General features: G+C 44.5%; 2 protein-coding genes across 6 annotated transcripts; one reads left to right on the top strand and one right to left on the bottom strand.

Annotated features, from left to right (window-relative positions):
* Positions 1-12,962: 12,962 nt before the first annotated feature.
* On the bottom strand, positions 12,963-60,824 carry LOC115786246 (prostate stem cell antigen-like). 2 transcript variants are annotated; one of them, XM_030738314.1, is made up of 3 exons: positions 60,708-60,824; positions 60,285-60,398; positions 12,963-13,301 (listed from the first exon to the last, which is right to left on the bottom strand). In XM_030738314.1, the coding sequence occupies exons 1-3, from the start codon at positions 60,754-60,756 to the stop codon at positions 13,147-13,149; spliced, it is 318 nt and encodes a 105-aa protein (XP_030594174.1). In that variant the 5' UTR covers positions 60,757-60,824; the 3' UTR covers positions 12,963-13,146. The 2 variants fall into 2 exon arrangements, with proteins under 2 accessions (XP_030594174.1, XP_030594173.1); XM_030738313.1 differs by lacking the exons at positions 60,285-60,398; positions 60,708-60,824 and adding exons at positions 13,414-13,527; positions 13,849-13,978.
* On the top strand, positions 32,836-41,713 carry LOC115786245 (uncharacterized). Of its 4 annotated transcripts, XM_030738312.1 has the most exons (8): positions 32,840-32,995; positions 33,812-33,845; positions 35,202-35,278; positions 36,432-36,537; positions 36,646-37,629; positions 38,311-38,463; positions 39,253-39,345; positions 40,627-41,712. In XM_030738312.1, the coding sequence occupies exons 5-8, from the start codon at positions 36,646-36,648 to the stop codon at positions 40,945-40,947; spliced, it is 1,551 nt and encodes a 516-aa protein (XP_030594172.1). In that variant the 5' UTR covers positions 32,840-32,995; positions 33,812-33,845; positions 35,202-35,278; positions 36,432-36,537; the 3' UTR covers positions 40,948-41,712. The 4 variants fall into 4 exon arrangements, with proteins under 4 accessions (XP_030594169.1, XP_030594172.1, XP_030594171.1 ...); XM_030738309.1 differs by lacking the exon at positions 36,432-36,537 and having other exon boundaries at positions 32,836-32,995; positions 40,627-41,713; XM_030738311.1 differs by lacking the exons at positions 32,840-32,995; positions 36,432-36,537 and adding an exon at positions 33,016-33,316 and having other exon boundaries at positions 40,627-41,713.
* Positions 60,825-71,635: the final 10,811 nt, after the last annotated feature.

The following is a 71,635-nucleotide window of genomic DNA, read 5'->3' as shown; positions in this document are numbered from 1 at the left end:
AAATGAACCCTCCTCCTTCAGGATGATCTCAACACACTTCACATGCACACTATCATAACAGAAACTCTTACAATCTACCGCTGGGTTACATCCACCCCTGCTTAAAACGTGACGTCCCCGTCACTAACATGTGACAGAGACTGCACCAATTCAGTGATTTGGTGCTGTAAGGCCCTCAAAAACTCATCCAATAGAGTAGATACTGGCGCCACGCCGTGATGTTTACAACCAACTTGATAACCCACCTGGTAATCACTGAGATAAGCTGGTGGCAACCGCCTTCTTTGCGGCCTACCAGTAGTCCTAACTGGACTCAACGCACTGTCGACATCTGCCGACTCGGATTCAAACTGATCCGAAATGAACTCAGCAGCTTCAGGATTCCAAGAATGCCGCATCTGAGAGACGCCCTCTTCTCCCAAAACAGCACTCTCCTCTCGTTGACCTCCCAACAGGCCAACCTCAAAAGAGCAATTAGTCAAGTCTGACACACCATCTCCCACCACCTCTTCAACAGGCTGGTGGCCCTCAACATTGTCCCATTCAGCTCCACCCACACAAGGTTCACTAGAGGTGGTTTGCACATCCAAACTTTCAGCTTCCGAGTTCACAGGCAGAAACCCACAAGGAAGAAGCATGTCACGGTGCAAGACTCGCTCTCTACCTTCTGCATCCTCAGGCTTAATCACATAGACAGGGATAGACTCATCCGGTTGCTTAACCACAACATGCACAGTAGGCTCCCACCTATCTGAGATTTTGTGCTTCTTTCTGAGACTCAAATTTCTCACTAGGACTCTATCGCCCACTTCTAGAGGCAGGGCTGTAACTTTAGCATCCCAGCGCCTCTTGTTCAGCAATTGTCTTTTCTCAGCATTCCTGGAGGCCAAGTCATATGCTTGCCTCAACCTACGCTTTAGCTCCCGTACATACTGTGAGTGTGTTCCAACGTTGTGACCTCGGGGACTGACCCCAAAACAGAGGTCTATTGGAAGACGTGGCTCTCTTCCAAACATGAGAAGAAATGGAGCCTCCCCAGTTGCATCATGCTTCGTGCAATTATAAGCATGTACAAGGGGTCGAAGATACTTTCTCCACTCCTCCTTCTTCTTGTCTTCCAGTGTACCCAGAAGGTCCAGCAAAGTCCGGTTAAACCTTTCCACTGGATTGCCCTGTGGGTGATAGGGTGTAGTGCGGGACTTCACAATGCCCGCCAGTTTACAGAGCTCCGCAATCACTTCCGATTCAAAGCAAGCGCCTTGATCACTATGAATTCTGCGAGGAAACCCATAGTGGCTGATGAAGTTCTCCCACAGCACTGCAGACACCGTCTTCGCTGTCTGGTCCTTTGTTGGATACGCCTGAGCGTATTTCGTAAAATGGTCTGTCAACACTAGAATATTCCTAGTGTCCCTCGAATCAGGCTCCAGTGTCAAAAAATCTATGAAACTAGTTCGAGTGGGCTACTAACCTTAATGTTAACAAGTTTAGATGCTTTCTGCACCCGTGCTTTCCGTTTTACACACCTTTCGCATGTTTTACATTTGTTCTCAATGTAACTGGCCATTCGTGGCCAATAGAACCTCGCTCTGGCAAGTTCCAAAGTCCTCTCAATTCCCATGTGCCCTACCTCGTCATGAATACCTTGGAATGCTCTTTCTCTATGGCTACTGGGGATAACAAGCTGATGGAAAACCTTTCCCCTTTGATCCAGAACTTTGCGAAATAGCACTCCTTCGAGTAAGAACAACTTGGATCTCTCTCATAAGAGTCGAGACACCTCGGGGTCATCAAACTTCCCGTCCAAAGTCTCAGCTTTAGTTTCCAAAATCTGAATGACACTGGCCAAAGCACTATCATTCCTCTGCAACTGATACCAGTCCTCACTAGTCATGCCTGGTAGCGCTGGCTGTCCGGGCAATGGGACTGGTTCATCAAGATCATCAGGGACCACACTATCATCGCACAAAAGCGTTTCAATTGCAGGGACTGCACTCTGCACCCCACCACCTGAAATCATGTTAACACTAACACCATGGCACATACAGAGTGTACTCATGGTCTCCCTATCAAAGACTGTAAACTCCTCAGGAGACAGGCTAGCACGCTCCAACATGCTGGAGATCCTTCTGTCCATCTCCTGGGACTCCTCATCTTCCTCTGAGGGCCCATGAGGCCTTCGGGACAGACCATCTGCATCAGTGTTATGCTGACCAGATTTGTACTGTATGTCAAAGTCATACAGTGACAATGCAGCAAGCCACCTCTGACTTGTGGCATCCAGTTTCGCACTTGTCAGCACATAGGTCAGAGGGTTGTTATCAGTCAGCACCTTGAAGTTAGCCCCATACAAATAATCATGAAATTTCTCACTTATTGCCCACTTGAGGGCGAGAAACTCCAACTTGTGCACAGGGTAATTCTTCTCACTTTTGGAGAGGCCACGACTAGCATAGGCTACCACTCGAGTTTGACCATCTTGGACTTGATACAACGCTGCGCCCAGACCAGTCATACTAGCATCAGTGTGTAGCACATATGGTAGCCGCCAATTGGCAAAGGCAAGAACAGGCGCTGAAGTGAGCTTCTCAATGATAAGGTCAAAAGCTGCTTGACAAGCAGGAGACCATTTTACCCCAATTGGGGGCGATTTTGCTCTTGGCCATTGTCGTGGACCACGATGCTTAGGGGCTAGTTCCCCTTTCAACAAATCATTAAGGGGCCGAACAATGCGAGAGTAATCTCTCACAAACCGCCTGTAATACCCGGTGAAGCCCAAGAATGACCTGAGCTCTTTGGCTGTTTGAGGGCATGGCCATTCTTTGACAGCAGCCACTTTGTCTGGGTCCGGCTCAATTCCCTGGGCAGATATTACATGCCCCAAGTATTTTACAGAGGATTGGAAGAACTTGCACTTAGAAGGGGACAACTTCAGTCCAAACTCAGCAATACGCCCGAGTACCTTCACTACTCGCTCTTCATGTTCCTCTAGGGAGTCAGAAAAAATTATGAGGTCATCAAGAAATGCAACAACCTCCTGAAGGTTAATGCCTTCCATCACCTTCTCCATGGTTCGCTGAAATGTGGCAGGGGAGTTGGTTAAGCCTTGAGGCATTCTCCGAAACTGCCATGTTCCAAACGGTGTCGTAAAGGCTGTCTTGGGTCGATCTGATGGCTCAACCTCAAGATGATAATATCCACTCTTGAGGTCTAGGACAGTGAACCATTTTGAGCCTGAAAGTAGGGTGAATGTCTCCTCTATGCGAGGCAATGGGTAGGCATCTTTTCTGGTGAGATTATTTAATCTCCGATAATCCACAACCATACGCAGTTCCCCATTCTTCTTCCGAACGAGCACCACTGGAGAGGCATAAGGACTGTGTGATTCCTCTATAACGCCTGCAGCCAAGAGGTCGTGAAGGTGCCTTTTTAAGTCATCGAAATCTGCAGGTGAAACGCGCCTAGTACGCTCTTTGAATGGAACGTGAGGTTCTAACTCAATACGATGCGTAACCCCCGCTACACTGCCAACATCCAGATCATGTTTTGAAAAAGCATTAGATGCCTCCTTAGCGATCCTTGCCTGTATGTGCTCTCTAAGTTGTGGAGATATTGGGCTATCTCCAAAATCCAAACCAAGAGACACCATAGATTGACTGTTGGTTTCCTGGTGAGAAACTGACAGAGAATGTGCCTGCGGTAAAACCCCTTCAGGCTGAGTGCCCAAATCCGAAAGCGCGATCGGAATGGCCCAATCAATGGGAGAGCACTCAGCAATAACTGCTCTTGGGTACAACGTAAGGTCACGCTGAGAAATATTTTTAACTGCAACCTTAAACTTACAGTGGGACTCAGGTCTTACATCTACTATCTGATCATAGATGATGAGCCCCCCTGGTGTGATGGTTTCCTCTGAACTACTAACCAGGGCCTGAAATTTGTCAACACTGGGCTTAAGGTGGCAGATTGCTTTTAAAGCACGCACCTCGCCCTGTTTCAAGCGTACTGGCACTTTGCTACAGAGCGTTACACGAAGGGCTTTGACATCTTTCACATGAGCGTCTTTCTGTGTGCAGCATTTTGTATATGCCATGGCCCAGTTGGTGTCAATGGGCAGAGTCTGCAGAAATTCTGCTCCACCCTTCTTCCTACAGTCCTGGATCATAGCACGCAAAACATTTGTGCCCACCAGAAGAGAAAATTGGTTATTGTATGACTGGTCGGGACTGACTAATGCCAGTATATCGAAGCATTTTTCTGTGCCACAGATGTCTTTTGGAAACTGTACCTTAACCTCAATGTAACCAACATATGGTACCTTCTGTCCAGCTGCACCTTCAACATCTAGCACTTCTTTTATAGGGCACAGTTCCCTATGAGAAAGATAACAGTGGTAGAATGATTCTGAAATGATTGTCACTTGCGATCCTGTGTCAATTAAACACTGGCACTGCACTTGATCTAACCACGCTAAACTATCACAAGGCTCTCCAATGAGACCTTGTGGAAACTGAGAAGCCACCAAGGTATTTTGGGACTCATGCATACACTGACTTGAGGGTGTGGAACTATTTTGACTACTGGCTCCTGCTTGTTCCGCAGCAGGAGCTCCTACCGGTTTAAAGGCAAATCTGACTGTGGACTGTTGTGACGCTGATTTATGGAACATTGGCTTTGCCTAGCATTGTGCCTCTCGCACAACTTCTTTTGCACCAATATAGCGTTAGTTGGGTTTGAACATTGCGGCAGCATATGTGAATCCTCTCCACAATTATAGCAAAACTTCCTAACTCTCCTATGGTCTCCCAAAGAGCTGACAGGAGTTGGAGGAGCTGCACCAATGGGTTTGGCTTTTTGTGTAGGCCTCTGCCTAGTTTTATCATTTCTGGGAAACTGAAACTTTCCAGAGGCAGAATTATTCATTAACTCGGCTTCTAGCTGCTGAATTCTCTCCTCCAGCTGCTCTCTGGTATGAGCATCTAGAACTGTGGGGGTATCACTAGGGAGTTTGCAGTCTCCCATGCTTACAACAGTTCTGGCATGCACATTACTTGAGTTCCCGCACATATGGCGTTTTCTGCGAACTTCTTTCAGATGACTTTCCTTCTCATAAGCTCTGATTTTGAAGAGCAGCTCTGAGAAAGTAAGGATGGCTTTATGTGGATACTCCAACAGGTCTTTTAGATGCAAAGCTGTAATTAGAGTGTCATCCCAGCAGCCTCTAAGGAACTGCTTTAACAACTGACTATCGAAATCAGCTTTGGCTATCCCACTACTATCAACAACTTCCCCCAGCAGAGTCTGCAGTCTGCGCAAGTAATCAGACGCTTTTTCTCCAGTATTCTGATGAGTCTCTAAAAACTGAATGTACAATTCCTCACCTCCGGTGACATTACCATAAGCTTTGTCCAGCTCCTTGAGATAGTCTTCTGGTGGAGCTTGAGACCCAATAGAAAGAGCCACATTTAAAGCAGGGCTAGCCAGGCTATCAAGAATCATGCGTCGCTGATGCCCTTCGGAGAGGGTAGGGTCATTTACTACTTGTTTAACTCTAAGTCTCCAAATATTGTATTCAACCTCGGCTGAGGGTTTTGGAGATTTTCCTGAAAATGCATTAAGCGCAAGAGTAGATGGGGGGTGTAGTAATGGATCATGCTTCACAATGTGCTCCACAATGACTCTTTGAACATCCCCTGGCACAGGATTAACAAGCACAGAGTCAGAATCAGAATCAGAATCAGAATCAGAAGGTTTTTATTGCCATATGGGTGAACAGGTTCACAGCATTAGGAAATTGCTGCGGTACTTCGTGCTTACAGAAGAAGAAAAAAAAAAAAAAAAAAAACAAATAAGTATAAAAACTATAAGACAATATACAAGTATACAAATTGCAAATATACAGAGATATTAGAGCTTACAAAATATACAGTGCAGAGACTAATTAAAAGATAAAAGAATGTAGACTATATTCCACTAATATGTACATCAGTGCAATCAGACAGGTGCATAAACATAGGGTCATCAGCGTTTGTGGAGGGTGGTGGTAACAGTCTTAGGGTAATTGTTCATGAGTCCAACAGCAGAGGGGAAGAAACTGTTCTTATGGCGGGAGGTTCTGGTCCGTATGGACCGTAGCCTCCTGCCTGAGGGGAGAGGGTCAAAAAGTCTGTGCCCAGGGTGAGAGTGGTCGGCTGTGATCCGACCTGCACGCCCCAGTGTCCTGGAGGTGTACAGGTCCTGGAGAGATGGGAGGTTACAGCCAATCACCTTCTCAGCAGAGTGCACAACGCGCTGTAATCTCTGTTTGTCCCTAGTGGTGGCTCCAGCGTACCACACAGTGATGGAGGAGGTAAGGATGGACTCAATGATGGCAGTATAGAACTGCACCATGGTCCTTGCTGGCAAGTTGAATTTCTTCAACTGCCGCAGGAAGTACATCCTCTGCTGGGCCTTTTTGACGACAGAGGTGATGGTGGGCTCCCACTTGAGGTCCTGGGTGATGGTAGTTCCCAGGAAGCGAAAAGAGTCCACTGTGGTGATGGGGGTGCCAGTCAGGATGATGGAGGGTAGAGGGGCTGTGTGCTTCCTAAAGTCCACTATAATCTCCACTGTCTTCTGGGCGTTCAGTACCAGGTTATTGTGGCTGCACCAGGACACCAGACGTTTGACCTCCATCCTGTAGGCCGACTCGTCCCCGTCTGAGATGAGTCCGATGAGAGTCATGTCGTCTGCAAACTTAATAAGCTTGACAGACTGGTGGTCAGAGGTGCAGCAGTTGGTATACAGGGAGAAGAGCAGAGGAGAGAGGACACAGCCCTGAGGAGTGCCAGTGCTGATGGTCCGGGAGTCCGAGACATTCTTCCCCAGCCTCACGTGCTGCTTCCTGTTCATCAGGAAGTCAATGATCCACCTACAGATGGGATCTGGCACGTTCATCTGGGACAGCTTGTCTTGGAGGAGATCAGGGATGATGGTGTTGAAGGCAGAGCTGAAGTCCACAAACAGGATCCTGGCGTAGGTTCCCTGGGAGTCCAGATGCTGTAGGATGAAGTGCAGAGTCAGGTTGATGGCGTCGTCCACAGACCTGTTGGCTCTGTAGGCAAACTGCAGGGGGTCCAGAAGGGGGGCTGTGAGGGACTTGAGGTGGGACAGCACCAGACGCTCAAATGACTTCATGACCACAGAAGTCAGTGCCACAGGTCTGTAGTCATTTAGTCCAGTGATCCTTGGCTTCTTGGGGACAGGAACAATGGTAGCGGTTTTAAAGCAGACAGGCACGTGGCAAGCCTCCAGTGAGGAGTTGAAGATGTTCGTGAACAATGGGGCAAGCTCGTTAGCACAGTGTCTCAGTGTGGCAGGTGAGACACCATCTGGACCTGGAGCTTTGCGAGCTTTGACACTCCTGAACTGCTTTAGCACCTGGTCCTCCTGAATACAAAAGACTGTGGGGGTGGGGGATGAGGGGGACTCTGGGGTGGGAGTCCTTGATGATGTGGGCTTCTCTGAGGTGTGGGGAGTGGGGGAGGTTGGGGGGTGAATATTTGTGTTGGCTGTATTGTAGTTGGGACTGGTGGAGGTGTGAAGGCTGCTGAACTGACCATCAAAACGACAATAGAACTCGTTCAGTCTATTTGCAGTTTGCAGGTCGTCTGTGGAGTGGGGGGTTTTAGGCTTGTAGTTGGTAATCTGCCTAAAGCTTTTCCATACAGAGGCCGTGTCGTTCTCTGAGATCTGCTGCTGTATATTCTCAGAGTGATGTGATCTAGCAGTGGCCACTTCCTTGCTAAACCTGTACTTGGCCTCTTTGTAGCAGTCTTTGTCCCCACTTTTAAAAGCCTCCCTCTTCTCTATCCACAGCTGCTTCAGTTTGGGAGTAAACCAGGGTTTGTCACTGTTATAACTCACCCTGGTGCGTGATGGCACAATGCTGTCCTCGCAGAAGTGGATATACGAGGTTACAGTGTCCGTGTAGTCATCCAGACTGTCACAGGCAGCCCTCATTGAGTCCCAGTCTGTAGTTTCGAAGCATGTGCGGAGCTCCTCCACAGCCTCACGGGTCCACTGCTTTGTTGTCCTCACCACAGGTTTTGAGAGCTTCAGCCTCTGTCTGTACGCGGGGATCAGGTGGATCATGTCGTGGTCAGAGAGGCCGAGTGCAGCACGGGGCACTGCGTGATAAGCCCCGCTTATCGTGCTGTAGCAGTGGTCTAGTGTCTTCTCCTCTCTGGTCGGACATGTGATATATTTTTTATATTTGGGAAGTTCCTGTCTCAGGCTGGCTTTATTAAAGTCCCCAAGTACGATGATAAGAGAGTCCGGGTATGTCCGCTCCATGCACAGAATCTGCTCTGTGAGCGCGCACTGGGCCTCGTGCACGTCCGCGTCCGGCGGGATGTAAACAGCAGCCAGTATGAATGAAGCGAACTCCCGCGGAGAGTAGAACGGTTTACAGTGAATGAAAAGATATTCCAGTGAGGGAGAGCAGTGCTTAGCAATCACTGTCACATCCGTACACCAGCCACTGTTTATGTAGAAGCAGACTCCTCCACCTGTAGCCTTGCCGGAAAGCGCAGCAGCAGCATTAAGTGCCTCAGTAGAAGTAGACGGATGCTTATCACTACTAACAGCAGTCAGTCGGGGAGCTGCGAGGGGCTGAGCTTTAACTTCCAAACCGGGAGTTGATGTGGCTGGCTCCTTATGTGTTGTACAAATACGAGTCGCTGCCGCTCGATTTAAGACCATGGGGCTCACATTATATGCTGATGCAAGCTCATTTACCTGTTCTTGGAAACTGACAGTCATATCATCAATAATTTGAGCAAGGGGTACTACTTTATGTGCCTGGTGCAAATCATCAGATTTCTGAGGATGATATTCATCTATCTGAATGACCTCCCAGCACTCCCCATCAACCAAGTGTTCATCATCTAAGAGCATTGGGGTAATCGACTCAGTGAACTGACACAAAATGGTATCAGGAAGACTGTTGATGTGCTGAATTTTGACAACCTGGTCAAGCGAAACAAAAACTCTTTGCACTTCTTGCAGCTGAATTCTGGGTTTAACTCCCTTAAGCATAACAGTGTAATCGGGATCAAAACCATACCTCTCACAAAACTCCATTTTTGTCTCTGCAAGTAAAACAAAATTCACAGGTGATCCTGCATGTGCTTTAAGATAAGGTTTATGATGCGCTCCAGTCCCTGTTCGGGCGCCACTTTTCCTTCTTGTTGTAACCGGTATATCAGCTTGTTAAGGAATGAGAGCTGAAATCATATCTGTAACAACAGGATGGAATTTATTTAGGGTCGATGGCAATGTACCATCCTTGTCCAATACCTAAAGCTTTGTTTTGGACTGAAGCATGCATCACAAACAGTTGCAGAATGTCATCCCTTTACACACATCTGCCATGCATTTACGATTCGAAAGGAATCTTAACTCTAACCATAACATAAATTCACCGCTACGCGGGTCTGCCTGAAATAAAATTGTATACCACTTACAAATAACAAAAGAAAGAAAGAAAAGAAAATACAGATTGTATCTTTAATTACAACACTCTCATTAACACAGCATGTGTCAAAATATGAGGCACATCGTATACCCCACGAACATAGAGTCTCTTTCTCAGTTTTTGCAGTTCAAAGCACCAATGTTCATATAATCCACGATAAAAGCGTGGGTCTCCAAACACACTCCAGTAAATGCTCGGAGTAGTCTATGAATGAAATAAAATGGCTGGCCAGCAATAAAAGAAAATAGAGCTCTATATGTGTTTAGTGTGTCTGAGAGTACTTGATTCCAAGTATGTGGTGATCCCGAGGCTCACGTGAACGTAGCCGCTCCCTCTCCTTTGTAGCCCCGGCTGGGCAAGACAACCGTTCCTCTGGGAAACCCAAAACAAATGTCTCCACAGTGAACGTAGCCTCTCCCTCTCCTCTGTAGCCCCGGCTGGGCAAGATGACCGTTCCGCTAGCAGGATGATGAACATAAACTTTAGGGCTGTTGCATAGAAAAGCTACAGTGGCTCGCTCAAGTTCGCTCTGCGAAAGCTACAGACCGAGTGAGCTCTCATAACTAAAACAGCAATATACTGTACAAATTCACATGCCCATACTATACGTCACATGAAAGAATAACATTTTAATACAGCATAAATAACCTCCGAATGACATGCTAACTCCGTTCGGACAGTGCACGCAACATGGCGGCTAATCAGTTCAATTGCTACCTTCCCATGGCTAGCGATTGACAATCTTATAACCCTTCAAACAATACAATACGCTATAACATTACAGTCTAACATCATACCGACAAGAGGGTATACATATAAACAGTATTCTTACCTAGCAGGATGATGAACATAAACTTTAGGGCTGTTGCATAGAAAAGCTACAGTGGCTCGCTCAAGTTCGCTCTGCGAAAGCTACAGACCGAGTGAACCCGCAGCCCCTCCCACCAAGGTTAACGTTCGAGTTGACTGCCGCAAAACAGTCGCAAAATGAACCCTCCTCCTTCAGGATGATCTCAACACACTTCACATGCACACTATCATAACAGAAACTCTTACAATCTACCGCTGGGTTACATCCCCTCAGCTGAATCACTGATGAGCTTTTACACTATAAAATATAACATTATAGTTTCATAATGAAAGGCTTAAACATCCATACTGACAACAAGTTACTGCAGTTACAACCAGGTTCAAGTTAATGATTTTGTTAAAAGTAATCCACAGCGATAAAGCTAAAGTATGACTCAGTACACTGACCAGCACTGCAGCTTAGCAGCTAATGGAAACCTGCTTTATTTATTCTGGTGCAGGTCTGACTTTAGGAAATATTCCTCATGCCTCTTTGGAGCTACAAAGCAGTTCTTCAATTAAAACTTACAAAACAAATATAAGTGTGTTGATTTGGATTAGCCAGATTGGTGACGCCAGCTGTCCCAGTCAGGGTTATAATAGTTTTGGATTTTACATTATATTTTAGTTCTATTTTGTTGAACAGGGGTGGTTTGAATCACATTTATCTAATAAACTCCAGATTGTTCACGTAAATAGGGAGTCTTCTTCACTAATTCTATTTACACTATTCATGCTTCCCTTAGGCAGTATTAGTAAAAAGCATTGCATACATTTTCGTTGTTATGCAGATGATGCCCAGCTTTATCTATCCATGAAGCCAGATGAGACACATCAATTAGTTAAACTGTCTTAAAAACATAAATGCCTGGATGACCTCCAATTTCCTGCTTCTAAATTCAGATAAAACTGAAGTTCTTGTACTCAGCCCCACAGATCAAACCAGATACTTACTCTGGATGGCATTAACTTGGCCTCCAGTAACACTGTGAGAAATCGTGGAGTCATTTTTGACCAGGATATGTCCTTCAATGCACATATTATACAAATATGTGAGACAGCTTTTTTGCATTTGCGCAATATTTTAAAAATTAGAAACATCCTGTCTCAGAGTGATGCTGAAAAGCTAATTCATGCATTTATTCCTTCTCGGCTGGACTATTGTAATTAATTATCAGGCTGTCCTAAAAGCGCCCTGAAAAGCCATCAGCTGATCCAAAATGCTGCAGCTAGAGTACTGACAGGGACTAGAAAGAGAGAGCAGATTTCTCCCGTATTGGCTTCTCTTCATTGGCTCCCTGTTGAAGCTAGAAAATGGGGGCATACAGACAGGCAGTGAAAGCTATGAAACCAATCAGGAAATGAGTCCTTTAAAGTCTGCTATGTGCTAAACACCTATAAAACCACATGCAGTTGTTTTTAGACAATTGTGTAACGCCAAAAGGATAGCACACATAGATTATAGTATTTCAATTTAATATTGTAGAGAGACTGAACAATAATCTGACCAAGTCAGTACATAGATTAATAAATGGCAAGTCTATGGTGAGTGTATGTACAGTAAAAGATAAATAATTACTGCAGGGCTGATGGGTTGTCCCAAAAAAAGATTTGGCAAAAAATTATTGTATTTACACTTTTGTAAATGACTTGTTGACCTTTACGCTGTCAAATATATGTAATTTTTGTGCCAGAGAAGACATTCCTGTCACAAGACAGAGGCTCCAATCAGGTTTTATTTATCGAGGTAAAAACTCTTATGGATATTAAAATTGAATATAACACAGATAATGCAGAGCCATAAAGATACTTGCAGAACAGGTCATTTCTTTATTTTATATGTATTGTCTTCCTGACTCCTGCTGACTACAGCCTATTTGCAGGCAAAGATATTAGATACTAAATCACTTTTTAACAGGTGATCACATTTTGGCTCACTGGTCTTAGCTAAACTTTTTTTTTTTTGAAGGGGATCTAACATTGTCAGACTCAAAAACTTGGTGAATGAAGTGTACCACGGAGAAACCCACACAGACACGGGGAGAAGATGCAAACTCCAGACAGGTGGAGTCGAACCCAGACAATCAAACTGGGAGGCAACAGTGCTAACCACCACGCCACCATTTATTATATTATGTTAACTGTAATTGTCAAATAGAGTAACATTTCAGTTTGTGGGCTTCAAATTAATTAATAAAATTCTAAACAAGGAAACTAAGAATCTTGTTTGTGAATATCAGATGAACACAACATGCCAAAATGTGTTATCTGACAACAAATCAAAGTTTAAACTGACACAACACACATACAGCTACAACTGTTATTTAAATCTCAGGTGTTTAAGGCATGTTTAAGCGGTGACTTCCCCATATTGAGTTCCTTTTTAAAGCATACAAATAAATGTTTTATAAACTGGCATTTAGTGTTTTCCTTTTTTTGGTTTAAAAACAAAGGTTATAAACTTTTCCTCTGATCACTCTTTGGCTGTAGTAACATGAAATTTAAAAAAATCAGGCATCTTCCCAACTGAAGTTAAAACTGTTAAAAAAATATGCAAATTTATATTTTTGTTTGCATTTTATTTGCTTTAGGAAAAGTTTACATTGAATCAGTACAGTATTTGAATAGGACAGGCCCTGAACTACCTTGAGTGAAAGATCAAAATGTCAAGGAGACTTTTATTTCATATCATGGCACTCCAAAGTTAATTATTTCTTCCTTAGTTTTACAAAATAGAATCAGAAAAAAATGCAGCATGGAAATAACATCATTCCACAGCCTCAGAAAAGAAGTTTGAGGATGGCTGAGGACACCAGCAGCAGGATGGCACTGGGACCAGTTGGAATAGCGCTGTTACACAGGTCCCCTTCACAGCAAGTTATAGGACTGATACAGGCTAAACTGTTTAGGCAGCCCTTGGTAACCATTGTCACACCTGCAAGACATGATGAGAAAATTCTCAGAAATGACTTTACAAAACATGTTGAGACTTGCAGCAGGCAGATATTCAGAGTTATCTGAGCTTCTAACATGAGAAAAAAACTCACCGTTTAATTCGGCACTGACAGAGGAACAACGGTTGAATAAGCTGGAACAAGATTCGATGTTTGTGCAGGATTTCGGATCAGTGGCTGTGCATGTGTAGCACTTTAGTCCACATGCTATAAAAGGAAACAAAACAATTTCAAACACACATGCAATTACTGGGAGTTTTATTTTTTCTTTTATTTGTTTTGAAGTCTGTCGTATACTTAACACCACAAAACTATAAACAGTTGTTTTTACATTTAAAATTTGAATGATTAAACAAAAAAGATATAAAGTGTTTATTGCTGTTTCCTCACAAGCTTGTTATATAACTCATTAATAAATTGTTACTGTGTCTTTAACTTTCATTTTCTTTCCAACCTTTAAGATCACCTTTAAACTTCAACTTCTTTATCTATCAAAGCACACAGGACCAACATGAAATATTTTCTTACCTGCAGACAGAGTCACACACAGGATCAGAGCTCCATAAAGCTGCATCATGAACTCAGATTGCTGATCAGTCTTGTGAGAGAGAGAAAAAACTGGTGCTAAGCCTTTCTTTTCCAGTTCAACTTCCCAGTCTGCTTCCAGGACCTGAGAATTTGTATCTCTACAAAAAGCTTCATACCATGTGACCTGAAAACCATGCCCCTTTAAGTGACCTCACTGCACAGACTCACCATTTTTGGAAATTAAGGTAAGTGCTTACAGCCCATATGACTGTTACTTAATCAACAATCAAATCAAATAAAAGAACTCTGAAAAGAAATAGAGGTTAAGGGTTCTTAATAAGTATAAATTTCCCAAAGTCTGTCTAATTTCATCACATTTATTCAAATACAATTTGATTGTATCAGATTTTTTTTTTTTTTTTTTTTTTTTTGGTACTTTATGGTGCTTTGTAAAGAAACATGTTTCAGAAGGTCATCTTACATGAAACTCTGTTGGGGAGGCTGATAAAGCTCTGTTCCTAAATAAACCACTGTAAAACACACATCTGGAAATGCTGGAAGATCTTTATGGTTCTTTTTTGCCCACAGCAACTTTTTGTGACAGTGTAGAGAGACAGGAAATGGGGGAAAGATGCGCAGGCAGATTGGCGACAGGCCAGGACGGGAACCTGCGCCGCCCACACCGCAACGCTGCATGTGTACTTGGTCGCCGGCTTCACCACTAAGCCACCCAGGCACCCTGTTTATAGTTCTTAACAGCTTTGCAGAGTGTAAATGCTGCTTTTACTCATGTTCCTAAGTCCTGATGAATATACTGATGTCCTGCTATGAACACAATTTAATTCTGGACACTAACAAAGCAAATAATTTTCAATGTGACGGATGTGAAGTAATGTTAACATTTATTCAAGTCAATTCAATTCGATCAAATCCAATTAAATTAAACTGAATTCAGTCCAATTCAATTTCATTTGTATAGCACCAAATCAACAATCAATCACCTCAAGGATAGAGGGAAGAAAAGGGACTGAAAGGAGTCAGAAAGATAATCAGTCAGTTGCTGTGGGACTAATGCAGAAACAGCACAGACTTTCTGGAAGAAGCCAATTCCTTCTTTTTCTTCTTAGTTGTAAAGTTTTCAGAGTTCTCCATAACACGGATGACTGGCACAACTGCATCAGACACTGCCAGAATTTCAGAAGAGGGATTCTCACTGGGACGAACCTCAGGACATCGCCAGACTTTGAGAAAAGGGTGCCTCTCTCTGCTGAACCTCAGACATCAGCAGACTTTGAGAAATTGGTTCCCCTCTGGGCTGAAGCTCAGTCAAAGGCAGACATTCAGAACTGGTTTCTTCCTGGCCCCGAACCTCATTCAAGGATGGAGGTTTAGCAGCGGGTTCCTCACTGGTCTGAACCTCAGTCAAGGATGGAGGTTTAGCAGGGGGTTCCTCACTGTGCTGAACTTCAGATATCAGCAGACTTTGAAAAGGGGTTTCCTCACAAGACTGAACCTCAGACAAGGATTTAGATTTATGGAGTAAGATAACTGTCAAAAAGATGTGTGCATAATTCTAACATTTGTATTCGTAATTGAGAAACTGTGCGGATTAGGATTGTTTTATGTGAGTACAAAGTCTTGTGAATACAACTCTAATTTCTTCGACTACAAACTCCTCCCTTTTGTGTGGACACAAATTCAAGTTTTTATGTCAGTTTTGTTTACCTGAGTCTTGTAGCCCTGAAGATGCCAACAGGTGCCAAACAACACCTGCCATGGAAATAAGAAGTTATTCATCATTAGTTAATTTGATTCTCAGTTTGTTAGCTCTAAAAAAAAAAAAAAAAAAAAAAAAAAAACCTCTTTAAATGGTTTAAATGCAGTACAAACAAAAACTCTCTCATCCCCTGATGGGTTTGTAGATTCCTCTACTTCTTTCCACTGAAATGTTGCTGTTGTGTATCGCAACAGGGAACAAAACAGCCAAATATTCTCCGAAAAGTTTGTCAACTCAAGGATTTTAGATTTTAAGCACTTAAAGACTCTGGGGAGCCCAAGTTTGACATACAATAGAATACAATGCCTTTATTGTCATTATACAGGATGTACAATGAGATTGGAGCAGGGTTATAATAGTTTTGGATTTTACATTATCGTTTAGTTTTAGTTATTTTTTATTTTATTTTTTTCTCTAATTCAGTTAGTTTTAATTAGTTTTCGGAATGGTTTCACTCATTTTTAATTAGTTCTTATTTTAGGTTTAATGCTTACTTTTAATTTAGTTTCATTAGTTTCAGTATTAGTTTTTCATACTTTATCAGGTGCAAGATTCAAGGCACGAGAGTGACCATTGTAAAAACTCAACAAAAGATACCCTTTAAAGTAATATATTCAACAACCAACTGTTCACAGGACAGCAGTACTACGTGCTAAATGTGTGTAATATTAAGGATACAGGGAGAAACAAAGAGAAACATGAACACCCAAACTCAATAAATTGTACAATAAACTCCACAATAAAGCTCAGTGTCAGTGCAGCAGATTAACAACAGGTACATGTGGTGTTTGACAAAAACAAACTCTTTGAAGGAGTCAAAGCTCAAATCCAGCTGCATCCTGATGTTCTCCACCACCTGATGCTGCTTCTGTTTTGGAGCTAGCTTGGTCAGATGCTCGCTAATTAGACTTGCGGGGTCATTGTGGCCTCTACACACAACCTACGAAGTGGTTGTCCTCATGTCTGCATTTATGCTTGTGTAGCTGGATTGTGTCTGTTAATTACCCTGTGGTCGTGTGCTGGTGTTTTATATGCGGTGCCAGCTGGGACTTTTTTTTGTGCTCAGTTTTTTGGCTGCAAAAATGTGTCCGCATACACCTCAGAAAGTATGTATCTGCACCCCTTACAGAGGTAGTCCAGCTCCTCCATGATGGCACATCAATTATGGAGATATTTGAATAACATAGACCCTAAACTATTGTTAATGACACATCCAAATATGAGTGACAATTTTATGTCACATCAATGTACTTGAAAAAATCTTGATTTCTTCCTTAGATGTAAAAAAAAAAAAAAAAAAAAGAAAGAAAGAAAAAAATCAACATGGAAAACAACATCATTTCACAGTATTAAAGAGGGAGGACGCAGCAGCAGGATGACACTGGGACCAGTTAGAATAGCACTGTGAGTCTGTCAGCTAAGAACAGGAAATTAAGGATTAAGTTTGAACAGGTTCACAAAAACTGGACAGTAGAAGACTGGAAAAAAGTTGCCTTGTCAGAGAAGTCTTGATTTCTGATTAAGTAACATTCAAATGGTGTAAAGATGAAAACATGTTTATCAGCGGTTTAGGCTGCTGCCACTGCTGCAAGTGGTGGTGTAATGGTGGGGGACATGTTTGTTTGGCACACTTTGAGCCCCTTTGTACTAATTTAGCATGGTTAAAATGCCACAACCTAACTGAGTATTAGTGACCATGTCCATCCCTTTATGACCACAGTGTACCCATCTTCTGTTAGCTGCTTCCAGCAGGATACCGCATCATGTCACAAAGCTCAGATGATCTCAGATATTAATAGTGTGCAAGTGCAACTGTGCACATAAGAGTAATTTTGCATCCACCCAATTGTGACCTCACCTTCTGAAGAGGATGGGAGCTCTGATCTCATTTTTGAGCCTCTCTACAGGCAAGAACAACTTATATGAATTGTTATGATTCATATGCCTTGTCTGACAGAGCTCATTTTTCTTTATAAAATGCATAGATTAACCCACAAAATGTCAAGCCTAGTGATAACTGATTTTATCACTACAAGATGATCACTGTTTCTTTGAATTCATATTGTTATTATTACAGAACTGCAACTGGCAAAATGGTAACTGTAGGATAACTGGGGGGAGACCATCTTGAAAAGCACATCTGAATCACGATTGTTAAGTGATGGAAAAAAAAGAGCAACTTACCAGATTTTCTCTCCTTTATTTTTCTTGGTAAATTAAAAGTAACGTTGCTTTGTCCAAAAGACCAAAATGTCAAGGGAACAGTAAAAGGTAAAATACCCAAGTTGGGAAAGGTTATCATACATACAAACAAACAAACAAAAAAATGCTTTCTTCCAGATATCTCAACTTGGTTTTTCTTAAAATAAAACAGAAAAATGGAGAAACAAGAGACCTGTTGGCCTAAAGAGTACCACTGTGAAATGTTTTACTCGTACAATATGTGATATGCTGGAACGGAAACTGATCTGGCTGCAGGTCAACCATCACTGAGCTGATACTTGCTTTTTAAAATTTATTTTATTATTTGCAAAATGTTGAAAATTTGTAAAAAATGAAAAATAAAAATACTAAGTTTAAAATCTATCTGTAGACCTTTGCCCATTGAATGCTCGTACAAGTTTATGAGGAATTTGCCAATAAAAAAGGAAGGGGTAGTGACTGATGTAAAGCATTAATGTACAGTATTTCTTGAAAATGTCAAAAATTTGTAAAATAAATAAATAATAAAAAGTCAAAAATTAATAATTTGTCTGGAACATTCTGTTGACTTAATACTGATACCAAGTTTCAGAAGAGCCAGCCTGCAAATAAGGGAGGAAAGTAGGATTTGAAGGTAAACATCAATATACAGTAGTTCAGGAAATTGCTGTTTGTGCAGGAACATTTTACCTGATTCTGCAGTTTCTTCCTCTAGTCTTTCTGTCCATCCCATCATATTGACATGAATATGACATGAGTGAAAGTTTAGCAAACATTCACAAATGTTCATGACCACAGGATGGTATGGCATGCAGGCAACCAACATATTTAAAAAAGTACCTTTCAATAGAGCTTTTCAAGTATTTCCATATTCTCAATTATTGCCTTGGTCTGGTCAGGGAGATTGTTGTCATGTCCTGGGCCGTTGGCCCAGCGTTTTGTGTTAATAGTTTATTTCCTGAGTTTGTCTTCCCTGTATGTTTGTCATGTTCCCAGTGTTGTGACTTGTCTGCGTGTTCCTTGGTTTATCACTTCCTGTTTTATTTTGCCAATGTGATTTCCTTGTGCTTTGTGTTTAGCTTTGCTTCCCCTGTGTAATTAGTTTCATTTGCCTCACCTGTTGTTCCCTGCTGTTTCCTCTTGCCCTGATTACCCAGTGTGTATTTAAGCCCTCAGTTTTCATTTGTTCTCTGTCGCGTCGTTGATGTTGTGTGCCCGTGTGTTCCCTGTGTTTGCCCGTCGTCTCCCTTCCAAGATTTTTGTATTTGTTTTTCCCCCTGCTTAAATAAATCCCTTGTAAGTTACGCTGACTTCTGGAGTCCTTCGTGTCAGCCATTCCTCGCCTGTTTCCTCCCCGGCCATGACAGAACGACGCGACCAGACTATGGACCCCGCGGATACCAGGAGCCCCTCCGAGCAAGAGGAAGTGATTTTGGAGCTCATAGATCTCTCCAGGAACATCATTCATGCCACTGATGAACCCCGTCAGATTATTCAGGCAATTTTCTGCTGCAGACTTTTTTCTTCCTCCACTTGGCTCCTCACCCATCCTGACACTGCCTCCCTTGCCCATTCCATAATCATGCTCCGGAAAAACTTACAAGCTAAACTGTATAATATTGGTCGCCCTGTCCAGGGCAAAGACACAACCTTTTTCCTCCAAGCCATCACTAATTCACCTCTCCTGCAGCCGGTCATCTCACCTCCGTCGTCTCCTCCGCACCACTGCAGCTCAGCACCACAGGCGCTGCCTCGCTTTCCGGATCTGCCGTCATCCCTTCAACTCACCTCTCCCACCTCGTCATTTTCATCCTTTCACCCACAGCCCACCGCCTCCCCAGACCTCTCTTGGCTGCCAGATGATGTGGAGATTATTGATTCACCTCTGCTGGTGGACATCCTGGATGCTGAGAATCGTGCTTCCCACTCCAACAGAACGCGAAGGAAGCAGCGCTCCCGGCGTCGCCGTGCTCCTCCCCAGCCACTCTCGCCTCAGTCAGCTGTAGCGCCTGCTCAGTCGCAGTCTTCCCAGTCAGCTGTAGCTCCAGCTCCTGCTCAGTCGCAGTCTTCCCAGTCAGCTGTAGCTCCAGCTCCTGCTCAGTCGCAGTCTTCCCAGTCAGCTGTAGCTCCAGCTCCCCCTCAGTCGCAGTCTTCCCAGTCAGCTGTAGCTCCAGCTCCCCCTCCGTCGCAGTGTTCCAAGTCAGCTGTAGCTCCAGCTCCCCCTCAGTCGCAGTGTTCCAAGTCAGCTGTAGCTCCAGCTCCCCCTCAGTCGCAGTGTTCCAAGTCAGCTGTAGCTCCAGCTCCCCCTCAGTCGCAGTGTTCCAAGTCAGCTGTAGCTCCAGCTCCCCCTCAGTCGCAGTCTTCCAAGTCAGCTGTAGCTCCAGCTCCCCCTCAGTCGCAGTGTTCCAAGTCAGCTGTAGCTCCAGCTTCCCCTCAGTCGCAGTGTTCCAAGTCAGCTGTAGCTCCAGCTTCCCCTCAGTCGCAGTGTTCCAAGTCAGCTGTAGCTCCAGCTCCCCCTCAGTCGCAGTGTTCCATGTCAGCTGTAGCTCCAGCTCCCCCTCAGTCACAGTGTTCCATGTCAGCTGTAGCTCCAGCTCCCCCTCAGTCGCAGTGTTCCATGTCAGCTGTAGCTCCAGCTCCTCCTCAGTCGCAGTCCCAGACCCCTCAGTTAGCTCCAGCTCCCTCTGTTCACCCTGCTCCAGCTCCCTTAGCTCCAGCTTCCCCTGCACCTGTACCTGTTCGGCGGGTGGGGGCAGCCACGGACGGGCTGACCTCGGCACTCGCACCTGTTCCGCGGGTGGGGGCGGCCACGGACGGGCTGACCTCGGCACTCGCACCTGTTCCGCGGGTGGGGGCGGCCACGGACGGGCTGACCTCGGCACTCGCACCTGTTCCGCGGGTGGGGGCGGCCACGGACGGGCTGACCTCGGCACCCGCACCTGTTCCGCGGGTGGGGGCGGCCACGGACGGGCTGACCTCGGCACTCGCACCTGTTCCGCGGGTGGGGGCAGCCAGGTCCAAGCCTTCGCATCGGTTTTCTGTGTTAGCTGCAGCAGCAGGGTCTCAGTCAGCTCTAGCTCCAGTCGCTCTCCCTCGCCTTCAGTCAGCTCCAGTAACTCTTCCTCGGTCCCCAGTGTCAGCTGTTTCAGTGCCCTCTCAGTCAGTTCCCTCAGCCCCTGTCTTAGTTCCTTCGGTTTTGGTCCCAGTTCCCTCAGCTCCTGCTCCTTCTGTAGCTCCAGCAGTGTCAGCTCCCTCTCAGGCCCCAGTGTCAGCTAGCTCTCGGTCTGTTTCCACGCAGCCAGATCTCCCTAGCTCTCGGTCTGTTTCCACGCAGCCAGATCTCCCTAGCTCTCGGTCTGTTTCCACGCAGCCAGATCTCCCTAGCTCTCGGTCTGTTTCCACGCAGCCAGATCTCCCTAGCTCTCGGTCTGTTTCCACGCAGCCAGATCTCCCTAGCTCTCGGTCTGTTTCCACGCAGCCAGATCTCCCTAGCTCTCGGTCTGTTTCCACGCAGCCAGATCTCCCTAGCTCTCGGTCTGTTTCCACGCAGCCAGATCTCCCTAGCTCTCGGTCTGTTTCCACGCAGCAGATCTCCCTAGCTCTCGGTCTGTTTCCACGCAGCCAGATCTCCCTAGCTCTCGGTCTGTTTCCACGCAGCCAGATCTCCCCTCCCTAGCTCTCGGTCTGTTTCCACGCAGCCAGATCTCCCTAGCTCTCGGTCTGTTTCCACGCAGCCAGATCTCCCTAGCTCTCGGTCTGTTTCCACGCAGCCAGATCTCCCTAGCTCGCGGTCTGCTTCCACGCAGCCAGATCTCCCTAGCTCGCGGTCTGCTTCCACGCAGCCAGATCTCCCTAGCTCGCGGCCTGCTTCCACGCAGCCAGATCTCCCTAGCTCGCGGCCTGCTTCCACGCAGCCAGATCTCCCTAGCTCGCGGCCTGCTTCCACGCAGCCAGTCGTCTACCCGCCTGCTTCCACGCAGCCAGTCGTCTCCCGGCCTGCTTCCACGCAGCCAGTCGTCTCCCGGCCTGCTTCCACGCAGCCAGTCGTCTCCCGGCCTGCTTCCACGCAGCCAGTCGTCTCCCGGCCTGCTTCCACGCAGCCAGTCGTCTCCCGGCCTGCTTCCACGCAGCCAGTCGTCTCCCGGCCTGCTTCCACGCAGTCCCCTGCACCTCGGCTATTCCCCGAGCAGCCCCTGCTGCTCAATAAAGCAGCAGTGTGCCCTGTTCCGCGGTCCCAGCCTACGCATCCGGTGCCTCACTATGTAGGCCCCGTTCAGCCCATGGGGGTCTCCGCTCAGTCCGAGCGCTCCGCGCCAGAGGGTCCCGCTCAGTCCGAGCGCTCCGCGCCAGAGGGTCCCGCTCAGTCCGAGCCGATGGGGGGCTCCGCTCAGTCCGAGCGCTCCGCGCCAGAGGGTCCCGCTCAGTCCGAGCCGATGGGGGTCTCCGCTCAGTCCGAGCCGATGGGGGTCTCCGCTCAGTCCGAGCGCTCCGCGCCAGAGGGTCCCGCTCAGTCCGAGCGCTCCGCGCCAGAGGGTCCCGCTCAGTCCGAGCCGATGGGGGTCTCCGCTCAGTCCGAGCGCTCCGCGCCAGAGGGTCCCGCTCAGTCCGAGCCAATGGGGGTCTCCGCTCACTCCGAGCCAGGGGGTCCCGCTCAGTCCGAGCGCTCCACGTCACCCGAGGGTTCCCCACCAGAGCCCGGGGTCGCCCTTCTCCGCCGCCGCATGCCCCGCGGTCGGCCTCCAGTGTCTGCTCCCCGTCGCCGCCGCCGCACGCCCCGCGGTCGGCCTCCAGTGACCCCTCCTCGTCGCCGCCACCGCTGGGAGCGCGGTCGGCCTCCAGTGACCCCTCCTCGTCGCCGCCGCATGCCGCGCGGTCGGCCTCCAGTGTCTTCTCCGCGTCTCCGCCGCCGCCGCCGCTGGAAGCACGGTCAGCCTCCGGTGCCTGCTCCCCGTCGCCGCCGCCGCTGGGAGCGTGGTCGGCCTCCAGTGACTCCTCCTCGTCGTCGCCGCCGCCGCTGGGAGCGCGGTCGGCCTCCAGTGACTCCCCCTCGTCGTCGCCGCCGCCGCTGGGAGCGCGGTCGGCCTCCAGTGACTCCCCCTCGTCGTCGCCGCCGCCGCGGGGAGCGCGGTCGGCCTCCAGTGACTCCCCCTCGTCGTCGCCGCCGCCGCTGGGAGCGCGGTCGGCCTCCAGTGATTCCTTCTCGTCCTCGTCGCCGCCGCCGCTGGGAGCGCGGTCGGCCTCCCTCGTTGGGATTTTGCTTTGTGGCCCCTTGGCCTCTGCGGCCTCCTGAACTGTGTGTTTTTTGTTTTTGGATTTCCCACTGACTCCCCTGAACTGTGGACTGTTTTTTCCCCTGCTGTTTTTTGTTTTGTCATAGCTCCTGGACTGTTCCTTGTTTCGACCCCCTGTTTTGGACATTGGAGCTCTCCGGCCTTGTGCCGTCGCTTTATTTTCATCCGGTTGTTTTTTGTTTTCTCATCCCCATGTTTTGCTCTGGTTTTTGGACTATTATTCAGCTTGTGCCATTGCTTTTCTTTGTTCTGTTCCTTTTGCTTATTGTTTTTTGCCCCTGTGCTCTACCCTTGCTCCAGTGCTTGTGTTTTTGGGTTTGTTCCTGACTTTGTTTGCTCCCTGTCTGTTTTTTGTTTCGGGCCCTCCTTCCTGGTCCCCCGCCTCCCGCCCTTGTCTGGTTTTGTTTCTGGTTTTTGGCCGTCGGGAGCCGGCCTTTGAGGGGGGGGTACTGTCATGTCCTGGGCCGTTGGCCCAGCGTTTTGTGTTAATAGTTTATTTCCTGAGTTTGTCTTCCCTGTATGTTTGTCATGTTCCCAGTGTTGTGACTTGTCTGCGTGTTCCTTGGTTTATCACTTCCTGTTTTATTTTGCCAATGTGATTTCCTTGTGCTTTGTGTTTAGCTTTGCTTCCCCTGTGTAATTAGTTTCATTTGCCTCACCTGTTGTTCCCTGCTGTTTCCTCTTGCCCTGATTACCCAGTGTGTATTTAAGCCCTCAGTTTTCATTTGTTCTCTGTCGCGTCGTTGATGTTGTGTGCCCGTGTGTTCCCTGTGTTTGCCCGTCGTCTCCCTTCCAAGATTTTTGTATTTGTTTTTTCCCCCTGCTTAAATAAATCCCTTGTAAGTTACGCTGACTTCTGGAGTCCTTCGTGTCAGCCATTCCTCGCCTGTTTCCTCCCCGGCCATGACAATTGTAGGGGCAGAGACCCCTAATACAACCTAAAGAAAGCATGTATAGTGTAAATAAACTTGTGGAACTCCATAAGAAGAAGACTCCCTATTTACATGAACAAATTGGAGTATATTAGATAAAAATGATTCAAACCACTGCAGCGCAGTACCTTTAATACCTATGGTATGCTCTAATCTCTATAATAAAATATTGTGGTCAACGCCCATTCACACCTTTGTTCCAGTGACCTCAATTGGAGCAAAGTCCTATTTTGGTTTCATCTGAAACCACTGATTGAAATGACCCATGCCCCCTTTCACACCTTGGCACATGTGATTATGCACATGAACAATAGAGGGTCATAACCACCTCCAGGGGACTATACTCACAGGGATTTAAATACCTGGGTCTCTCCGCCATCTGGTTGATAAGTGAAGAAACCTTTTGGATGAGAGGTGAAACGTCTTCAAGAAACAAAAAGAAGTCCAGTCGCCTTTTTTCAAGCTCCAGAGATTATGATCAACAGTAGCTAAAGCTGCACTGAGGTCCAACAGGACAAGGACAGAGATCAGTCCACTGTCAGAGGCCATGAGAAGATCATTTGTAACCCACACTAATACTGTTTCTGTACACTGATGAATTTTGAAACTCAATAATTAAGGGTGTACCCTGCCTCTTGCCCTATGACAGCTGGGATAGGCTCCAGCCCTCTCACAACCCTGAAAAGGTTAAAGGGAAGTGAATGGATAGCTTTTTGTTAGTGCAACAATACAATGTTTTAATAGATAGGAAAGAGTATATTTGATACCAAGATTTCTAGCATTTATCAACAACAGGATGTGTTTTTAATACTTCCTATTACATTAAAATACCAAAGGAACCAGGTGAAATGAAATGTCATGAAAAAAGAGCAACATTTTCTTTGTACACTTCCGGAAAGTGGGGAGAGGGGTCTGAAAAAGAGTATGCTTTGTAGACTTTGAAAAAAGTTGAATGACCTCTTATTAGGTACTCTTCAGTGGAGCAGATGCAAGTTCAATATCAAAGAAGGTGTCACGATGAGGGGCTGTGTGTGGAGGGAAGGACCCAAGTGCAGGACATACGCAGACGTAAAGTAAAACTTGTTTATTTGCCGGGACTCGAAAAATACAAAATACAAAAACCAGAAATCTCAACCAGGGCAAAAAACAAACGGAAGCCTGGGAGAAAACCAAAAACCAAAAACACACAGCTAGGAGGGGAACACTGGGGAGAACAACGACGCAACAACTAACAAAGGCAGACTAAGGGTTTAAATACACACAGGGGAATTAGGGCAAGTGGAAACAACAGGGGACGACAGGTGAACCAAATGAACCTAATAACAAAGGGGAAGCAAAACTAGATACAAAACACAGGGAACACGAGATTGTCAAAATAAAACAGGAAGTGACCTAACCAAAAACATGCTGACTTAACAGACTGACAAAGGGAGTGAGAACATGACCAACTAAACCAGACCTGGGACAAAGGAGAGACACTAAGAAACACAGAGAACTAAACCAAAGGGAACCTAAATACAAGAGGGTCATGACTTACACACACGGGAGTACAGGGAAAACCAGAACATGAAAAACCAAAACAGAAAACAAAGAAACTAAGATTCAAGTACTAAACTATAACCAAAACTAGAAATAGAACAGAACTTTACAAATAGAAACCAAAACACTGGGCCACCAGCCCAGGATCATGACAGAAGGGGCACTCGGTCTTTTGGTAATGTAAGAAATTTATTCCGAGAGCAACTCGAAAGAAAGAAAGAAAGAAAGAAAGATTGATTCTAGGTCTTCATCAGGCTCAAGCAAGTATAGGAAATGACTGAGCAAGGCCTTAGTATCTTAGGTGTGGCCTGATTGAGATGAGGCACTTTTGAACTTCCCTTGTTTGATTCTTGTAATTTTTTTATAAAGAGAAGATTAAAAAGAGGTCCAGCTTGGAAAAAAACACACCTTAAGTCCAAAGATAATTCTGTTGGGAAAATGTGCTAAACAGGGTTATTATAGTTAACAAAAACAAACGAAATAACGAAAACTGAAATTGAAAAAACATTGTCGTTAACTGAAATAAATAAAAACTATAATTAAAAGGAAAAAACGATAACTAACTAAAACTGAAATGTGATTTTACAAAACAAGAACTAACTGAAATTATAGATAAACTCACTTTCATTTTCTTGTTTGTCATTTTTTTAAAGCCCTGTGGCTTTACATGAAATCTTTTTTTCCACTCTCTAAGTTCAAGCTGGGAGCGCCATCGGGCAACTGCGTGTGTGTGTGCACACACTGGTCCTCAAAGTAATGACAGCGGTCTGCCAAGAAAGCAGCAGAGTCCCATATAGAATTTCTTTGACTAAGAGAGCACAGATAGAAGCGAGTGTCTTGTTGTGGATGATGAAAAATGTGGGGAAAACCTCTCAGTCAGGAAAAACCACCAACATCAAATTCCACCTGAGAAGCGCACACAAGGCAGCTACGAGCCACTCTCACTCTGAGGTAAACTGTCGTGCACCTCTGGAGAAACGTGACTGCTGGTCAGGTCCACGCAGCCCAAAACGCTGTGATTAACAACATTGTGTTTAGTCCTTGTAAGTTTCTGGCTATTTTATCAATTAGTGAATAACAATCAGGAATAATAATCAAAGCATCAATATAAGGACTCACAAATGTCAGCAAATTCCTGGAGCGAGACTGCTGAAACTATCGAAATGGAATGAGGGAATGAAGGAAGTGAAAAAAACAGGGACAAATATGTTTGCAGCCAGAAAACTGAGCACAGTAGAGCAAGGACCAAAAAAAGTCCCAGCTGGCACTGCATATAAAACACCAGCACACAACCACAAGATAATTAACACACACAATCCAGCTACGCAAGCATAAATAAGGTCGGCCACTTCGTAGTTTGTGTATTGAGACCGCAATGACCCTGCAAGTCTAATTAGGAGCATCTAACCAAGCTAGCTCCAAAACAGAAGCAGCATCAGGTGGTGGAGACCCTTATGAAAATTCACTATAGTTTCCTATGGTTTTGATGCAGTAACCTTGGTTTTACCATGGTACCTCATGGTGATTACACGTACTATGGTCCTACCCATAGCACTACTATGGTTTATTCGTAGCACTTCATGGTAGCTGTGGTATTACTATGGTTTACATATAGCACTTCATAGTAACTATGGGAAATAAAAACTAATAAAAACGAGCAAAACCACCCTGAAAACTAACTAAAACTAACTTAATTGGAGAAAAACATACAAACGAACTAAAACTAAATGATAATGTAAAATCCAAAACTATTATAACCCTGGCACTAAGTGGGAATCATTATTGTCACCCAAAGTAATGTTTATTGTTTTCACTTAGACATGCAGAAAAAAATATCTCAAATAGTCATCTTTATGCACATGCTGCATGATTTTCTCACTCAGCACTGGTCCAGTGAAATCAAAATATTTACATAAGTGGGATCAGAGAGAGAGATTAAAAATGTGGTTTAAGGTATTTGCTTTATCTAGATAAACATGGTGTGCTCTTCTTGAGTGATTCTATCTGCTTTGGGTGTGTGCGGTGGTAACAGAGCAGCCATTGATGTCTTGAACCAGGAAGCTATAAATGATGTAACTTGTGATAACAATTTAAAACACACACACGCCATACCTGTCATAATGAGCACAGTACAAGATGAATTTTTTGGAACCTACCTAACCTATTTGTCTTTTCTTTCTTTCCCTCCCTGCTACGGTAACACCTGTATAACGGCTGCATGACCACAGACACCTGGCTCCCCTGTTTGTTCTGTTGTTTGTTTTCTTCTTGGATGGGTAATCTGCAATGACAAAGTTGAATCTGAATCTGAATCTAAAGCCCGAAGCGAGGTCCGGGGGATGGGAGCAGTTAGGCAGGCTCAGTGTTTAAGTGAGGTCCAGGGGGTTGGAGGGTGGAGTCGAAGTGAGGTCTGGGCGATGTCAAAGCGTATGAAGGGATGCAATACGAAGGCTTTATGTACAGTACACAAAACACGGCGACGGTGGAGGATTTCAGTTTTCTGGTCTATCTCCAAAACTCGCCAACATCACCGGAAAAAGTCGCTAAATTTGTCGCTAGTCGCTTTTTGGAAAAAAAAGTCACTACGGGGATCTGAAAATCCATTAAGTTGGCAACACTGAGCCCAGCTGAGGTCCAGTTGTTTTTCCGGGTATGTTCCAGCTGTCTGCATTAACCTTGCGAGAACTACCACCTGGGGTACTGCAGGTGACAGTTCTCGCGAGGCTAGTGTAAGAATTCAGAGCAGCACAAGAACGCCTTTTAAAATTATGTTAAAATACGGGAAATTTCTGGGAAAATAATAATACGGGAAGACAGCGGGACAGAGGGGTAAAATACGATAGCTCCCTCAGTCCCCTCTGCCTGCCATTTAGCTTTTGTCAGCACCAGGGTTATAATAGTTTTGGATTTTACATTATCGTATAGTTTTAGTTAGTTTTTACTTTTTTTAAATTTTATTCAGTTAGTTTTTATTAGTTTTCAGAGTGGTTGAGCCCTCGGCCCCTTTAGCCCCCTCAGTCCTTTGGATCCCCCCCAAGTTCTTTAGTTTTGGTCCCCTCAGTTAGCACTACAGTCCCTCCTGCTTGTCTTCGCCGCTGCCACAGGGAGCGTGGTCGGCCTCCTGCTCTTCCTTGCTGCTGCTGCTGGGAGCACAGGTGGCCTCCTGCTCGTCTTCGTCCTCGCCACTGCTGCCGCTGGGATTGTGGTTGGCCTCCTGCCTCGCCTCTTCGCCACCGCTGTGATTGAACCCCCCCCCCCCAAACTGTTTTCTTTGTGCCATGGACTGGTTGGCTTTTTGTTTTGCCTTGTTCCCTGTGTTTTTTGTTGTGGACTGTTTACGAGCTTTGTGCTGCTTCCTTCCACTTCCTGTTTTATTTTGGTAGTCTCGTGCTCCTTGTATGTTGTGTTCAGTTTGCTTCGCCTGTATTATTAGGTTCATTTGTTTCACCTGTTGTTCCCTGTTGTTTCCCACTGTCCCTGATTTCCTTGTGTGTATTTAGTGTATGTAGTTTTCCTCTGTTCTTTGATTGGGTCCTGTGACGGAGCGCCACCGTGGTCACTGATTATGGGCAGCGGACATGAAAGCGTCTCCATCGGCAGTGGGAAACAGCGTTATCTTCATGGTAGACAGGTAAATCCGCAACCACCGCACAGCGCTGCCGAAAGCCGACAGTGAGTAGTTTTTTGGTTTTGTTTACTTACGGGTCCTCAGGATGGGGTGCGTAGTCTGCCGGGTGCCCGCTGTTAGGGGAGTCGGAAGCGCAAGACGAGGCACAGCGCTTCCGGTGGTTAAATGGGAGGTTTGTGCACACATTTGGGGTCACGTGAATTGCATTATTTTGTTTGTTTGGTTATTTTTCCTTTTTTTTTTTTCCTTCTTCCCCAATGGACTGTGCCTCGTCTTGTGCTTCCGACTCCCCCAACAGCGGGCACCCGGCAGACTACGCACCCCATCCTGAGGACCCGTAAGTAAACAAAACCAAAAAACTACTCACTGTCGGCTTTCGGCAGCGCTGTGCGGTGGTTGCGGATTTACCTGTCTACCATGAAGATAACGCTGTTTTCCACTGCCGATGGAGATGCTTTCATGTCCGCTGCCCATAATCAGTGACCACGGTGGCGCTCCGTCACATCATCCCCTTCCACCCGGAGGTTGACGAGGTGCGGCAACCTGGAAAGGTAATTGGCCACCATATTAGACTTCCCCGGCCGATGTCGGATGGTAAAGCGGAAAGGCTGCAGCGAAAGGTACCACCGGGTCAGGCGACTGTTGTGATCCTTCATGGAATTGATCCATGTGAGTGCTCGGTGATCAGTCTCCAGGTCAAACTCTTGTCCCAGCAAATAATACCGTAGCTTCTCCAGGGCCCACTTGATAGCTAAGGCTTCCTTCTCTACGGTGGAGTATCTGGTTTCCCCGTGGTAGCAACTTACGGCTTAGGTATAGAACGGGATGCTCCTCTCCAGGGTCTCCCTGAGACAGCACTGCTAAAAGGCCGACCGCGGAGGCATCCACTTGAACCAGGAATTTCTTGCTGAAGTCAGGGCTCTTCAGCACTGGAGAAGTGCAGAGGCAAGCTTTCAGGGTGGAGAAGGCCTTTTCACATTCCTCCGTCCAGGTTACCGGGTTTCTTTGGTCTTTATTGGTTAGTGCGGTAAGAGGAGCAGCAATGGTTGCAAACTGTGGCACAAATCTTCTGTACCAGCCGACCAGTCCTAGGAAGGATCGAACCTCCTTCTTGGTGTGAGGCTGAGGGCACTTCTGGATAGCCTCGATCTTGTCCACCTGGGGTCGGACCTCCCCTTGTCCTATTTGGTAGCCAGGGTAGCGTGTCTCCTGACGTGCCCATTCACATTTAGAGGGGTTGAGTGTCAATCCTGCTTTTTGGATCCTTCCAAGGACATCGGTCAAGTGTTGCAGGTGCTCTTCCCAGGTGTTGCTAAAGATCACCACATCATCCAGGTAGGCGGCGCTGCAATGGTCACACTCCTGCAATACTCGGTCCATCAGCCTCTGGAAGGTAGCTGGTGCCCCATGTAGCCCAAAGGGCATCACTGTGAACTGGAACAGTCCCGCAGGTGTTCGGAAGGCTGTGTAGGGTCGAGAGGACTTCTCCAGGGGTACCTGCCAGTATCCTTTACACAAATCCAGGGTGGTGATGTACCGGGCAGCTCCAATCTTCTCCAACAGATCCTCGATTCGTGGCATGGGGTAAGCGTCAAACTCGGAAATGGAATTGAGTTTCCGGAAATCGATGCAGATGCGCAGGGAACCATCCTTCTTGAAGATGATGACCACTGGACTACACCACTCCGAGCAGGACGGCTCAATCACCCCAAGCTCCAACATCTTCTCCACTTCCTGTCGCAGCTTCCCCACCAGCTGTTGTGGAACCCGGTAAGGACGTTGGCGTATGGGTCGTCCATCTTTTAGGCGTATGACGTGTTCAACGAGGGTGGTTCGGCCAGGGTTGGCAGAGAACAATGAGGGAACCTCCTGGAACACCCGGAATAGCTGGGCCACCTGTTGTGGTGCCAGATGTGCCAGCACAGGGAGTAGCTGGGGTGTTTCCCTCCCTGGCTCCACTTCGGGCTTGAGGGTCACCTCCTTTACTAGTAAGGCTTCCCGTACAGTCGGGCTTGGACTCTCCTTCCACTCTTTAAGCAGGTTCACGTGATAGGTCTGCTTCGGCTTCTTTTTTTCGGGGTGATGGATCTCGTAGGTCACTGGCCCCATCCTCCGGATAACTGTGTATGGCCCTTGCCATTTCGCCAGCAGTTTGTTGTTTGCCGAAGGGAGTAGCAACAGGACCTTTTGGCCTGGTTGCAACTCACGATGTCGAGCCTGCTGGTCATACCAGGTCTTCTGGTTTTTCTGAGCCTCATGCAGGTTAACCTCAGCCTCCCCAAGGTATTTCGCCAGTCGATCCCTCATCTCGAGAACAAACTGCACAACTCCTTGACTGGCGGAGAAGGGGGACGGAGTCTCCCAGCGTCTCCGGAGCAGATCCAAAGGACCCTGTACATCCCAGCCATAGAGTAACTCAAAAGGAGAGAAGCCAATGGAGGCTTGAGGAACTTCTCTATAGGCAAACAGCAGAAAGGGCAGCCACCGATCCCAGTCTTTCCCTGTGTCTGCTACAAATTTCTGCAACATCCTCTTCAGAGTCTGGTTGAACCTTTCCACCAAGCCATCTGTCTGGGGGTGGTAAGGTGTCGTCTTGATTGCCGAGATACCTAGTTGGTTATGGAAGAGCTGCATCAACTTGGAGGTAAAGTTTGTTCCTTGGTCTGTGAGAATCTCATCCGGTATTCCCACCCTGGAGAACAACTGTATCAGCGCACGCAGAACATTAGGTGCAGTGATGGTCCATAGTGGGAAAGCTTCGGGGAAGCGCGTTGCATAGTCACACACCACCAAGATGTACTGATGACCCTGGCTGCTCTTCACCAGAGGTCCCACAATGTCCATAGCTATCCGACGGAATGGAGTGGAGATGACGGGGAGTGGTTGCAGAAGGCCACGGTCTGACTTACGGGCAGGGCATGTTTTCTGACATGTTGGACAGGTACTACAATATTTCTGTACGTCTGTGTACATAGATGGCCAAAAAAAACGTGAACTAACCTGCATGTAGGTTTTTTGCCGGCCAAGGTGCCCGGCCCAGGGGAGTGTGTGAGCTACGTGCATGATGAGGTTTCTACAGCTAGTTGGGATCACGAGGCGTTGGTGGTCACCGTCAACTGCATACAACACATCTTTATCAACAATGAACCTTTCATTTCCCAGGACACCTCCCACTCCCCCATCATTAACCTTAGCAAACAGGTTTTTCAACGTATCATCCTCCCTTTGTAACACTGCAATATTATTAGGTACCTCCCACATGGAACTTGTCCTGTCTGGTCCCATCATCCATAGCTGCTTTTCAAAGCGGCGTTGGCGACGGGACTTTCTTGGCCACTTGGTGCCACCCTCACACAGACTACTGTCAAGATCTGGAAGGGGCTGACCACAGGCTTTTGTCTGGGCTCGAGTCATCACTGGACCAGAGACCGTCACTCCATCATTCTCCCCTTTCCCCAAATCAGTTTCTTTTTGCCGTTCCTGTTCTCGCAGCAAGTCTGGGAGTACAGGCAAGTCCATTCCCACACTCTTAACCCAGATATTAATTGTAATTAAACGTTTTAGTAATCATTACTTATTCTTTCGTGTTTGGTAAAAATGTTGTCCCATTACTAAATCAAATTAGTTAACTGTACTTTTCTACACAAATATAGAGTGTAATGAACTTGTTAAGCAGAGATTACTAAAGATATTATGTTTTTGAAGTGAAGGGGCGGGGCATATTCAAACTCAGTCCTGCTGCAACATGCACCGTGGCAAGTTCAACGACTCCTGACTGGTAAGTGTGAAGAATAACTATTTTAAATAATTCTAGCTATTTCTTTGCTTAAAAGATAGCTGAGTTCCATGTGCAGATATAACTGAAAATTATAGTTACAGCCTACCGCCACCATTATCGACACTTTGGTAAAGTGAGGGGTTTTGGAATCGAAGTTAAATATCGCGAGTGGAGTGGCGAGCGCGAATGTTAGCATTGGCTTAGTGTTAGCATACTGACGAGTCTCAGTTTATAACGGACAGTTACTTTAGGAGAGATGTACTTTGCTGAAATAAACCTTTATTACACCAAGTTTAAGCCGAGTGTATCCTGTCTCTGAGGGTAATTTTTTTTAATCGAAAAAGCCGCTCCAGTAGTGTCAAGACAGCTAAATGCTATCGTTAGCTTAGCGTTTCACATCGTTCGTAACAGCATGTGCTTGTGTTAACCTAGTCCACGTTTTTTTTCTATACGGTTTCGTATGTACTGAAATGTAATGGTCGGACACAAAGGTTGAAATCTTGTATGACTAAAGAGCTGAAGCTGAGGTTATCGCCAGTTCTTCTTCTCCACCTCTGATCTCCAGACTCTTAAAATACAGAACTGACAACAAGTTAGAAACGTTATTAAACCTGTCAATTGTCTGCAGACAGAAGGGTAAGCCTAACTCATTTGGCAATATTTTAACTCTAATGTGAAATGGGAAAACAAAATTTTCAGGCTGAGAACAGAAATTTCAAAGGGAGACAGTATTTCAAAGTACCATATTTCCTTGATCACTGATGACATGGTTGTGGACAAGTGTGCTAAAATTTTTATTATTTTTTGTTCTTACAGGTCCGTGTGAAGATGCAGTGGAAGTGCAAATACTGTGAGTTTACATCAGAGAAAAGGGGTTACCTCTTAAAACATTACAGGCTAAAACATGGAAGCTACACCAGAACTGTACCATTTCCTTGCTTACACCAAGAGTGTTTATGCACATTTAAGTCCATCAGTGCACTTAGGGTCCACTTATCCAAAATTCACCAGAAAGACCAAGATGCACAACTGTGTGAAACACTGACCTTTCACTGTCAGTCCTGTGATTTTTCTGCTGCTTGCACAGAGGCAGTTTTTATCACTCACTTGCGGAGTACACATTTAAAAGTTAATCACAGAGTCCACTGTCCATATAATGGGTGTAACTTTCATACTACTGTGTACTCCACATTCAATGCACACAGAAGTAAACAGCACAGAACAGGCAATTGGAAGATGTTCAAACCAGAAATAGTGTCTGGTAGTGAAACCAATGAAGTGGCAGAATTGGAACATGGGCCCCCAAACAACACTGTTGATTTAGAAGGCAGCGAAGAGTCCAGCAATGAAGAGCATCATGATCTTGGGAAACAGTTGGAGCACAACCTAGCTGCTCTTTTTTTAAAGATGCAAACCATCCTCCACATTCCACAAAGTTCTATCGATGAAGTTATACAACAGCTCCTACATTTAAGTGAACTGTCCCAACCACTGCTGCACAATTCAGTCAAGGACATTTTGAAGCTACACACAGATGTAGATGATTCAACTGTGAAACAGGTAGTCAGGGCTGCCTCAGAGAGCAATATCATACTAAAGTATTGTGGCAAGGGTGGCTCCTTATCAACCTCTAAAAGGAGAGCAGCATATGTAAACAAAAACTTTGATGTGGTTATGCCAGTTGAGTACTTTATTGCCAGGGAAAAGAAATCTAGTGCTGTATATGTTCCTATAAATGCCATGTTACAGAAAATGTTGAACAGGGCAGACATTTTAGATAAAGCTCTTCCAGTACAAAAACATGTGCCACATGAGTACAGTACATACAGAGATGGTTTGTACTGTAAAGGAAATGGCCTCCTTAACAGCGAGGAATTCAGAATCGCTGTTGGACTTTACACAGATGATTTTGAAGTGTCCAATCCATTAGGGACATCTAAGAAGAAACATAAAATGAGTGCAGTGTATTGGGTGCTTGCCAATGTGCCATCAAAATATAGGTCCACACTCCAGTCCATTCAACTTGCTCTTTTATGTAAAGCCTCTGATGTAAAAGAATATGGCTATGCTAAATTTCTTCATCCTCTGATCCAGGATCTGGTTTCTTTGGAGCAAGATGGCCTATATGTTGAGAAGTTGGGAGCATGTGTCAAAGGCACAGTGTTGTATGTGGCTGCTGATAACTTGGCTGCTCATTCTTTTGCAGGATTCTTTGAGAGCTTTGGAGTGGACAAGTTCTGCAGGTTCTGCATGGCAACGAGGAGTGAGATCCAAGACAAGGAGGTAAGCTCGGGCTCTTTTGAACCCCGAACTGCAGACATTCACAACAAACAGGTACAGGAGGTACAGCAGGATCCCACTTTGGCAAAACAGTATGGTGTAAAGGGACGATGTGTACTAACTGACAGTCTGGAGCACTTTCATGTTGCTCGTGGCTATCCCCCTGACATCCTACACGACCTTTTTGAAGGGGTTGTTCCTGTTGAGTTATCACTCTGCATTTCAGAACTGATTTCTAAGAAATATTTCACATTAGAAACACTGAACCATGCTATCAAATCTTTTGCATATGCTTTTCATGACAAAACTGACCAGCCTCAGCCTATTGCCCAAGGCTTCTCTACCAAAGGGACCATAGGTGGAAATGGCCATGAGAACTGGGCTCTAATCAGGTTGCTCCCACTTCTCATTGGCCATAAAGTGCCTGAAGGGGACGATGCCTGGAACGTTCTGATGCTCCTTAAAGATATTGTTGAATTGGCTGTAGCAACAAGGCACACTGAAGAGTCTATACATTTCTTTGACTGCAAAGTGTCAGAACACAGAGAACTGTTGCAAACTACATTCCCAAATTTCAAATTGCGTCCAAAACACCACTTCATTGAGCATTATCCTGAGATGATTAAGGCATTTGGCCCACTGTCAGATGTCTGGACAATGCGTTTCGAGGGAAAACATAAATTCTTCAAGCGGGTCATTCGTAATGCACACAACTTCAGACATGTGGCACTTACACTGGCTGTAAAGCATCAGAAAATGATGGCTTACTGTTTGGACACAAGTTCGTTTTTCAAGCCCTCAGTTGAGCTGGACAAAGTTACCACAGCACTGATCACATCTTTCCCCGAGAATGTCCAACAAGTTTTCTGCAAGAGAGTACCCCAGCTTACAAAGGTTCTGGTTGCATCATCAGTCTCTGTAGATGGAATTAGATATTGTGCTGATATGATACTCTCTGTCGGTTCATGTTCAGGCCTCCCAAATTTCAAACAGATCAAGCAGATTGTGGCAATAAACACAGAGATCTTGTTTGTGTGCAATACAATGACGGCATGGTACCATGAACATTTCAGATCATTTGAACTCTGTGGCAGCGCAAATCCCTCTTTGTGTGTGGTGGAACTAAAAGAGCTGAATGATGTTTTCCCTCTGTCAGCATACAGATTTGGAGAAAATTCAGCAGTGACACTCACTCGCTATATTCTGTGTTGAGAAACCACAAGTGTTGTCAGTACTAGCATTGCTCTGGATAGAGTCTAAATGTAAGCCTAATTGGTAATTTTGTATCTTTTTTGATAAGCCATATGTTAAACTGAATATCTATGTCTTTGTGTATATATTTCTAATAAGCTATTTTTTTTATTTCCAAGATGGCAGCACACCAGAAGATGACCTTGAGAGTAATTTTCACAGAGACAGATATAAGAAAGGTTGTTCTGAATACAAGACCTACTACAGTGGAGGATTTGATAGGCAAGCTTAAAGAATCACTGGGACTTAATTTCAACTTCAGTCTCCAGTACCAAGATCCTGAATTCAATTATGAAGTGTGCAATCTGACAGATATCGAAGATCTTCCTGAAAAACCAACAGTCAAGGTCATCCCTCTACTTGAGTTGGTATCTGTCTCAACATCTGAAGAAATTTTGAGTGGCACACCCAGTGTAGCAGATACAGAGATCCTCTCTACATCCTCGCAGGAGCGACAGAAACAGTGGCCAGATTGTTTTGATATCCCAGATTTTTCTGTTGATGTAGCATATAGACTTAGGCAAGCAGATCTTCAGTTTCTTCGTGATGGTACGCACCTGAAAGTAACAAAAGAGCTGAAACATGAGATTCTTGAAAGATTGGCAGAGAGCATGTATAGTTACACAGCATACCCAAATAATGCTCAGTTCGAAAGTGTTGCACAAGCCCTCATAAGCAAGCACCCCTCTCTCCAGGAGCGAGGCTCAACCAGTCGCTGTAGCGGCTGGAAAAATAGTCTAAAATTTAAAATGGCTAATTACAGAACAAAGCGCAGAAGATCAGGGTGCCTTGATGTAGCAGTAAATGCAGGGAAACGAGGAGGGCATTCAACTGAAGGAGAACCAGCCAACAAGAACATCAAGAAGGCAAAGAAAGGCGAGATCAACTTCTTACCCAACTTTCCAGACGGATTTAATCAGGTAGCCCTTGAGGGTGCCCGCAAAGACTTGGTTAATGAAATGCAGAAGAGAACACCAAATGGACAGCTTGTAAAAGAGAAGATGGATCTGACGTTTGCATTGAGAAGAAAAGAGGTGGTGGAGTCAGAACCTGCCGTATGTGAGATGGTGGAACGTTGGCCTGCTCTTTTCACAGAAGATCAGGTTAGTTCATTCATGAATAAAATAATGAGAACTTTTTTTTTTAAATATGTGTCTGTGTTTCTCTTAGGAAACTGCCTTTATAAAACCTAAAAATATTTATCTGTTAGCCATTCCCACTGTCAGCAAAAAAAAAAGTAATTTTACCATGCAGGACATGGTAGTTGCTATCTACAGCTGCCTTTATCTTTTTTTGGTAAGGAATATTGTATATTGAGTTGGTCGTTATTGTGAAATCAACACCCTGATGCAGAACTCTGATTTCAGATTATTCTGAAGAGGTTTATCATCTATTAATTCCCTATTCACGGTACGCTATCCTGCTTATTAAAAGGTTACTTGCCAACAAAAATATATAATTTGACACAAAATATTAATAGTCTGTTTATATGTAGCAATGGTCTGCTACACAAAAGTAACACAATACTACAAACAATCAGGGCAGTAGAAAAGCAACTCCTGTGTTGTGTGCGGTACAAAGTTTTTGTTAAAGAAGTTTGACTAGAATAACTGAAATATCCCCAAATTTAAAGTGTTAAGTGAGTGAGTTGAAGGGGGCTTTGTGTTTTACAGCTGACCATGTCCACACCTGTGCAATTTTTATTGCTGTCCTCACTCTGGTGCTTCCACCTTCAGTTATTAGCTGTAAAGATGTAATATTGGAGCATTTTCTGTATTTTGCAGGTATGCATGGAGTTCAACAGGATTGTTGGCAAGAATCTCAAACAGGAATTCTATGAGAGCATTGATCGGCACAGTCCTCGTCTTATCGAGATTTTTCGATCCAAGAGAGGGAACATTGGCCAAATGTTGACACAGCTTTCCCAACAAACAAAGGTTGGTCCTATTAATCACTTGCATTGTGTGCAACAGCTCATGTAATGACTTGGCTTTAAGTCCAACTGTATTTATTTTCATGCTTCACATAGATTGTTGAAATGATTAAAAGATTTTGAATTTAGGGATGGAAAAACAAGGCTGAGTTTCTGAACTTCACTTAAACTTTCAGAGAACTTCAGTAAAACCTGCTAGTTCTTCTCAGTGTTAAGGGTGTTACTGTCTCAGTGGGTTAATTAACCATGAGCCATGTATTTCTTAAATTTTAGGGAATGTGCCTTCAAAAGTCCTTGATTACCATTAGGGATGCACTGATATTAAAATGTGGGATGATATCGATACCCGATATTAATATTGCTGTTATGGCAGATAACTGATAATGTATACAATATATATATTTCACTACCCTTTCGACACCTTGGAAAAAACAAAACAATCCCACAGCTGACATTGATTCTCTGCTTCAGATGAACTCCTCACAATCTTGCGCTGCATTGCTGTCACATGACCAAACAAATACCACATGACCAACCTCCTCCCCTGCCCGTCCGGAATCAAATGACAAGAAGATGGAAATAGATATGGGTTGTTAATATTGGCCCAGTTTTGTTTATCGGACCAATACTCACATGTTAACAAATGACTAATATTGGCTGATACCGATGTTAATGCCGATATATTGTACATTCGTAATAACGATGCTTAAGAAGATGTGGGGACTTTATATTTTTTGATACAATCAATTGTGCTTAGTTACTTGCTTATTTTTGTCATTTTACTGCCCAAAAGACTGCAGAGCCAACTGATATTCGAACACTGGTGCTCAGAGGACTTCCTGTTATCCTTGGTGACAACCCCACAGACTTCTACAAACCAGCCTTTGTAAGTAATTTTACTTAAAGACTACCTAAAGGAACAATAACAACTCAATCTTGAATTTTCACTCTTATACACGGTTCTCATGGGTCTTTGAAATACTTTAAATTCTTTAATATTTACTTTGCAATAATGTTTTGCAGCTGTGTTGTATGACCTATTTATCCAAAGTCAGTGTATTACTTGAATTAAGTGCCATTTGACACGGCCCCGGTTTGGAGAAGCAGCAGAGGTACTGGTGTAGGAAACTAAGCAATATACTGCTGTGATCAGTGTTTATAACAACATTATTTTAGCCACCTAAAAAATCTAGATCAGTGAAATGTACACTATACACAGAATATTTTCACTGCATTACCTTACTGTCAGTCAGACTTCTGACATAAAATTACTTTTATATAAGTTGTATATAGATTTCTCCTGCCAAACTTCATAGACAAAATCTGTTTACTTTGCTGAACAGAGGAACGGCTCTTCTACTGCTGCCTCAGTCTGTTCGATTGTGTTATTATTTGATTGGTTTGGATTCACTAAAATCACACAGTAGCACACATTTAAGGATCAAGGACATGCTAGACTAACAACTCTTGTGTTCTGTGAGGTAAAATTACTAATTTTTCCTATGGCATTTGGTTGGCATGAAGAGAGTGCTGTAACTTAATTTTCTAGTCAGATAGGTCCGTTGGACAGCAGTTTGAGATGCTGAAAATAGTATGCGTCCACTAAAACTGATATAAATTTTTTGACTTATCTAAAAATACAAGTTGCAGCAGTACATTGCTTATCTACCTACACTGATCCACCTGCTGCTTCTCCAAAGTGGGGAAAGGCTGACCACCATCTACTGTAGGTAAGTATGCTGACCATCTGTAAGCACCTCATGCAACCCACTTTAAAGGGATAGTTTTTTTTTTTTTTTTTTATATATATATCTTAATTTATATCTTATGCTATGCTGTGTTGGGTTCATGTCAGGATTTGGGCATAGACAGACAGGCGTGGGAAAACAGATGGCAGTTCCAGTGATTGAAGAAAACTTGTGAGCATAGTTTTAAACAATTCAAAGGATAAGGTATTGTTCCACTTAGCACTAGCACATGAAGATGCTGGATAGATGTTCTTTTGTGGAGCTCCAACTCATTCAACATTTACACTAGGAAACTAGGGCTGCATAGCATGATAAAACAGATATGACAGAAATTTCAATTTGATTGTGGAAGTTATTTTTTTTTATCAATTATTGATGGTCACTGAAATATCACTGTTGTGCTCTTGTCATTTATAAAGGACTCAGATGATGATGACTCTTTCCGCAACATTGACATTGGGATCCTCCTTGTTGAACCTGAAGGTGCTGTGCCCTCATCCTCCCTGCATCTCAGTCCAGCCTCACTAAAAATTGTCATTGAGGGAGAAGTGGTGATGGACAACATTCAAGACCTGCCAAAAGCTATGTGTCTTCTCTTTGGACTTGCATATGCAATGCATCTCAGTTACCCCATTTCTATGAAGTTCACGTTCCAGTTCATCCAACAGGTATTTCTTGAGCTGGGCCACGTTGAACTAAAACCAAAGTTACAAACATTGAAAAACCAGCTTGCGATGTAACGAAATGTCTTGTGTGTTGTCAGTGAACAGTCAGGGGGTTGAAAATATACTCAATGCAGATGGAGTTGATAAAGTTGCTCTTATCTAATGCAGTTCAGTGCAGCAGTACTGCCACAACTTTTATTTCTTAAGAAAGTTTGTAATGTTCAGCTTACAGTGTTATAAGAGACATCAGTGTCCAGCCACTTGTACTCTAAAAAACAGGATTTAGAAGTGTATGCTCAGGGCTCCATAGTAATATTTAGTTGATACAGTTAAAGGAAAATTCAGCACTTTTCATGTAAACGTCCAGTTTGTGTTGATGGTAAATGTAGTCATTTGAAGCAGTAAATTCAAAATAATGTAATTCTTCCTCAACAGCAACATTACTGCTTATTTTACAGGTTTTTTCAGTCAATAGCAGCACAGGAATTTATTGCTTCAGTTGATTACATTTACTAACAACACAGACTGTACATTTACATAAAACATGCAAAATCTTCCCTTAAACATAGTTGATCTGTTCATTTTCCAAGTTGGAGATTGTGTCCTATTTTAAGGTGTCCAGTTTTTTCAAAAGGATGCAAATATTTTTGTTGAATGCTGCTGCATTTGTATTCCTTCTCTAAACATGTTAGAATTGAGTTCAAGCACATATGCCTATTTTTACTTGCCTTTTGTATGGCAAACTTTTTTTTGAATGGCTACTGTTTTGATACTTTTTTATACTTCTGAAAAACATGACAAACTACAGTTAAAATTGTCTTTTGCGTAAGTATTCTGCAAAAAATAAAATATTGGAATGTTGAAATGTATTTGATTTATTCTCTTTACAATTTAGTGTTACATTCAATACAACTTGAACATAAAAAGGGTAATAGGAAGAGGGTAAGAGGAAATGTTATTAATTATATTAACAAAATATAAATAGCTTTAAATGTTAAATTGCTTATTTGCTTTACAGTTTAGCTTAAAAGTAATTTTCACTCTTAATCCAAATTAGTTGAGTTTACTAGAAAATCGCGTGGAAACTCGTTGCCTTAAACCATTCTAGTTTTTACACAAAGATGAAACTAAACATGTTTAGTTGTGTTAACTTAGAACCTTAGTGCAATGTATCAAACATGTTCAGTAGTATTTACTAAAATTGATTAGCTCACATAAATAGGAAGAAATTTATATGAGGTAATCAATTTTAGTTAAGACTACTAAACATGTTTAGTTGTGTTAACTTAGAACCTTAGTACAATGTATCAAACATGTTTAGTAGTATTTACTAAAATTGATTAGCTCACATAAATGGGAAGAAATTTATATGAGGTAATCAATTTTAGTAAAGACTACTAAACATATTTAGTTTCATCTTTGTGTAAAAACTAGAATGGTTTAAGGCAACGAGTTTCCACGCGATTTTCTAGTAAACTCAACTAATTTGGGTTAAGAGTGCAGGATGACATCTACTGGCAAGTTCTGAACTATGCCAACTGACAAAATGTAGGGTTGTTCATCAATAGTCACTGTTAACTCAGCTTTGGGGTACACATGCTTATCACCATGAACACACAAGATGGCCTCTTGTCTACCATAGTCTACACTGCTCACTGGTACCAGACTTTGCTTGACTAAGGACATGAAGCTACCAGAGTCCAACAAAGCAGCTACTTGCTGACCATTGACAGTTACAGTTTTATAGTGCTGCCGTCCCGATCTCTGTTCCCCGGTGGGCTCCATCTCTAGTCGAGGTGCATAGCAAGCCCCGGTGACTTTAGCTTTGCGTATGGGGCACACAGAAGCTTTATGGCCTGTCAGTTTTATGTCTAGGTTGACGTCTGCTGTGTTTTCTTTTCAAGTTTCGAGTTTGATGTTTTGAGTTCTTTGTGTAAAAGTAATGACAATAAAATCTATGCACAAAATCTGCTCTCACCGTTTCCTGCACTGAGGTCCTCCCTGCCTTGCCTGCACCAGCCGTGACAGCTGGGGTATATTAGAAAACTGAGTGATGGAGAATACAGGGCAGGAGTGAGTGATTTTACTGACGAATGGAGTTTTTAAAACTGGGCAGTAATTGCTGAGGTTCTCAGCGTCCAAAAAAGTTGTTTTGAGAATGGAGCATGCAGCAGTTTTTTTTTTTTAAAGATCTGTGGGTACTGTTGGGAATTTTTAATAATTTGATATTGATATTTACTGTTAGTATTTTTACATCTTATATTAAAATATATTGGTCACACACACTGGATTAATGAACACTGCATGCTTTAGATTATAAATAATCTATATCCATTTCTCATGTATGCTTAAGGCTTTGGTGGGGTTCAGGAATATCTTTGGTTCACATGTCATTGTCACTTCATGTTGAATTTTAGATTTGACAAGTGGGCCCCCTGGAAATTAAGTTCTGCAGACCCACCTGTGTTTGTATAACATAAATTAGTGAGTGGATAAATTTTAACTAAGTGGGGATTGTCTAAGAGGTGGTTTCATAGCAGAGGTTTTAACTGGGAGAAAATCCATCATTGTGACATCTGCCAGAGCTGTGTAAACCATTGGGTACTGTGGTGACGTGTTTGTTTAGTACACGTGGGACCAAAGTTAGCAGAGCCTCAAAGGGTGATTGGTTGGGGTTCAAGTTTCAGGGGGTTGAGACTTTATGTAAATTGACAGGGGTCAAAGGCAGTTACTATCTCTAAGGTTATAAAATGATGCACTCGCTCTGTGTCTATCTTAACTTTGCTCTTCCTCTTCCTGTCCTCTTGTTCTTATTATTCTCTTCCTGTCTCTGCATCTTTCTCCATCTCTTTGTTTCTCCCCTTTTCTCTTCTTCTTTCATCGTTCTCCCTCTGTGTGTGTGTGTGTGTGTGTGTGTATTCTAGTCTTAATTTTGTTACTGTCTGTGTTTTGTGTAACCAAGATGTCTAATAAATAGCCTGAACTGGAGCCTGCTCCTCCCAGTGATTTTTGGGAAATTTTGGTTTTTAATTGAGTTTGAATTTTTTGGCCAAAAGGAGCATGGGGACCCTAAAATCACAACCCAACGGTACCGAGCCAGTTTCTAAGGAGGAGTTCATGTTGTCAACCATGACAGACCACAGGATGGGTAGGCATGACTTGTCCAAGAATTGATCTCCTCCTTCAACCCAGGAAACCTCATGGAAATGTCTGCCTCAAACAACCTGCCTGACCTACTCTAATCCATTTAGGAAAAGTATGCATTCAAATGATACAGTATTTGAATGGGACAGATCCCAAACAACCTTGAATGACAGATTCAATGGCAAGGAAGATCTCTCAGAAATTACTTCACATTCTGTGACTTGTAGCCAGCACATGTGCAGAATTGTTGTACATGTGTTAAAGTCTCAAAGTCAGAGTTCTTGATATAACTCACCTTAGAATAAGCGGTGGCAGCACAAAATGCACTGATTGAGATGCTTTCTCATGATCCTAAACAAGACATTCATGCTTGAAAATCCTGCAATGGAGCTGAATAAAAAAAAAATCTCAACAGCAATGCTGAGACTCATTCCCAGGTGTTCCAAATGCATTCTTACAGTTCTTGCTGCCGGGTTTGGATAGCTTTTTTTCCTTATATATATAAAAAAAAAAAATAATAAAAAAAATCTTTGTCTAATATACTTTATTTAATCTGAAAGATTTAAGAGTGATAAATGTGCAAAGAAGAAGAAGGAGCAACAATGTTCCCCTTCATGTAAAATAGCCAAAAGTTACTTTTTCCTCAAAATACTTCCACCATAATTAAGATTACACACATACAGCTAAAAATTGTTATCTGAATCTCTGATGTTTAGGACATGTTTTGGTGGTGACTTCCCCATGTTGAGTTCCTTATAAAGGAAACACATTTATTCCCTTTTGTTTAAACATAAACTTGCAACAAAGTTAAAACCCCTTGCTCTTATTGCTCTTTTGGCTGTAGTCACACGAAATAAAAGATTCAGGCATCTTCCCAACTGAAGTCAAAGCAACTGAAAAACAATATGCAAAAATATTTCCTGTCTGCATTTTATTCGCTTTAGGAAATATTTCGAAAGAAGCAACACTGTATTTGAATAGGACAAGCCCAAACTACTTTGAATGACAAATCTGTCACAGTGAGGGGCTGTGTGTGGAGGGAGAGGACCCAATTGCAGGACATACGCAGACTTAAACTAAAACTTGTTTTATTTGCAGGAACTCGAAAAATACAAAATCCCGAAATCTCAACCAGGGCAAAACAAAACAGAAGCCTAGGAGAAAGCAAAAACCAAAACACACAGCTAGGAGGGGAACACTGGGGAGAACAATGACGACGACGGAACAAAGAACAGAGAAAAACTAAGGGCTTAAATACACACAAGGAAATCAGGGAGAGTGGAAACAACAGGGGACAACAGGTGAACCAAATGAACCTAATGACTAAGGGGAAGCAAAACTAAACACGAAGCACAGGGAACACGAGACTGTCAAAATAAAACAGGAACTGACTAAACATAGCAGACGCAGACCCAACACTGAAAACTTGACAAAAGGAACATACATAAAAAAAACAAGGGAAACTAAACAGCATACTCAAACAATATATAAGAAACAACCTGAAAATACAACAAAAGAAAGCTACACGACAGAAACTCAAAACACTGGGCCACTGGCCCAGGACCATGACAAAATCAAAATGCAATTTTATCTCATGTGATGGCACTTAAGTTATATATTTCTTAGTTGTACAAAACAGAATCAGAAAAAAAATGCAGCATGGAAAAAACATCATTCCACAGCCTCAGAAAAAAAATTTGAGGATGGCTGAGGACACCAGCAGCAGGATGGTACTGGGTCCAGCTGGAATAGCGCTGTTACTGTCATGGCCGGGGAGGAAACGGACGAGGAAGGACCAACATGAAGGACTCCAGAAGCAAACATAACTTAAAAGGGGATTTATTTCACCGGGGAAACACAAAATACAAAAACCTTGGAAGGGAGGCACAGGGAGACGAAGGGCAGGCACAGGGAACACAGGAACAAGCGGGCACAAAACATCAATGACGCGACAAGGAACACATGAAAACTGAGGGCTTAAATACACAATGGGTAATCAGGGCAAGAGGAAACAGCAGGGAACAACAGGTGAGGCAAATGAAACTAATTACACCGGGGAAGCAAAGCTAAACACAAAGCACAAGGAAAACACACTGGCAAGAATAAAACAGGAAGTGAACAACCAAGGAACACGCAGACGAGTCACAACACTGGGAACATGACAAACATACAGGGAAGACAAACTCAGGAAATAAACTATTAACACAAAACGCTGGGCAAACAGCCCAGGACATGACAGTACCCCCCCCCTCAAAGGCCGGCTCCCGACGGCCAAAACCAGAAACAAAACCAGACCAGGGCAGGAGGCGGGGGACCAGGAAGGAGGGCCCGAAACAAAAACAAAAAACCAGGCAGGGAGCAAACCGGAAGAAGGCCCCGGAACGAAACCAAAACACAAGGAAGCAGAGCAGAGGCAACACAGTCCAAACAAGAACAAAACACGGGGAGGAGAAGTAAAAACAGGATCAAACAAAAGCGGCGGCACAAGGCCGGGGAGTTCCAATGTTCAATACAGGGTCAAAAACAAGGAACAGCTCCGGAGCTAGAACAAAACAAAACAGCAGGGGAAAAAACAGTCCACAGTTCAGGGGAGTCAGTGGGAAATCCAAAACAAAAAACACAGTTCAGGAGGCCGCAGAGGCCAAGGGGCCACAAAGCAAAGTCCCAACGAGGGAGGCCGACCGCGCTCCCAGCGGCGACGGCGACGAGGACGAGGACGAGGAGGAGTCACCGGAGGCCGACCGCGCTCCCAGCGGCGGCGGCGACGACGAGGAGGAGTCACCGGAGGCCGACCGCGCTCCCAGCGGCGGCGGCGACGACGAGGAGGAGTCACCGGAGGCCGACCGCGCTCCCAGCGGCGGCGGCGACGGGGAGCAGGCACCGGAGGCCGACCGCGCTCCCAGCGGCGGCGGCGACGGGGAGCAGGCACCGGAGGCCGACCGTGCTCCCAGCGGCGGCGGCGGACACGAGGAGAAGACACTGGAGGCCAACCGCGCTCCCAGCGGCGGCGGCGGAGACGAGGAGAAGACACTGGAGGCCGACCGCGCTCCCAGCGGCGGCGGCGACGACGACGACGACGACTCACCAGAGCCGCAACATGCCCGGGACACAGGACACAGGAAACTCGGAAGGTCCGAACCGAGCGGGACCCCCTGGCGGCTCGGACTGAGCGGAACACTCCGAAGACTCCGGAGGCTCGGACTGAGCGGGACCCCCTGGCGGCTCGGACTGAGCGGGACCCCCTGGCGGCTCGGACTGAGCGGAACACTCTGAGGACTCTGGCGGCTCGGACTGAGCAGGACTCTCCAGATGCTCGAACACTGGATGCGCAGGCTGGGGCTGCTTTGCAAGGCATAGTGCGGGTGAGTCTGATGGTGAGGATGATGGCGACATGGGAGTTAACTGGGACTCTGACTCAGAGGCCAGAGACTCAACAGCAGTCGACGGGAGAGACCGGGGCTGAGACAAAGAAGATGAGTGCGTGGGAGCTGACACTGGGGAAGCTGAGTGCGTGGGAGCTGACACTGGGGAAGCTGAGTGCGTGGGAGCTGACACTGGGGAAGCTGAGTGCGTGGGAGCTGACACTGGGGAAGCTGAGTGCGTGGGAGCTGACACTGGGGAAGCTGAGTGCGTGGGAGCTGACACTGGGGAAGCTGAGTGCGTGGGAGCTGACCCTGGGGAAGCTGAGTGCGTGGGAGCTGACCCTGGGGAAGCTGAGTGCGTGGGAGCTGACCCTGGGGAAGCTGAGTGCGTGGGAGCTGACCCTGGGGAAGCTGAGTGCGTGGGAGCTGACCCTGGGGAAGCTGAGTGCGTGGGAGCTGACCCTGGGGAAGCTGAGTGCGTGGGAGCTGACCCTGGGGAAGCTGAGTGCGTGGGAGCTGACCCTGGGGAAGCTGAGTGCGTGGGAGCTGACCCTGGGGAAGCTGAGTGCGTGGGAGCTGACACTGGGGAAGCTGAGTGCGTGGGAGCTGACACTGGGGAAGCTGAGTGCGTGGGAGCTGACACTGGGGAAGCTGAGTGCGTGGGAGCTGACACTGGGGAAGCTGAGTGCGTGGGAGCTGACACTGGGGAAGCTGAGTGCGTGGGAGCTGACACTGGGGAAGCTGAGTGCGTGGGAGCTGACACTGGGGAAGCTGAGTGCGTGGGAGCTGACACTGGGGAAGCTGAGTGCGTGGGAGCTGACACTGGGGAAGCTGGCTGCGTGGAAGCAGGCCGGGAGACGACTGGCTGCGTGGAAGCAGGCCGGGAGACGACTGGCTGCGTGGAAGCAGGCCGGGAGACGACTGGCTGCGTGGAAGCAGGCCGGGAGACGACTGGCTGCGTGGAAGCAGGCCGGGAGACGACTGGCTGCGTGGAAGCAGGCCGGGAGACGACTGGCTGCGTGGAAGCAGGCCGGGAGACGACTGGCTGCGTGGAAGCAGGCCGGGAGACGACTGGCTGCGTGGAAGCAGGCCGGGAGACGACTGGCTGCGTGGAAGCAGGCCGGGAGACGACTGGCTGCGTGGAAGCAGGCCGGGAGACAGAAAGAGCAGACTGCGAGCTAGAGAGGGCAGACTGCGTGGGAGCAGGCTGCGAGCTAGAGAGGGCAGGAGCTGAGGGAACTGACTGAGAGGGCACTGAAACTGCTGACACTGGGGTCCAAGGAAGAGCGACTGGAGCTAGAGCTGACCGAGGGCGAGGGGGAGCGACTGGAGCTAGAGCTGACTGAGGACGAGGGAGAGCGACTGGAGCTAGAGCTGACTGAGGGCGAGGGAGAGCTGACTGCGTGGAAACTGACTGAGAGCCAGGGAGAGCTGACTGCGTGGAAACTGACTGAGAGCCAGGGAGAGCTGACTGCGTGGAAACTGACCGAGAGCCAGGGAGAGCTGACTGCGTGGAAACTGACCGAGAGCCAGGGAGAGCTGACTGCGTGGACACCGACCGAGAGCTAGAGACAGCAGACTGCGTGGACACCGACCGAGAGCTAGAGACAGCAGACTGCGTGGACACCGACAGAGAGCTAGAGACAGCAGACTGCGTGGACACCGACCGAGAGCTAGAGACAGCAGACTGCGTGGACACCGACCGAGAGCTAGAGACAGCAGACTGCGTGGACACCGACCGAGAGCTAGAGCCAGCAGACTGCGTGGACACCGACCGAGAGCTAGAGACAGCAGACTGCGTGGACACCGGCTGAGAGCTAAGGAGAGCTGACTGAGAGGGCTGGGAGTGAGCTGAGGCTGGGGCTAAAGCTGACCGAGGGCAAGGGAGAGCCACAGAGGCTGACTGAGACCCTGCTGCTGCCGCTAACGCTGAAAACCGATGCGAAGGCTTGGACCTGGTTGCCCCCACCCGCGGAACAGGTACGGGTGCAGAGGTCAGCCCGTCCGTGGCTGCCCCCACCCGCGGAACAGGTACGGGTGCAGAGGTCAGCCCGTCCGTGGCTGCCCCCACCCGCGGAACAGGTACGGGTGCAGAGGTCAGCCCGTCCGTGGCTGCCCCCACCCGCGGAACAGGTACGGGTGCAGGGGGAGCTGGAGCCAAGGGAGCGGGAGCAGGGTGAGCAGAGGGAGCGGGAGCTAACTGAGGGGTCTGAGACTGCGACTGAGGAGGAGCTGGAGCTACAGCTGACTGGGAACACTGCGACTGAGGAGGAGCTGGAGCTACAGCTGACTGGGAACACTGCGACTGAGGAGGAGCTGGAGCTACAGCTGACTGGGAACACTGCGACTGAGGAGGAGCTGGAGCTACAGCTGACTGGGAACACTGCGACTGAGGAGGAGCTGGAGCTACAGCTGACTGGGAACACTGCGACTGAGGAGGAGCTGGAGCTACAGCTGACTGGGAACACTGCGACTGAGGAGGAGCTGGAGCTACAGCTGACTGGGAACACTGCGACTGAGGAGGAGCTGGCGCTACAGCTGACTGGGAACACTGCGACTGAGGAGGAGCTGGCGCTACAGCTGACTGGGAACACTGCGACTGAGGAGGAGCTGGCGCTACAGCTGACTGGGGAGATGAGAAGGCTGGAGCTACAGCTGAGGTCTGTGGCGCTGGCTGTGGATGAAGGGTGGTGATGACAAAGTCTTTCACGAGCCCATGCAGAGAGTCCAGCAGCCAAGGATGGTCACACACTAGCCCTTGCAGTTTGGCTGTGATAGCTTTTTGCTCAATCTCGCATGGGTCAGACAGCAGCTCAAAGACCAACGAGTCCACCCACCGAATGATGGTCTGCTTTGCCACCTCAGGGAGGGGAAAAGCAGCGGGGTCCTGTGAACGTTTGTCCTTGTTAGTGGGTTGTTTTGTTCTGTTGGGCCGAGATGCATGAGTTTCTGCCTCCAAAATGTCCACCATCAGGGGAGAATCGATTATCTCTACATCGGCGGGTAGCCAAGAGAGATCTGGCTGGCAGCTGGTGGTGTGAGAAAGCCCCTTATCCCAAACGGTTGTGATACTGGAGTCAGTCTTACTCACAGAGACGGTAGTTTGCGCATGACGCGGTGACAATATCCGCGGCGTTATACCGCTCGGGTCTGGGGGGGCCCCCCACCGATGCTGCCGGGAACTCCCCCTCCTCCGTGGCCGCCGCGACTGCAGTGGAAGGGGGAAGCCAGTGAGCGGAGCCGCAGATGACGGACGCTGACGGGCACTGTTCTGAAATGCTGGGCCCCCCAGCGCCAGACGAGTGCCGTTGAAGTAGCCGGAGCTAGCCAGGTCTTTAGTATGGTCGCATCGTTCTGTCATGGCCGGGGAGGAAACAGACGAGGAAGGACCAACATGAAGGACTCCAGAAGCAAACATAACTTAAAAGGGGATTTATTTCACCGGGGAAACACAAAATACAAAAACCTTGGAAGGGAGGCACAGGGAGACGAAGGGCAGGCACAGGGAACACAGGAACAAGCGGGCACAAAACATCAACGACGCGACAAGGAACACATGAAAACTGAGGGCTTAAATACACAATGGGTAATCAGGGCAAGAGGAAACAGCAGGGAACAACAGGTGAGGCAAATGAAACTAATTACACCAGGGAAGCAAAGCTAAACACAAAGCACAAGGAAAACACACTGGCAAGAATAAAACAGGAAGTGAACAACCAAGGAACACGCAGACGAGTCACAACACTGGGAACATGACAAACATACAGGGAAGACAAACTCAGGAAATAAACTATTAACACAAAACGCTGGGCAAACAGCCCAGGACATGACAGTTACACTGGTTCCCTTGACAGCAAGAAGATCACAGATACATTGTGCAGTGTTTTGGAAGTACTTCATTAACACATAATAACCTGTAAGAAGTGAAGAAAAAACTCTCATAAACTAATTTATAAAACATGTTTTTTTTTTTTTGTTTGTTTGTTAGTTTTTTCTGTTTTGAAATTGGCACATATTAATCATACTCATGCTACTCATCTCTGGTAATGTTGCTATTTAGTGATTTCTGTGATCATAAATCTTTGGGTTTTTTTTACATGTAAACATCCATAGTCTGTTAAATTCTAGGCACTTTGATAATTTAAAAGCATTGGTACATACTTCTAACCCCGATGTCTTATCCATTTCTGAATCCTGGCTTAAGAAAACTAACACTGACCATGATATCTTGATACCAGGCTACAATGTATTTCTTCAGGATAGAGCCTCCAGGGGAGGTGGTGTAGCTATGTATGTCAAAAACCATCTGCATTGCACTGTTGCTCTTTCTAAGTCAGTCCCTAAGCAATTTGAGTTACTGGTGGTAACGCTTAAACTCTCAACAAGCTGCTTTCTCACTGTTGCTGTCTGCTACAGAACACCCTCTGCCCCAGCTCCTTCACTAACCACCCTTAGTGAACTCCCAGCACCATTTATTGCCTCTGAATTTGTTCTATTGCGTGATCTAAATTGGGACATGATCAACCCCCCATAGTTCAGCAGCAATTTGATGCTCTAAACCTCTCCCAAATTATAACTGAGCCTACCAGACCCAACCTCAAATCTCCCTCATCCTCCACACTGATAGAGCTCATTTTAACTAACACCCCACCTAACTTTAAATCTGGAGTTTTCAGCCAAATGAGTGATCACTGCTTTATTGCATGTATACGCTCTGGCTGCTCTGCTAAAAGACCACCAGTGAGTGTGACAAAGCGCTCTGCTTTGCTTTGCAAATTTATTAAAAAAGAAAAACTGAAATATCACATGGTCATAAGTATTCAGACCCTTTGTTTAGTATTGAGTAGAAGCACCCTTTTGAGCTAGTACAGCCATGAATCTTCTTGGGAATGATGCAGCAAGTTTTCCACACCTGAATTTGGGGATCCTCTGTCAGGTTGGATGGTGAACGTTGGTGGACAGTCATTTTCAGGTCTCTCCAGACATGCTCCATTGGATTTAGGTCAGGGCTCTGGCTGGGCCAGTAAAAAATGGTCACAGAGTTGTTCCGAAGTCATTCCTTTGTTATTTTAGCTATGTGCTTCGGGTCATTGTCTTGTTGGAAGGTCAACCTTTGGCCTAGTCCGAGTTGCTGAGCACTCTGGAAGAGGTTTTCTTCCAGGATATCTCTGTACTTGGCTGCATTCATCTTTCCTTCAGTTGCAACCAGTCATCCTGTCCCTGCAGCTGAAAAACACCACCATAGCATGATGCTGCCACTATCCGTCACTCAAATGGACCTTCACTACATTTTACAGCATCTACACTTCAATTCAGCCTCACCTCTGTAGAGCAGTCCTTTCACAACCTTTATCTCCGCCTTAACACCAGTAAGACCACATGCTTCATCTTTGGTCAAAAAAATGAGGCCTCCAATTCCTCCAAGATTAGGAGTACTTTAAATCTTACAAATACCTAGGAATCTGGCTGGATTCATCTCTGTCCTTCACCACACACATCAACAATCTTCAGACAAAATTCAAAGCCAGATTAGGTTTCCTCTTCTGCAATAAAGCCTCCTTCACTCATGCTGCCAAGCATTCTCTTATCAAGAGAATGCTTGGCCTCTTTATTGGAGGGGAAGGCGAAATGTCAAAAAAGTAACTTAAAGGCCCAATTTGACATCAATTTGCGGACCGGAAGTGGGCGGGGCCGGATGCGGCCCACAGGCCGCAAGTTTGGAGACCCCAGCTGTACACTCTTCATCACTGAGCCATCTGCTTTGCCACTAATGCACCTTTCCACACTCATCACTGTGACCTCTATAAACTGGTAGGCTGGTTCTCCCTTCATACTCGGCGGCTCCATCACTGGTTTCACTTCATCTCTAAGACAATCATAGCTCACTTTCCCCATTTTTGCCTTTGTTTTCCTGTTGCTGTCCTAGCCAGATCAGCCCCAGAACTTAGTTAACCTTACTCATAAGACATCTCATAATAATATGAATTACAGTAGGGGAAAGTGGGGCGGTTTGTGCCAGTGGGGAAGTTGTGCCGCCCCCTGTTTCTAGGGAACCATAAAAGAAATTTGTCATGTGACCACACATTTTTGAAGAGTCAGTCATTTTACTCATCCTGTAAAGATGAGAGCCTCATTGCATGAGAAGTAAGCACATATAACTTCAAAAAAATGTTTTTTGCCCTAAAAAGTCAAATTTCTATGATCAAGGTTTTTTGATTGTTGTGTCTGAACAGTTATAGACAAGTTTGAAAACATTCTACAAATGTTTTACTGCTTCGGTATGCTACGCTATAAGTCTATACAGCTAGCATTATGTTAGCTAAAAAATGCTGGATGATGCATTTTTTTCCAAAAAATTCGGGTTGGGGTGATTTGTGCCAGAGGGCCTGGGTTAAGTTGTGCCAGTGGCATAACTCACCCCCACTATTATTTATTGTAATTGTACACTGTTTTATTTTTTTTAATCACTAAAACTATGTGACATTCTTCATTTTAGACCAAAAATAGAAATAGATCATCATGCCACAGAATTATAAGTGGAAGACAGGCAGGGGTTCAACCAACTGCTCCACCAATTACCCAGTTCTGCTCATTGTGGACAACCATGAATCTCACATCTCCCTGAAGGCAGTGACAACTGCTAAAGAAAATGGTGTTATGCTCACCCTGCCATCACACACAGCTTTCAACCTTTGGACAAAACAGTCTATTACTCAATGAAAACCTACTACAACAGTGCAATGATGGATGCGCAGGTGATGGATTTTTTTCTTCATTTTTTCATTTTGAACTCAACTTTGTTCTGATGTGTTCATAAAGCACTAGACCTTGTTTAAGAAAACTGACCTTTGATGTGCTCATGTGGTGCAATAGGCTTGTAGAAAAGTAGCCTTTGATGTTGTAAAATAACTTTAAATAAACCTTAAATAAGTAATTTTGTATTGTATTTGTCTAGCTTTTATAAAGCATTACAGTTTCTGAGATCAAAATATTCTGTTTTACTTCAATAATCAATGGCACAATTTACCCCAATGCATTCTCTCCAAATGCACAACTTACCCCACACCGGGGGCAAGTTGTGCCACAAGACCACTTTTTTTCAGAAAGCTGTATTTCTTAAATACCATATTTCAGATCCAAAGTGATTGTTCCCAGGGATGCACCACATTCTGAAATATATATATATATTTTTTAGTTGGAAGCATTACTATCATGGTCTTGCTTTAAAGTCACTTTAAGTAAAAACTGGCACTCACCCCACTCTCCCCTAATCAGATTTGTTTTTATATCACAAAAATCAGTGTTAAAAATGCTTTACAAAAATGCACAATATACATAATAAAATGCTAACTGAAAAAATGTTGAAAAAACGAAAAACACGACTACTGGGTGGAGCCCACCTAATTTCAGATGCAGCACACCTGAGCATGTCAAGCTGAGGTGCAATATATAGCCTAGTGACAAACTACCAAAAATTGCTTTAGTTTTCGAAATACCCTACTGGAGGTAGAACTAAACCCAACCATGTTTTTCCTCATCTCTAAGGTCTCCCCTATATGAAATGGATTCATGGCCAAAAATATTTTACAGCCAAGATGGTTAAATTGATAGATATTGCAAGGTGCAAGGTGTATTGCATGTAACACCGGCCTTGTGTCAGCCTCTTCCTGGTCACTGTAAAGTTCTGTCAAACAGTCAATACCTGACTTGCTAATCCTCCTGACATCCTCACCATTTTCAAAGCCACCTGCCAAGATGACTGTGTTCCCTAACGAGATTCTCTTTGGACCAATACTGATGGTGTAGCTGCTGATAAAGCTACGTACAGCAGCTTTGTTCCCACTGCAGCTTGGTCACTCTTAGCTGCATCTGTGTCGGTCTTGGTTGAAAACGAGTCAGCCACTGCAGCATTAGCAGCTATCCCAAAAGATCAGTTAAGAGAAGCACAACGAGTAGACTCTGTAATCTGTCCTGTGTTAGAGAACAAACTTTCAGGCTCCAAGCCACCAGTTAAAGAGCTGAGGACATTTAGCCCAAAGACAAAGTGTCTGTTCAAGGAATGAGACAAACTGTCAATAGACAGTGATGGCCTTCTGCTTAGAACCACCAGTGCTCGTAAGCAATTGGTGCTTCAAATTAGTGTGTATTGATTTTCTCCATCTTGAGCGATGCAAGGGAGGATACGAATACATCCTCGTTATTGTTGATCACTTAACACGTTTTGCTCAAGCATACGCCACCACATCAAAGTCAGGAAAAACTGCTGCAAACTTGATCTTCAAGTGGAACGCATGAACAGGACATTGTTGTAAATGCTTAAGACACTGACTGAGACATGGAAATTAAACTGGAAGGAGTCTCTGAACAAGCTGGTGTATGCCTACAACTGTACCTGTTGTGAAGTGACTGGTTATTCACCGTTCTATCTTCTGTATGGGAGATCACCCAGGCTCCCAGTTGACATGCTTTTTGGGCTGCACACACAGTTGAGTTCCAGTGACCAGCGTGACTATGTAAAAAAATGGAAGCATGGTATGGAGGAAGCCTATGCCATTGCAAATCAAAACGCTCAAAAAGCTGCTGAAAGGAGTAAAAGGTACTATAACAAGGGAGTAAGAAGCTCGGTGTTACAACCAGGTGAACGTGTCCTGGTTAAGAATCTGACACCCAGAGGGGGTCCAGGCAAACTCCATAGCTACTGGGAGGACACAGTTCATGTAGTAGTGAGACAGATACAGCCTGACTTGCCAATTTATGAAGTGAAACCTGAAAGAGGAGGAGGATGCTCTAGGGTTCTGCACAGAAATCTGTTAATGCCCTGTGATCACTTGCCTTTTAAGACACAACCAGAGCCCTCTGAGAAGGAGCAAAAGAAGCAGAAAAGGGGGCCCCGGCCTGATATACAAATTCAGGAGTCTGATGAAGACAGTGGGGATGAGTATGAACTTCCCTATGAACTACTCCCAGTGCACACAGTGCCAACAGAGGAAAACCGGATTCTGGATGAATCGGAGATCGCAGGAGAGCAAATTAAAGTGCCAGTTTGTGTCTCACCACCAGCACAGCTTCCGCAAGAAGAGCACATGGACCAGTTCAGTGAGCTTAATGACAATCAGCCTTGAGAGGAAATTGACTTACCTGCTGAAAATCCACCCAATGGGAACTCACTGCATGCTTCCCCATCCTCAAGTGCAGCTGCTGAACCTGAAAAGACACCTTACCAGCTGCCACAAAGAGAGAGACATCCACTGAAACACATGACCTATGATCAGCTGAGCATCCCTTCCTGTTACAGCATCCAGGCAGCATCTCAGTTACCACCTGTCTGTCACGTACCAGGACTGGTCCCATGGTTGCCACCCCTGCAGCCATACTAATTCCAGCCTTCCATCATATATGGACGGAGTCCACAGACTGTTGGTGAGCAAACTATGGGCTGTTAACACAGACTGTTGCTGTGGGCAGGGACGCAGCTATATACTTTCTGAGGTGTATGCGGACACATTTTTAGCCCTCCCCCCCAACCCAACACACCCCACGTGCATACACACACCAGGGTTCTGGCCAGAAATTTTTTTCAGCCCCATCTAAAGCCTAATAACAGTCTTCGTGAACCTATAGTCATATTTCTCGAGGTGCATGTCATTTTCGTTGAAGGCCTTCACAGCTCCACTGGTGCTGAAAACTAATGTTTGACTATGACTTTCTGAATACAAGTGGGGCTGCAACTATCAATTATTTTTTTAATCGAGTATTGTATCGATTATTCCATCAATTAATCAAGTAATCGGATAAGAAATAATTTTTCATACTAACAATTCATCTGCACATTTTAACTTCGGTACTGCAGTTTTTCTTTATGTCACTGTGTCAGACTCAAGGCCTGCGGGCCACTTCCGGCCCACGATCTAATTTTATATGGCCAGCAAGATGATTTCATATAGATATTATTAATAGCCCGCAGGTAAATGTGCTCCCACCACTTATACTACAAATCCCACGCACTGCAACAGCTGCCGGCAGGCCATGAACCACGCGCGAACCTGTTTTCCATATTGCCGATTGATCAGTGATCAGCGGATAAAACATCGATCAGCACTTTTTACAGTGACATTTAAGCTGCCTGACTCCCCAAAAATGACCAAACGAAAAGTGGAAAACAGGAATTTTCCAAACAGGTGGGAGGCAAAAGACCTGAACGCTGACATCGGAGGTAAACCATCTGTCTCTTTTCCTCACTTGCGATGCGGGGAAAAGGGCGGATTGGTGGGACAGATACGGGAGAAGATGAAGAGGGAGACCTGCACAGGTGAGCTGACAGTGCATCACTGCCTCACACAGCAGGAAACGGTGCGCAGCAAAGTCCTGAAGACAGAACGCATCATAAACACCGAAACACAGACAGTGAACTTTATAAGAGGCAAAGATTTAAATCACAGCAGTTTCAGTCTTTTCTGGAGTAAATAGCTTCTGAATTTGGTGACGTGCCTTATTACACAGGTGCGATGAGCTGCCTGAGGAAATCTGTCAGTTCATAGAAAGTGAAGGAAACGGCACCAAACAATCGCACAAACCAAACCACAATAGCGTGATTACCACCAGATTGTTGTTATAGTGATCCTTCTGGTGGCTACACCTGATGTAAGGAAAAAATAACAGCTGACATTCTCTGCACAGTGAGAAAAACCACACAGACAATGGAGGCGTGGAAAAAACTTGTCTGAAATTTCATGCCTGAAATTTTAATTTGATCTTCGTTTTTCTTCTTACTTCTCCTCATTCACGCTAGTTGTCATTTCGTTTCTGTAGCTGCAAAATCAAGTGCGTGCATGACCTTAGGGACCTCAAACGTGCACATTGTGAACTTTCTCTGTGCTGTGGTAGATTGTAAATTGCAGTGAAATAATACAGGCACAAGCAGCGATAAAAGCAGCGATCTAGCCGGTGCGGAGTCCACAGGGCGGGCTCCTGTTTGCTAAATGCAGTGACAGCAGAGCTCCGAAAGTCAAGTGGTGAAATCCTCACAGACTCCTATGACATAACTTACCGACTGTCTTTAAATGGGGACAGGAGGAGGGGAGGTGAAGGAGCATGGGGCGCCTAATCAGCACCGCACCTCTGTTATTGATCATGTCATATGCACAGCTGTTAAATACAGAAAATGCAACTAGAGAAATATTTTCCCACATCGTTTTGGCGCCCCCCTCTTGTGCGGCGCCCCTATGCATTGCATATAGTGCATACCCCCTTGTTGCGCCACTGGCTGTGGGCAACCTATGGACTAGTAACACAGACTGTTGCGCGTCAACTCACACACTGTTGCCATGGTTAGCTGATGGACTGTTCACATTGCTGTCAACGACAACTCATAGACTTGTTGTCATGGACAATTCAGACACCACACAGACTACTGCCACTGACAATTCATGGACTGTCTAAACAATGCTTAATGCACTTGTCAAACTTTGACCCTTGAACTTTGTTGATGCACAATGTTGGAGAAGGAGAGCTTCAATGTCAAATTTGTGTGTGACTGCAGTTGGAAAAAAATGAATATTTGTAAGGAGATTTTGTAATTGTTTAATGTCAGGATGACATTTATTTTGTAGGGGAGTGTGTAACAAGCTAAAGTAAGAGAAACTCCATGTTTGTGAATACTAATGTTCTGTGATGGGTTTAAAGAGGTCATACGGTTGAGTTATAGCTTATCGGGGTTTTATTGTAAGAATTGTTAAGAAAAAACAGTAAAAGCTCATTGTGGTAAAGTAAGGGAGTTGAACTTAAAAGGTTTGTAATTGGTTTGTTTATTGTTAAGAACTCAGTTTAAAAAAAACATTATCGGTTATCTACAAAAGTGGTCTGCATTCAGTCATCTGAGATCGATTGCTTTTGTCTAGCCTAGGGGAAATTGCGGTATTTTCCTCTTTCGAGTAAATGTTCTCAGTGAGGAAACATCGGATCATCCCTTTTGTGATTATTTCTCCCCTTCAGATATGTTGATTGTGATCAGTGCTACTAAGATAAGTTGTATAAACGAGTATGCTAATATTGTTCTAAGCATTTGTAAAATGTGCATATACAGTGTATCACAAAAGTGAGTACACCCCTCACATTTCTGCAGACATTTAAGTATATCTTTTCATGGGACAACACTGGCAAAATGATACTTTGATACAATGAAAAGTAGTCTGTGTGCAGTTTACTGTAGGTTTGAAAGTTTTTCATAGTGTGTGTTTGTGTGAGCAAGTTCCCGCTCGAGAGTCACGCTGAGCCTATGGCAGCGTCAAGCCCTGCCGCCATTTTCTGAACATCCCTCAGAGTTGGTGAACTCAGAGTCTGTTTTTAAACTCAGTTTGTTGAACATGCTTCCTGGAATAGGCCCCTGAAGTTAAAACTGTTCAAAAAAAATGCAAATCTGTATTTTTGTATGCATTTTATTATATAGCTTATATAGCTCATTAATGGAAAAGTTTACATTGAAGCAGTAGGACAGACCCTGAACTACTTTGAGTGACAGATCAAAATGTCAAGGACAACTTTATTTCATATCATGGCACTCCAAAGTTGTTTATTTCTTCCTTAGTTTTACAAAATAGAATCAGAAAAAAATGCAGGATGGAAATAACATCATTCCACAGCCTCAGAAAAGGAATTTGAGGATGGCTGAGGACACCAGCAGCAGGATGGCACTGGGACCAGTTGGAATAGCGCTGTTACACAGGTCCCCTTCACAGCAAGACACAGGACTGACACATAGTGCACTGGTTAGGCAGCCCTTGGAAACCGCTGTCACTCCTGCAAGACATGATGAGAAAATTCTCAGAAATGACTACAAAACATGTTGTGACTTGCAGCAGGCAGATATTCAGTATTAGCTGGAGCTTCTAACATGAGAAAACAACTCACCGTTTAATTTGGCACTGACAGAGAAACAACGGTTGAATAAGCTGGAACAAGATTCGATGTTTGTGCAGTAGTTAGGATCAGTGACTGTGCAACTGTAGCACTTTAATCCACACACTATAGAAGGAAACAACACAATTTCACATACACTTGTAATTATTCAGAGTTTTATTTTATTTTTTGCTTTTATTTGTTTTGAAGTCTGTCATATACTTAACACCATAAAAAGTTGTTTTTACATTTAAAGTTTAAATGATTAAACAAAAAAGATATAAAGTGTTTATTACTGTTTCCTCACAATCTGGTTATATAGCTCATTAATGAATTGTTAGTGTCTTTAACTTTCATTTTCTTTAAGATCACCTTTAATCTTCCAATTTCTTTATCTGTCAAAGCACATAGGATCAACAGGAAATATTTTCTTACCTGCAGACAGAGTCACACACAGGATCAGAGCTCCATAAAGCTGCATCATGAACTCAGATTGCTGATCAGTCTTGTGAGAGAGAGAAAAAAAAAACTGGTGCTAAGCCTTTCTTTTCACAGTTCAACTACCTAGTCTACGTCCAGGACCTGAGAATTTGTATCTCTACAAAAAGCTTCATACCATGTGACCTGAATAACCCACCCCCCCACCCAAAGTGACCTCACTGCACAGACTCACCATTTTTGGGAATGAAGTGGATAAGTGCTAAGGCCTTAGAGCCCATAGGACTGTTAATAAACTATCATATCAAATAAAAGAAATAGAGGTTAAGGGTTCTTAATAAGTATAAATTTCCCAAAGTCTGTTTAATTTCACTACATTTATTCAAATATAATTTGATTTTATCAGATTGTTTTTGGTACTTTATGGTACTTTGTAAAGAAACATGTTTCATAAGGTCATCTTACATGACAGTGTGCTGGGGAGTTAGACAGCTCCTGGATCAAGGATCAAGGAGGAGAGGTGTGCTCTGCTAGAGTTGGGTAGCAAATGGAAGGTTTGAAACTGGGTGGTAGTTGGTGAAGTCATTGGGGCCCCAACCAGGTGTTCTAATTCTTCCACCTTCTTCTTTTTGGGATATTTAATTTTTCTACAATTTTCTTGGGACACATGTTCCATAGATACCTTTAAAATGTAAAGTAACATTTTAAACAATTTAAAAAACATGCAACAAATAAAGAGAAGAGAGGATGTATTATTTTTAGCTTAACCCATGCTACCTAATTATATTGTCTTCAGTTTCCTTCTGGGTTCAGCACTACAATGTCCTTGAGCGCCCTCCGGTGGTCTTTCACTGCAACAACACAGCAACGATCTAGGAAACTATCCAAAGGAGACCTAGGATAGTTCAAATATAAGTATTGTGGTCAAAAATTAAAAGAACACATTTTAATCAGAGTACAGCATCAAGTCAATTAAACTTCTGGAATACTGATCTGGCCAAGGGGGTTGTTAATGAATTTCAGCTGCTTTGGTGCTAAAGAAATCAACAACAGGTACATTAGAGGGGCAACAATGAAACAACCTCCAACACCGGAATGGTTTTACAGGTTGAGGCCAATGACATACCCCCCCCCCCCCCCCCCCCCCCCCCTCATCTTTTCTGTTTTTTCACTAGGTTAGGGACAGCAACAGGAAAACAAAGGCAAAAATGGTGAGAGTGAGCTATGTTGCGCCCTCAAACAAGCCACTCCTGCCAATTTGTTCTTTTTCTTAAAAATATGACTGTTTTTAGGCCTGACACTTCTTTGTTTGTCCTCCACTTGTTCAGTTTTCTCATTTTTTCAAGAAGGCACTGGACACCATGCTGTTTTTGGGAATCACCTTGTTGTACAAATACAATTTTATTCCTGTCAAACTCTATTATCTTCATAGATTAAGCTAAAAGTATGGGGACAGATAATAGGTTTTTTGTGACAGGCCGCTAGTCCCTTCAGTTTGGATACCGAAAGCATCCACTCAGGTGACTTTTTGCATTCAACAATGTTATCAAGCAAGCAGGCTAAGGTCAACCAGCTAGCTGCAAGTTATCTACATTTCATGAATCCAGTCAATGGTTAGTCTGATTTAGCAGCCAGATCAGCCCCAGAGGTTAGTTAACCTTACTCATAAGACAGCTCATAATAATATGAATTACAGTAATCAGATTTGTTTTTATATCACAAAAATCAGTGTTAAAAATGCTTTACAAAAATGCACAATATACATAATAAAATGCTAACTGAAAAAAGCTGAAAAAATGAAAAACACGACTACTGGGTGGAGCCCACCTAATTTCAGATGCAGCACACCTGAGCATGTCAAGCTGAGGTGCAATATATAGCCTAGTGACAAACTGCCAAAAATTGCTTTAGTTTTCGAGATACCCCTTTTCCTCATCTCTAAGGTCTCCCCTATATGAAATGGATTCATGGCCAAAAATATTTTACAGCCAAGATGGTTAAATTGATAGATATTGCAAGGTGCAAGGTGTATTGCATGTAACACCAGTCTTGTGTCAGCCTCTTCCTGGTCACTGTAAAGTTCTGTCAAACAGTCAATACCTGTCTTGCTAATCCTCCTGACCTCCTCACCATTTTCAAAGCCACCTGCCAAGATGACTGTGTTCCCTAACGAGATTCTCTTTGGACCAATACTGATGGTGTAGCTGCTGATAAAGCTACGTACAGCAGCTTTGTTCCCACTGTTCCTCAGATATTTCTTGTAGTTTGGCACTCTTGCCTGGCCTGTGAAATATGTGTTGCCTGCTGGTTTGAATGGTGCCTCTTCTTTGCCTTTCAAGATCTTTGACTGAGGGTTGATGGTCATATCTGTCAAATACTAAAACAACACAGCTCATGCCTTCCTCTCCCATTGACACTCTGATCTTTTTTCCAAACATATTCTCTGAGATCATTGAATGTCTGAACGAATCACGGAGACTCTGTAGAAGAGCCATGCCATCGATGATATATGCTAATGGTTCACCAACATTATGAAGCTGCTTGTTAGAATAGATAAACGCTTAACTGTTTTTCTATGTATCACAATGTGTTTATCATAAACATGCACATGGAAAGCAGGTAACGCCTGTTTCCTGAGGACACACACACACACACACACACACACACACACACACACACACACACACCCACATACACATACATGATTACATCATGTGACGTGAGTGATGTTGTTACATGAGCTTTGTGTAAACATATGTGATTTCATCATGTGAAGGTGATTTCATCATGTGAAGTGAGTGATGTTGTTACCTGAGCTTTGTGTAAACTCACATGATGCTAAAATAAAAGAGCCAAGCAGGAAGAAGGTTCAGACTCTCCCTCAGACATACACACACGCGCGTGTTGGCTGACTGAGACTCTCCCTGCAGGTTAAAAGATCAACTACGGGTTTCTGTGTCTTTCTTTATTTAACGGTGGTCCGAACCTAACACTGCTGTCTCTCCAATGACAGATTCCAGTTTCTTGGAACGGCCAGCTTTTGTCATCTTCCTCATGTTTCCATCATCATAAAACAAAGAAGGTGGGACAGCTGCAAGCTCATGAGACATCACAGTTTCCATGAACACATCTCTTTGCTTGGAGGCAGCAAGTAACCTTTGAAAGAGTATGAGTCCATTTGAACCTGTTTAGATACACTGACTCCAAATGATTTTTTCATATCTTTGAAGGTTGCACGCTGCTGTCTTTTCTCAGGTTCCCAGAAGCTGTTTGTTCTTTTTGATTTTGTCAGACAAAATTTGATAACATTTGTAGGAATCTTGAGAGCTGTTTTGCAACATTCTCAGATGCAACCTGTCTACTTGTGTGGTGTCTGTACTGCTGTGTTAAACTCAATATATGCGTGTATGGTTTCCTCCTTAAGGGTTCATGCAAAGGGTAATTTGATTTGGACATCTGTACATTGCCCCTTGTAGGGTCTCTGGCCTTCCATATAAGGAACTGACTATATGTCCAGATATAGGTTATGGGTTCAAGCTGTTTCATAGCCATATATGGAAAGTTAGGATGTGGGGGTTTCGCCAACACTATATACCCTTTGTCATCCCTTTGTTGACTTGAGTTAGGAAGATTGGGCCTCCTCTCCCAGATGGCTCGAGAAGCATCTGTTTTGACACTGTCTGTTTTTTGTAATAAACTTTTGTATATGCATTAAGACTTTGTCAGCTAGGATTTTTTCTTCAGGAACACATCTACTCAAGACACAGCAAATTCTGGGGTCACGAGGACAAGACAGCAAAGAGGACAAGCAGCGGCAGCCACCTTGAGGAGCCCTATGGCTCAAAGTTGACAGTGTGAGTGTGTTCTCACTTTGACAAATTGCATCCTGATGGTCTGCTGGAAACAGGCTGCATGTTCTCACTGCAAAGTCCCTGTGTGTAGGGTTTATAGTGTATGTGTTTTCTTTGGGGCAATCCCTCGTTCTAAATTTTTAAGAGAAGAGATGAATATAGTGAAAAGAGAAGTGCAAAGCTTATCAGTAATGGTAAAACAGCATTAATTAATACTATGCTTGACAGTTAGTGGGCCCATTTTCTGATTGTCTCAGTCATGTGTTTTTTTCTTGCTATACCATGAAAAATGAAGCTTGATTAAGTAGTGGATCCAGAAGTGTGTAAGCATATAGCCTGGCCAGGAGAGAGATTACAGAGAATAAAAGAAGTGATAAGTAAAGGAAAAGAGCATATGCAACAGATATGTAAGTGTTGAAAGAAACAGCCACATAATTGGGGTAAGCCCTCTGTAAGAAGCTGCATTAGGCAGGCCTAAATCCTGATTCTTAGGTCAGTTTTTCGGAGGGAAAAGCTGGAAGTATAAAAAGTTCTACAGGAAAGGTTTTCATTGACACTGCTGCTGAGTTGTGTATGATATAACCTTCTATTTGAATTTTGCACTTCATTAGAGGTAGCATAAATTAGGATGTTGATAGACAGATAAGAAGAAGCAGCAGTAGTAATGTAGAGAAGAAAAAGTCGACTAGTCTGTGTGTTTATGTTTTATGTAGAGTGAGATGTGAATGTGGAAATGGATTCTTCCTTTTTGTGAGGGGGAAACCCCACCTGACTTTCATTGCTCTTGTGTGTAAGTCTAAATTTGTTTATGTGAAAAGAGTCAGTCAGTCAGTCAGTCAGAATACTTTATTGATCCCAAAGGGAAATTACTACTGTTACAGCTGCAACCGTTTCATTTAAACGAGTAAACCTAAAACACAATAACATACACTAAAGGCATAAAAGTATAAAGACTAAAGAGATATTTTGACTATATACACATCTAAATCTATACACATATGAAAATTGTGAGTGCAAAAATTTTTAAATAGGTGTCATTATATATATATGCACAGTCCTTTTTTGTACAATGTATAAGTGTATGTACAATGTACAATGTATATAGTGTATGTACAATGTATATGGAAATTTAAACAATTTTATGTACAATTGAATACTGATAAGTGAATGACACTGATGAACCACAATGTCACCTATTAAGGGAGGAGTTATAGAGTCTGATGGCCACAGGTAGAAATGACCTCCTGTGGCGCTCTGTGGTGCATTTTGGTGGGATGAGTCTTGCACTGAATGTGCTCCTGTGTCCCATCACTGTGTTGTAGAGTGGGTGGGAGCCATTGTTCATAATGGCCTGCAGCTTAGACAGCATCCTTCTCTCCGACACTGCCATAAGCGAATCCAGCTCCACTCCCACCACATCACTGGCTTTGTGGATCAGTTTATTGAGTCTGTTGGCGTCTGCCGCCCTCAGTCTGCTGCCCCAGCATGCAACAGCATAGAGGATGGCACTCGCCACCACAGACTCATAGAAGATCCTGAGCATAGTCCGGCAGATGTTGAAGGACCTCAGGCGTCTCAGAAAATAGAGGCGACTTTGGCCCTTCCTGTATAGGGCATCAGTGTTCTTAGCCCAGTCCAGTTTGTTGTCAATGTGTACTCCCAGATATTTGTAGTCCTCAACGGTGTCCACACTGACCCCTCCGATGGACATAGGGGCCACCGGTGCCTTGTTTGTCCTTCATGTTCGTGTGTGCCGGCCCGTGAGTGTGTTTAAGGGTGTGTCATTCCCTGTGCCTTTTCCTTTGTGTGTGAGTTAAAGTGATTATGTAAGTGTGTGAGGAAGCACCCCAATCTCGTGTGTATGTGGTGGCCCCTCCTTTGTCCAGTTAGCAGGAACTGTGTGTGTGTGTGGGTGTGTCTCCTGCGTTTATGAGAGGAAGTGGAGTGGTATATGTGTTTGAACATTTTGTTGAACCCTTTTGATAATTACTGCTGGACAGTGATTGGAAATAAAGGTTTATAAATGTTATGTTATTACTTATAATAGAATACACAATACATGAGCTGCCCTTATTGTTAAAAGTCATGCGCTCCTTGCGAAGGACAAAATCCATGAGCCTTCACAGGAGAGATGTTTGATATTCATTTCAGGACTTTTACTTTTATTACCTGTCATTAAAAAAAAAGAAGAAGAAAAGAAAGAAAGAAAAAAAGACAGAGAAGTCCTTTAAATGATTGTTATAAAGCCCCAACTATGAGCCCCAAAATATATTAGGACTGATATGTACTCAAGCATGAACACTTTGTGGGTGAAAGGTGTTTTAAAAGTGAAATAAACTCTTCTTGTTGAAGAAATGAACCTTTTTGTCGTATAGAGTGCCATATGGAGAAGAATTTTGATGCGAAAAAATTGTTTTAAATGTTAAACTAACCTTTGCCCCTTCTCTCCTTCTTCTTGCTTGAGAGAGAGAGAGAGAGGCCAAGGGGGGAGAGCTGAGTTAACACAACCCAGATGTGGCTGGCGACTGATTAAGAAGAGTAGTCCTGCGAACTGACTTCAGCAAAGGCCAGAGTTTGTTTCTTCTTGTCATACAAACTCCGTTGATAAAACACCACTTTCTAAAACTCTTTAAACACATTTATTTTGCCTTCATTTATAAACTATATAGGTATATACTTTGGTTTGGTGTTTTATACCATATAATTGCTTTCATTCTCTAAGCAGACTTGGCAACAGATTGACCATACACCTAGTGAAAATACATTTTGAATTTGAGTTGAATTTTGTTGCAGTTATTAAAAGTGCATAGGTTTTGAATTGTGTTGGAGTATTTTTGGTGTTCCATATAATACTTGCTTACTGGTTTGACAAATTTACACTGCATTTTGACGAATTTTTAACAAAAATACCCAGTGTTGAGTGAAATTTTTCGCAACAGCAGGTTTGATGTTTCTTCTGGTGTTGGCAAATTCATCTTTACTGATTGTATTACAATTATTAGTATTGAATAAAGTATATAACATTAATTGCATAAGTAAATAAATACATTTTTTTAAAAAGGGGGGTAGTAAGTCAAACATTCAACAAAACTTTTGATTTTAAATTTAAATGGGGGAATAAACATAGCTGCTAAAATGTCTAAAAAAGACATTAAAACTATGAAAACAATCACTCCAATCGAAGTGGTTCAGCAAAGCAATCCTTTGATTAAACCACTTATTGTAAAAATGTCAAACAAATGGCATAAGCGATGGCCAGAAAAACCTTGGCCAAAGGTAGGAACTCTTAACCCAGAAGTGATCAAAACCATGCAGGTGCTTGTGTCCACCTACAAAGTAAATCAAAAGAAGGGAAAAGCAGGACAACGAAAAGAGAAGAGACAAGTGGAACTTGGCATCTTACAGGTGTTTGACATCGAAGGAAAGAAGTTGATACAAACTACAAAAGAAGAGAGAGAAAAAAGCTTGAAAGAAATTGAGAAAAATACAAAACGAACGGAGACATTGATGGAAAAAATTAATCTGCGGTTCCCACACTTAACTCCAGTACAAAACCCACCTCCATACAAACATCAAGTGGAGTTTGAAGACGTTTACCCACAATTACCAGTACTCAATCAAGATGGCAACTACCATATTAAGGATGACAACGACATAGTAATTGAAGTGGGACAAGCTGAGACCACTATAAAATTGATTCCAAGTTCTAAAAGTAAAAAGAAGACATCAACCTTGAAGATTAGGAACAGAAGGATGGAAGAAGAACAAGGTGATGAGGGAAGCAACCTGGAAAGAACTGTGGGTGGATATGATCCTCAAATTAGGCGGATACTAATGAAAGCAGAAAAGAAAGGAGGAAAGATGAAGAAGAAAGAAGACTCAGAAGACGGCACTTCTGAGGAGAGTGTGGATGGAGATAGTGATGAAGAATGGGAAAGCAAAGGTTCTTCTTCAAGAAGGTTCCTTCCATCTGCATCCAGCACAAGAATTGAAGAAGACAGAGGACATTAAGAGATATTGAAAGAAGTATCGATGAGTGCTTGTCATACCTGGATAAAACTACTGTTTCAACTAGTCAAACCACTTTGACGAACCAACTAAAGGAACTGAGGGCTCAGAAAAAAGAGCTTCAGAAGGAAGAATCTCAGAAATCAGCAATGACATTACGTCTAAGGAAGAGAAAAACGCCTGAAAAGATGTGTCCAGTAATTATAAGGAGACAGGAAATGGAGTACAAGAACTGGCAGAATACGGACATGTCAGATATACTTGAGAAGCTCCCTACCCTTCAAGATGGTGCTCATCCGTGGATCTCAAAGCTGGAAGAGATAATGGTGGGAACACAGCCAGCTATGGGAGATATGAAGAGACTTTTGGCAAGTCTCTTTGGGATACCAGCAATGGAGGAGATTCTGCAGAAAGCAGGACTCAATGAATATGTGACGACCACAGCAAATGATGCAGACCTCTTTGCTGCAAATAGAGGGCGGATGTGGAGAGCTCTGAGAGACACATTTCCTACGAACGTGCACCCAGACAATATCTTTATTGAACCATTGGGACAGGAAGAAAACCCGAGAGCATATGTGTCGAGAGCCCTTCAAGTTTGGAGGAATGTTACTGGAAATGATCCTGATTTGAATCAAATGGAACAATCAATTTTGAGAGCCAAGATACAGAAGGGACTACCTTTGCCAGTAAGAAGCAAATTGGCAGAAGTAGTTGGCCTTGGAAGCATGGAGAAAGGAGTATACACGGACCACATTGCCCACCAAGTGGAACTGTATCGCAAAAAGGAGTGTGACCAAAAAGAACAAGATCAAGAGACACTCAGAAAGCTCAACCAGATATAACTAGGAGAGAGTAAGAGGAAGGAAAAGAAGCAAGCTGTCGTCATGCAAAGCCAGCTTCCAGTGAACCAACCAGTAATACAAATGCAGCCAGGCTGAACCTCAACCATTTCAGTCTTCATCGGTGGTTCCGGTTGCACCCTACCCCCAACCAGTGTTCAATCCAGTGCGGTCCTGGAGAATCAGAGGATGAGGAACACTGGGAAGAGGAAGAGGAGGTAGGTTTAACCCAAATTTACAACGGTCTTCAGAAAGATGCCACAATTGCGGACAATTTGGTCATTTGGCTCGAGACTGCAACAGTTCAGGAGGAAATTTCAAAGGAAATTTCAGAGGAGGATTCAGAGGCCAACCAAGAGGATCCAGGGAACCGGTTAACCCTTTCAGGGGGCCGGAACTAGGATTTTAGGGATGCCCAGAGAATCCGAATGGGAGGTGTCAGCTGGTAGCATCAGGACCAGGGAAAGATCCAACAGTAAAGGTGGAAGTGAATAATTGCCCATTGGAGATGATGGCAGATAGCGAAGCAGCTTTCACCTGTGTGCGACCTGAAGATGCTACACATCTCCCTATGTCTGGACAATATGTAAGAACGATCGGATTTGAGGGAGTAAAGCAGCTGATTCCTCTTACTAAACCAATTGAGCTCTGCTATAAAAACCTGAAGACCACACTGCCCATACTGGTATCAGAACATACACCTGTGGCACTTTTGGTCAGAGATGCTTTGTGTAAATTGAATTGCACAATCAAGTGTACACCAGACGGCTGTCTGGTGGATGTGCCAGAAGATATGATTCATCAATTATCGATGAAGACAGAGACTGAAGCCTCGTTAGTATTTTGGATCGGAAATCTTGGCACAGATTTCTTGGAACCAGTCAAGCTATGGGAAAAATTATTTGTGGCAAATATGCCAGAAGCAAAACTTCCTGAATACCCGTTGCATTGCACACTTAAGTACTTCAAAAATGCTACAAAAGCAGACCCAGAAGAGTGGTTGAGTCGTCACCCAGAACAAGTTCAACTTCTTCAAATTGCATAATTTGGGACCACAAGGAGCAGCTAAGAAGATAGAGAAAAGTGAATTTTTGCAGAAAGAATTCAATATTGAGAAAAGTGTGCCACATGTAACTCTGCTGGTGTCTGAAGAATACGAGCAGAAGGACCTAGGAGAAATGATGAAAAAAGCAGAAGGAGCTATTTTTGCTCCACTCAAGGAGAAACATGCCATCTGGATGAGTAAGGATCACCGATTCATCAAAATCATGATTTCTACTCAAGGAAAAGGACAGCCACAGGCTGTACAAATGACTCATGAATCCATTTGCAGTGTTGAAGCTGACTCAAATTTCCTGAAAGAGGAGATGATACGACAAATTCCAGAATGTTTATGGTCTCAACATAGCACCGACATTGGACGTGTGAAATTAGCACAAACAGTAAAAGTGGAACTTAGACCTGGGGTCAAACTCCCCTGGAAAAGTCAATATCCACTGAAAGAAGAGGCGATCCGAGGGATTGAACCACAAATTGAGGGACTTTTGAAAGCAGGTGTTTTGGAGATAACACAGAATCCACAAAGCAATACACCTTTATTACCAGTTCAGAAACTGGATAACTCTTATCGTTTGGTACACGACTTGAGAGCAGTGAATGAAGTGGTTGCTGATTTTCCAGCTGAAGTTCCAGATCCACATACTCTGTTGACTCAAGTCCCTCCAGAAGCAACACATTTTACAGTCCTGGACTTGTGTGGAGCATTTTTTAGTGTCCCACTCAGTACCGAAAGTCAAGGTTTGTTTGGATTCACATTCAGAGGACAATATTTTGTGTACAGACGATTACCACAAGGATTTAAGCACAGCCCTCATATCTTCAATAAGGTGTTGAAAGATGACCTGGAAGGAATTGGTCAGGTGCTAAAGAGCACTGTCATTCAGTATGTGGATGACATTATGCTCTGTTCACCTGACGCAGAAACCTGTCACAAGGACTCAATAAAGTTGTTACAGATACTGGCAGAGAAAGGACATAAGGTTTCCCAGAAAAAGCTGCAGCACTGCCAGGAGAAAGTGGTCTACCTGGGACAGGTAATAACAAAAGGACACAGAAGCATTTCTGAGTCAACTGGAAGCAATTCGAAAGGCTCCAAAGCCCAGAACCGTCCGAGAGATGATGACATTTCTTGGGATTGCTGGCTATTCTTCAGTGTGGATTGAGG

The sequence above is a fragment of the Archocentrus centrarchus genome, chromosome 9 (genome assembly GCF_007364275.1).
Source record: "Archocentrus centrarchus isolate MPI-CPG fArcCen1 chromosome 9, fArcCen1, whole genome shotgun sequence".
Taxonomy (NCBI): Eukaryota; Metazoa; Chordata; class Actinopteri; order Cichliformes; family Cichlidae; genus Archocentrus; species Archocentrus centrarchus.
This window is presented reverse-complemented; position numbering and strand designations above follow the sequence as displayed.

Bases quoted from the DNA above. Each gene is read 5' to 3' on its own strand.
- LOC115786245 (XM_030738309.1), top strand. From the start codon at position 35,246: ATGGCAACGAGGAGTGAGATCCAAGACAAGGAG. The intron at 38,464-39,252 runs GTTGGTCCTATT...ACTGCCCAAAAG, and splicing joins AGCTTTCCCAACAAACAAAG to ACTGCAGAGCCAACTGATAT. The intron at 39,346-40,626 runs GTAAGTAATTTT...TCATTTATAAAG, and splicing joins ACTTCTACAAACCAGCCTTT to GACTCAGATGATGATGACTC.
- LOC115786246 (XM_030738314.1), bottom strand. From the start codon at position 60,756: ATGATGCAGCTTTATGGAGCTCTGATCCTGTGTGTGACTCTGTCTGCA. The intron at 60,399-60,707 runs GTAAGAAAATAT...TTCCTTCTATAG, and splicing joins GTGTGTGACTCTGTCTGCAG to TGTGTGGATTAAAGTGCTAC. The intron at 13,302-60,284 runs GTGAGTTGTTTT...CATGTCTTGCAG, and splicing joins TGTCAGTGCCAAATTAAACG to GTGTGACAATGGTTACCAAG.